The 71,081-nt window shown below is 48.2% G+C and overlaps 3 protein-coding genes and 1 pseudogene across 7 annotated transcripts; 1 reads left to right on the top strand and 3 right to left on the bottom strand.

Moving 5' to 3' along the window:
* Window positions 1-12,332: 12,332 nt before the first annotated feature.
* Window positions 12,333-13,648, bottom strand: LOC136521553 (putative cyclin-dependent kinase F-2; annotated as a pseudogene).
* A 5,866-nt stretch (window positions 13,649-19,514) lies between these two features.
* On the bottom strand, window positions 19,515-22,449 carry LOC136521552 (U-box domain-containing protein 35-like). Its single transcript, XM_066515299.1, has 4 exons — window positions 21,994-22,449; window positions 21,247-21,927; window positions 19,800-21,122; window positions 19,515-19,664 (listed from the first exon to the last, which is right to left on the bottom strand). Exons 1-4 carry the CDS (start codon window positions 22,267-22,269, stop codon window positions 19,575-19,577), a joined length of 2,370 nt encoding a protein of 789 aa, XP_066371396.1. The 5' UTR covers window positions 22,270-22,449; the 3' UTR covers window positions 19,515-19,574.
* Window positions 22,450-28,637: 6,188 nt separating this feature from the next.
* LOC136522042 (uncharacterized) lies at window positions 28,638-34,843 on the bottom strand. 4 transcript variants are annotated; one of them, XM_066515830.1, is made up of 8 exons: window positions 34,249-34,843; window positions 34,102-34,163; window positions 33,908-34,026; window positions 31,403-31,889; window positions 31,157-31,270; window positions 30,636-30,946; window positions 30,459-30,531; window positions 28,638-29,596 (listed from the first exon to the last, which is right to left on the bottom strand). In XM_066515830.1, exons 5-8 carry the CDS (start codon window positions 31,263-31,265, stop codon window positions 29,169-29,171), a joined length of 921 nt encoding a protein of 306 aa, XP_066371927.1. In that variant the 5' UTR covers window positions 31,266-31,270; window positions 31,403-31,889; window positions 33,908-34,026; window positions 34,102-34,163; window positions 34,249-34,843; the 3' UTR covers window positions 28,638-29,168. The 4 variants fall into 4 exon arrangements, with proteins under 4 accessions (XP_066371927.1, XP_066371924.1, XP_066371926.1 ...); XM_066515827.1 differs by having other exon boundaries at window positions 34,102-34,843; XM_066515829.1 differs by having other exon boundaries at window positions 31,403-31,895; window positions 34,102-34,843.
* A 4,528-nt stretch (window positions 34,844-39,371) lies between these two features.
* Window positions 39,372-45,726, top strand: LOC136522343 (anthocyanidin 3-O-glucosyltransferase-like). Of its 2 annotated transcripts, XR_010775863.1 has the most exons (3): window positions 39,372-39,977; window positions 41,534-43,294; window positions 44,352-45,704. XR_010775863.1 is itself a non-coding variant. In XM_066516173.1 (2 exons), exons 1-2 carry the CDS (start codon window positions 39,452-39,454, stop codon window positions 42,424-42,426), a joined length of 1,419 nt encoding a protein of 472 aa, XP_066372270.1. In that variant the 5' UTR covers window positions 39,372-39,451; the 3' UTR covers window positions 42,427-45,726. The 2 variants fall into 2 exon arrangements, 1 of the variants encoding a protein (XP_066372270.1); XM_066516173.1 differs by having other exon boundaries at window positions 41,534-45,726.
* The last annotated feature ends 25,355 nt before the right edge of the window (window positions 45,727-71,081 follow it).

The following is a 71,081-nucleotide window of genomic DNA, read 5'->3' on the forward strand; positions in this document are numbered from 1 at the left end:
AAGGGTCCGATACACCCCCCAGATGATTCTGTCCTAATTGCCTGGGAGCTCGGGGGCTACACCCATCGGGTGCGCTCGCGCGCACCCTCCGGCAAATTAACCCCGACGAAATTGAAAACACCCCCCAGATGATTCTGTCCGAATCGCCCGAGGGCTCGAGGGCTACTGTCAGGGACCTAACACCAGGGTACCCTAGGAGGTGGAACCAATAACCATCGAACGTTAAAAACTTCTGGACGGACAAGGGTGCCGCTACATTCCTTGCCCGGATGATGGGAGTTTGGTTCCGCCTCGCCCGACGCCTTTGGGCCAGCTCCGCCTTGCCCGAGGGCTGAGGGATAGACTTTGCCTCGCCCGACGCCTTTGGGCCAGCTCCGCCTCGCCCGAGGGCTGAGGGATAGACTCCGCCTCACCCGACCCCTGAGGGACGGGCTCGGTCTCGCCCGAGGGAGAAGGACTGGTCTCCGCCTCGTCCGACGTCCGAGGATGAACCTCGCCTCACTCGATGTCCAAGGACTAGATTCGTCATGCCTAACAACCTCTCCCCATACCCTCATGATGATAGGTACAGGGCAGGACAAGACGTGTGGGTCAACCGTGGCTTCAAGGACCATACCCTGCGCCGTGGTAGGAAAAGTACTGTCAGGGAATGACGAGATGAGTGCTTTAGACCCTTCTGGGCGTAGCAGAGCCTGAAAAGTGTTGTGGGTGCGCGCTCTTCGCCCTGTAGAGTTGTAGGCGTCGCCTTCAGCTCTGGGACACGAAACCCGACAAAGATATATGACAACCACTACGCTCCAGAAAAGGATTCACGACCTCCACAAAAGACGGATATGCCGTCACCACGTTATGGTCCCAAGGAAGCGGCGCCCGCTTCCCGCCCCCTCGGATTCACCAGATCGGAGCACACGCTTCAGTCTCCGGACGCCCTCTCCAATCAGAAGGCGTTGCCCACAGCGATACTTCAGACCCCGACCCCGCGTCCCTCCGACAGGGACTCATGGGCACCAGAAGGCGTGCGGAGCAAGGCTGGGCAAGGCTCATAAGTCAAAACCACTATACCAGAGTCCATACCCTACGCGGGGCAGTACTCTGTAGCCATCCTGACATTCTACAGAGGCATCGGCAGTATTGTAGGCGCTTATCATCCTTTCGCACCCACCAGAATGGGCAACAAGGCTAGGTAGACGTGAGCAACAAAGCTAGGTAGTATACGCACCCTAGCCCTCTCACTTATAAAGCTGTCCCCTTCATCTATAAAAGGGGATGCGCTTCCTCCAACAAAGGAACCGGCTTTTGACGGCACAACACACAACACACACAGTCAAGCTGCTACCAAGCTCTTGGCCTCCTTTCGACCCTTCCATCAGAGACTTAGGACCAGTCTCTCTCTCGATCGTTTGTACCCCTACTACGAACCATTTTCGGTGCTAATAACACGAGCAGCAACAAACTGGACGTAGGGACATTCAGCCCGAACCAGTATAAATCTTGTGTCCTTTAACGCACCATCCGAGCCTAACGCGCATTATTATAAATATACTTACCGATGCTTGTACGAAACACCGACACATACAAAGAAAACATACATGCCGAAAACTTCAGAAAAATCCAGTACGAAAGTAAGGGATTATGTTGTAGATTAGACTAGCCAATCCAGACACGCCGCCTGAACTCACTAGACTTTGGACAAGCAAAGCCATACCACCTCTTCATTCTTAAAAAAGATGACTGGACCTGGCCCATCGATTCACAAAATCAAAATATTATAGTTCCATTGTGAAATATGATAACGAAACTGAGGAATCACATCGCAGAGGACAGATTGGCAGGTGACACATGAACGTTGTAGGAAATTTGTACTCCTACTTTAGTTCAAATGGAACATGTGACAAGTATGGCTTCCAATCCCCTCTACTACACATCCAAGAACTTTGAGCATGACCGGGAGCCCTTTGAACGGCTGCAGCGTCACGAAGTCCACCGGCGCGTGCACGTACTCCGGCGCCACCTCGAACGCGAACCGCCGTAGGATGAGCGCCAACGTGCCTTGGCCTCTAGCATCGCGAAGTCCTGCCCGATGCACGACCGCTGGCCCAAGGAGAAGGACAGCAGCGCATTCGGGTGCGTCGCCGCCCTGCCAATGCCGTCCCAGAACCGGAACGGGTTGAACGCGTCGGCGTCCACGCCCCACACCTCCTCGTTGCGGTGAAGCATCGCGATCGGGGTCAGCAGGCGGGTGCCCTTGGGCACCTTCATGCCGCAGAGGTCCACGTCCGCCGTCGCCTGCCTCAAGATCATCGACACCGCGCCGTACAGCCGGAGCATCTCGTACAGCCCCATCGTCACCTGCGAAACAACATAAGACCATGGCCGTGACGCACGCTCACCCTCCGTGTGCATATACACCTGCAGCTAGCTTAATATTACCTTCGTCCCCAAAAGAATACAATTCTATCACAATATCACGTTTTAGTATCTTAAGTTTGACCAATTATAGATAAAAAGTATCCCTGTTTATGATACTAAATAAGTATCATCAGATTAATTATGAAATGTAGTCTCATAATAAATTAATTTAAAGCCATAAATATGAATATTATTTACTAAAAACTTGATCAAACGTGAAACAATTTTTGTGGCACGCCACGTTACATCTTTTCAGGACGGAGGTAGTAAGCTTAAGGCGGAGGAGACTCACGAGCTTGAGCTTGTTGAGGGCGTCGCCGCGGAGGGGCAACTCGGCGCCGCCGCACTCCCAGATCACCTCCTCCCTGAGCCGCTGCTGCCACTCAGGGTGCGTGCCGAGGAGGTACATGGACCAGGTGAGCAGGTGCGAGGTCATGTCGTGGCCGGCGAAGAAGAAGGTTTTGCACTCGTCGATGATCTCGTCCATGGTCATGGCCTGCTGCCTCTTGCCGCCGTCGTCGCCGGTGGTGTTGGCCTCCAACATGAGGCCGAGCAGGTCGCTGCCGTAACCCCTCGCCTCCTTTGCAGTGGCGAGGCGCTCGCCGATGATGGCCATGAGCGTGCCCCGCACCGTGCTCTCGAGCTGCCAGCGGCGCACGTTGGCCTTGGTGGGCACGTACTGCATGCCCGGCATGCGCACGTTGTAGATGGAGGCGAAGGCGATGAACTGGAGCGCCAGGAACACCTCCTTCCCCTGCCGGTAGCTGCTGCCGAACGCCATGTGCGAGATGACGTCGGCGGTGAGCTCCAAGAACTGCTGCCCTACCTCCACCGTCACCCCCTCCTCCCCGCTCGCGGCGACGCGTGCCTCCCACGCCCGGATCACCTCCTCTGCGCACGCCGCCATCGCCCCCGTCATCTCCTTGAGCTTGTCCATGGTGAACGCCGGGTGCACGACGCGGCGGTGGCGCGACCAGCCGTCGGTGAAGGCGAGGCCCATGCCCACCAGGGACAATATGGTCGGGCCCGGGTCCGACTTGCCGTACAGCCCCGACCTGTCGAAGAGGACCCGCCTCACCATGTCGTAGCTGCCCACGAGCAGCGCCGGAGTCGAGCTGGACCACATCAGGAACACCTTGCCTGGACACACACAGCCAACCGTGTGACACGACCACAGCGAAAACTTGTCAGAATTCAGAATTGATCTTGCCTAAGGATGGCAACGGGTCGGGTTCGGATCGGGTGGAGTCTCCGTGCACCCAAAACCGAAACCCGAAAACGAAACCCGAACCCGTCCCGAAAACCGATTCGGGTGGAAATCCATCACCAAAACCAAACCCGCGGATACCCGAAACCCGAACGGATACCCGAAACCCGAATGGATACCCGAAACCCGCGGATATATATACACATATTCACATGTATAAACAAGAGGCAACAAATAATAAATATTTTCATGAGTCAACTTTAAATAAATTTAATAATCTAAGTAAACAAATTATTATTAGTATATTATAAAACATGAGTTTTAATTCCAAATGATTTATTTCGGATATCCATTGGATATCCACGGGTGGAAAACTAAACCCGAAACCGAACCCGATTGGTTTCGGGGCCCCGAACAAAAAAACCGTGGGTGAAAAACCATCCCCAAACCCGAACCCGCAGAACCCGAAACCCGCGGATATCCGCCCCAAACCCGATCCGTCGCCATCCTTAATCTTGCCCGCTCGCGTACCGTAGAGTGACATCCACGCGTGGTACTGCGGCATCACGCGCGGGATGTAGTCGTGGGAGGTGAGGCCCAGCGTGTCGCCGCTCGTCGCCGCCCGCATCGCCTGAACCTCCTTGCTGTTGCCCACTAAGACACGGTACGGCGGCCCGCGGACGCCCTGCCGCGCGAACGCCCTCGCCACGGCGTACGGGCGCCACACCAGGTGGAGCAGCACTGTCCACAGCCTCGTGACCACCACCACGGCGACGGCGGCGGCGACCAGTGCTGCACCTCCCGTGCCCATGTCGAGCAACTAACAGGATACGAGAACTCACGGTGCACGAAGCAAAACTGCAATCCGCACGAAGGAGGATAGTACTGCGCTGTGACGTCGTCGCGTGTTTGTGTGCCAGCAGTGTCACTGTATATATATATATATATATATATATATATATATATATATATATATATATATAAAAGCTGATTCGCCATCTACTCCCTCGGTTCCTTAAAAAAAGAGTTGATATGGAAATCGTACTAGCCAATTTTTCTATTTATTATGAGAATCTTGCCGGGAGGAGACATAAATGCTATGGGAATCGTGCCAGAGGTGACATAAATGCTAATAATATTTACTATAAGCTTATCAAAGATGAGCTAATTTAACCGGCACGGATCTTATAATTATATTTTTTGTGGACGGAGATAGTACTCTATCCATCCATAAAGAATGCAATTATGTGATTCGTGCCGGTTAAATTCTCTTAAGTTTGACTGAGTTTATAGTAAATAGTATTAGCATTTATGTCTCTAAATAAATTTATTATGAAAATATACTCTATAACTAATGTAATAGTAATTATTTTGTATAAAAAATATTAGTACTTTTTATATAAATTCACTCATAGTATAACCTGTTTGACTTCTTGAAAAATAAAAATTGTATTTTTTTTGGACGTATAAGGCAAGAGGTTTGTGTGACAAGGGAAGATGTGACGGGTCGAGCACGGACTTTTGGTGAGATCATGGATGACTCGGGTGAACGAGTACTGCGTAGTAGTCATTTCGTCTCTAAATATCATTTTTCGTTTTTCTAGAAATAACTTTGACTATATATATATATATAATATTAATATTTATGATATATAATTAAGCCTTGTTTAGTTCATCCTCTAAAATTTACTTCCTATCACATCGAATATTTAGACACATACATGGAATATTAAATATAGACTAAAAAATAACAAATTGCGACTAATTTGCAAGATAAATTTTTTAAGCATAATTAATCCATGATTTGACAATGTGGTGCTACAGTAACATGTGCTAATGACGGATTAATTAGGCTTAATAAATTCCTCTCGCGAATTATTGAGGACTTATATAATTTGTTTTATTATTACTATCAAACAATCCCATGTAACACCCCGATGTCACACCCGATGTGACATCCCACTCCTTGAATTTAAACACCACCTTAATATCATTAGATAAATATTTGAATCTAGTTTTTAATAAATTTATTTGGAGATATAAATGTTGCACGTATTTTCTACAAATCGAGTTAAACTTTTAACACGGAAACCAACGACAACAGTTAATTGCCTTTTTTGCGTCTTTGTTTTCTTCGGCTTTCCGATGGTACATAATTTTTTTTATCTGACTACTTGATCGAGTAATGCATGAGATCAACATGTGGACTAGTGTGAAAGAAAAGTTCGTAAGGTGCTACCTGTGGATCAATGGAGGCCCAGCTCTGTAGTACGGAGTCGTAGTAACTACGGAGCAGTAGTAACCAGGACGAGGATCTATCGCATCGCATCTTCTTCTCCGTGACCCGTTCCAATCGAAAATCATACACGCCATCCCTGTGGATCAATGGAGGCACAACACCATTCAGATGATTCAGACCTGTAACTCAAACAGCAGATGCACTTAAAAGGCCAGAAAAGAATAAAAGATAAGGAATAGTAACTCAGAATTCCCTGGCTACACATTCCTGAAGAATTCTCTACATGTACAATCCACATACTCTTATATCACTAAATTGTCGTTGCGATCTCTGCTGAATGCCATTGAAGCTGAATATAGGTTGAACCAACAATCTCCCGATGAAAGGTTGATAAGAAAGAAGTTTAATAAACTAAACAAAGAGTCATTTCACGTAGATAATAACTGTAACGGAAAAAAAACATTGGAAATAGACTTGATGAGAGGAATTTAGTGACACTCCACAGAGAAAACTGGAAACTAAAACTCTGCCCTCAAATGGATTGCAAACTATTCATAATATTCAACAGATCCTCATCAATATGCAAGATTCAGCTATTCGTTTCATCTGTCATTGGTAAAAGAGGACAATAAGACACCTAGTAAGAAAGGTCCGAAGTGAACTGACAAAAAGATGTGCTGAGTATGTAGTATTCTGATCTTAACATGCCCTATGGGATATGGCAGAGTTAACCGGTACCTGTTTGTTCGACTGGGTCAGCGAGAGAGCAAGTATCCTATGTGACGATGCTTCCCGTCAGTCAAAGCACACTATGACATTAGCTCCAGCTCTGTAGTAACCAGGACGAGGATCTATCGCATCGCATCTGCTTCTCCGTGACCCATTCCAATCGAAAATCATACTCGCCATCCCTGTGGAACAATGGAGGCACAGCACCATTCAGATGATTCAGACTTGTAGCTCAAACAGCAGATGCACTTGAAGGCCAGAAAAGATAAGGAATAGTAACTCACAATTTTCATACATTTAGCTTGCTTTACCGTTGGCAATTGAAGTGAAGCTTCAATTTTTCAGAGCATTTCCTCAAGGCTAGAATCTACTACTTCCTGACAAGAGCTGCAACTTCCTAAGCCACTGGCCTTTGTAGATCCCGTGTCAGTCACCGGACGGCGGTGCTGTCAGTCACCGGACGGCGGTGAGCCGGCGGTGCTGCTGTGAGCGGTTGCGAGCGAGAGTGAGCAGCGAGAAACAAACGGTGAACACGAGAGTTTGTGCTGCCAAGGGCGCAGCGTTTTCTGATGCACTTGATTGCCTTTTATTTGATTACAGAGATGAGCAAAACACGCCACAGCGCACACGACCGCGAAGCTTGCGCGCGTCCATCCCCACGCGCCGCGATTGCCGGCCATGGCGTGCATGCTCTGGTTCATGGCAGAAAGAAACTAACCACTATCTCCTACTTACACGGCCACCACAGGTTGGCGCTCGTGCGTATGCAGGTGCTGAAAATAGACATGCTCTACATAGGATTACTGACAACAGTTCTCCTCCTAATCCTAATGTATATGCTGTACATCTATAACTCCGATTCTGGAACGCAGCTCAGTGAACTGATCACGCCCCAGAGCCTTGGTAAGAATGTCCGCTAGCTGCTCCGTGGTCCCAATGGACCTGAGTTGTACCCAGCCTTCCTCGACACACTCGCGTATGAAGTGATAGCGAACGTCGATATGCTTGCTGCGATCGTGAAAGACAGGGTTCTTACAGAGAGCGATGGCAGACTTGTTGTCGATGTGGAGGGCGAAGGCACCAGCTTGCTCGCCTCTGAGTTCAGCAAGTAGCCGTGCCAACCAGATCCCCTGGCACGCTCCTGTCGTCGCGGCGATGTACTCCGCCTCGCATGAGGAAAGAGCCACGATCTTCTGCTTCTGAGACTGCCAGGTGATGAGGTTCCCGCCGAGGAAGAAGAAAATGCCGGAGGTGCTCTTGCGAGTGTCGATGTCCCCGGCGAGGTCGCTGTCGCTGAAGCCGAGCAGCTGAGCCTCCTTCCTCTTCTGGTAGAAGCAGCCATGGTGCAGTGTGCCGGCGACGTAGCGTAGTACTCTCTTCATGGCCGCCAAGTGCTCGGTGGTGGGGTTCTCCATGAACCTGCTGATGTAACCCACCGAGTACGCCAGGTCGGGCCTGGTGTTCACCAGATACCGCAGGGATCCCACCACACTGCGATACATGGTAGCATCAATGGCTGGAGCCGTGCTCACCTTGCTGAGTTTCAGGCGAGGCTCCATGGGCGTTGCGCTTGGGTTGCAGCCGGACAGGCCTGCTGTCTCGAGAATCTTGGCCGCATAGGAGCTCTGGCAGATGGTGATGCCAGCCTCAGTCTGGGACACCTCCAGACCAAGGTAGTAGTGAAGTAGCCCCAAGTCGCTCATCTTGAAGATTCCCTTCATCTGGTCCTTAAAGATGCTGATGTCGCCTCCGTTGCCGCCGGCGATGATGAGGTCATCGACATAGACCCCGACCACCAGCCGGCGACCTCCAGTACCACGCAGGTAGACTGCATGCTCTGAAGTGCTCCTCCGAAACCCGAGCCCAATGAGGGACTCGTCGAGTTTGGCGTACCACGCCCGTGGAGCTTGACGCAGCCCGTAGAGCGCTTTGACAAGATGGAGGACCTTGTTCTCATGGCCGCGGAGGACGAAGCCGGGAGGCTGCTCGACGTACACCTCCTCCTGGAGCTCCCCGTTCAGGAACGCCGACTTCACGTCCATGTGGTGGACGGCCCATCCTTGACTGGCGGCGTGTGCGAGCAAGAGCCGGACCGATTCCAGGCGCGCAACAGGAGCAAAGACCTCGTCGAAGTCGATGCCCTGCTGCTGCACGTAGCCCTTTGCGACGAGGCGGGCCTTGTGCTTGGTGACGATGCCAGAAGCGTCCTTCTTTGCCTTGAATACCCACTTGAGGCCGATCGGCCTGGTGTGGGTCGGCGGCTCCACCAGCTTCCAGGTGTCGCTCGCCTCGATGGAGGTCATTTCGTCGAGCATGGCGTGGCGCCAACACTCGTGCCGCATTGCTTCATCGAAGGAGGCCGGTTCAGCATCGCTGGCCAGCAGCAAGCGTTCTTCCAGCTTGCGTGCTGCCAGTCCAGGTGTCGGGGCTGAACCGAGTACGTTGTCGAGGCGCCGGTACCGTAGAGGCGCATCGTTATCATGGTCCGCGTCGAGGGCGTCGTCAGCCCCTGCTTCTGGCGGTGACGCGAACTCAGTGTGGGGGGCACTGGCCGGCGTCCCGGCCTCGACCGGTGTTGATGGAGCTGGCGTAGGGGAGCCTGACGCGGTGCTAGGTGCAGAGGTATGCGTCGTGATCGTCCTGGTGGTGGTGACCAGAGGTGTGTCCTCCGGCTCCGGCTGCTCGATGACGAAGTCTCCGGACTCGACGTCGCCACCAGTTTGCCAAGCCCACTGCGCCGCTTCGTCAAAGATGATGTCGCGGCTGATGTGGATGCGCCTCGTCGTGGGATCATAGGCCCGGTATGCCTTGGACCCCGGTTCATAGCCGACGAAGATCATGCGGCGGCTGCGGTCGTCGAGCTTCTTCTGGTGCGGCGCGTTCACCTTGACGTGGGCGATGCACCCGAACGTCCTGAGGTACTGGACCGACGGCTTGTTCCCATTCCAGAGTTGGTAGGGAGTTTTGCCACCGATCGCCTTGGACGATGACCTGTTCAGCAAATACACGGCTGTGGTGACCGCCTCCCCCCAGAACACGCCAGGAAGAGCTTTAGCCTTCAACATGCTCCTGGCTGTGCCCACGACCGATTGATTTCGGCGCTCCACGACGCCGTTCTGCTGGGGTGTGTACGGCGCCGTGAGCTGCCTGTGGACACCGAGGTGGGCACAGTAGTCGACGAGGCCCGCGGCGGCGAATTCACCGCCACGGTCAGTGCGCAGCGTCACCATCTTCTTGCCACTCTTGCGTTCTGCAGCTGCCTGGATGTTTTTGATTGCGGCGGCAGCAGCATCCTTCGACGGTAGCAACGACAGCCACATGAAGCGTGAGTAATCGTCGACAAGGAGAAGGAAGTACCGGTTGCCACTTGGGGTTGCCGGCGTGATGGGGCCGCAGATGTCGCCGTGGACGAGTTGGAGAGGCTCAGTGGCGCGCCAGAGGGACTTCTGGGGAAACGGCGCCCGCTTCTGCTTGCCGGCGAGGCAGGCCTCGCAGACTTGCTCCACCTGGTCGATGACGGGCAGTCCGCGCACCAGCTCCTCTCGCCCCATCTTGCGCAGCGCGGCGAAGTGGATGTGCCCGAACCGCTGGTGCCACCTCCAGGCGGCGTCATCCGTGCGCGCGGCTAGGCACACGGGGCGTGCGATGGTGACGTCGAGGGTGTACAGCCGGCCCTGCACTCCGGGGAATCTTGGCGAGGAGGCGCCGGTCTTCATCACGCACCCGCATCACGCCGTGTTCAACCAGAACTTGGTAACCGCTCTCGTCGAGTTGCCCGACGGAGATGATGTTGGCGGTGAGGCGTGGAAGGAAGTAGACGTTGGTGAGCGCCCGGTGCTCGCCGTTCTTGCAGTGGAAGAGCACCGTCCCGCTCCCTTCGATGCGCGCAACGGAGCCATCGCCGAAGCGGACGGACCCGGTGACAGCGGTGTCGAGGTCGGCGAACGCGGTGCGGGACCCGGACATGTGATTGGATGCGCCGGTGTCCAGGATCCAGCTCGTCGCGTCCCGATCTGCCGCATCGTCGAGGTTGGGGACGACCTTCCGCTCGATGAAGTGTAGCTGTGTGGGCGATGGCGGCGGCGCAGAGGATGCCGGCGTGACTGGCAAAGAGTGGGGATCAGCCTCCTCATGGGCCGAGTCAATTGCAAGCATCAGAGTGTGCTCCTCCTCCTCTTCCTGGGCCACATGGGCCTGATGGAGCGGATGCTCCTTCTTCTGCTTGCGACAGTCACTGGCCCAGTGGCCCTTCTTGCCGCAGCGAGGACAGGGTGAGTCCGGTGGCGGACGAGGCTCGCCGGAGCCGCGCCCCCGTCCTTTGCCCCAGCCTCTGCTGCAACCGCCGGAGCTGGAACCGCCGCGTGATGATTCATGCCCCTTCTTCTTGTACTTCTCGATCCACTGCTCCTCGGTAAGAAGCAGCTTGCCGCTCGCGTTCTGCGGCTGCGGAGGCTCGTCGTCGTCGGCCGCCTTGAGCCTCCCGGTGACCTCCTCGATTGACAACTGTGCAACGTCAAGGAGGGTTTCGATTGAGATTACCAACTGCTTGTACCGCGGACGTGCGACGCGCAGGTACTTGGCCACCACGCGATGATCAGGCTCCGGGTCACCGAGGGTTGCCATCCGCTGCGTGATGTTGGTGAGGCGCAGGGCGAACTCCTCGATGGCCTCGTCGGCACGGAGCTTGATGTTCTCGTACTCCGCCCGGAGAGACTGGGCGGTTGATTTCCGCACGCGGTCGTCGCCGATGCGGAGTGTCTTGATGGCCTCCCAGGCGTCGTAGGCGGTACCCTTCGTGGCGAGCGCGGGCACCATGTCCTCCGGTACCGCGCTGCAGATGGCGTCGAGGGCACTCCGGTCGTCGTCGTACTCCGCGTCGTCGGGGTACTCGATGGCGTCCCAGAGGTGACGAGCCTGCAGCTTCAGCTTCATCCGCAGCGACCACGTATGATAGTTGGTGCGCGTCAGCTGCGGCCAGGTGCCGGAACCGCCGCCTTCACGGACGATGCGCTCGACGACGATCTCGCGAGGCTGCCGGCCGCGAGACCGGCGTGGTGCTCTGGAGCGACGCGGGGAGCGGCGCGGTGAGCGACGCCGTGGTGAGCGTGACGGTGAGCGTGACGGAGAGCGGCGCGGCGTCTTGCTGCCGCTGCCCTCCGGCTTCTCCTTCTTCTCCGGGGTGCGATTGCGGCGCGGTGGTGAAGCCATGGCGCCGCTGCAGGTCCTCTCAACTCTCTGGCTCTGATGCCACTTGTCAGTCACCGGACGGCGGTGCTGTCAGTCACCGGACGGCGGTGAGCCGGCGGTGCTGCTGTGAGCGGTTGCGAGCGAGAGTGAGCAGCGAGAAACAAACGGTGAACACGAGAGTTTGTGCTGCCAAGGGCGCAGCGTTTTCTGATGCACTTGATTGCCTTTTATTTGATTACAGAGATGAGCAAAACACGCCACAGCGCACACGACCGCGAAGCTTGCGCGCGTCCATCCCCACGCGCCGCGATTGCCGGCCATGGCGTGCATGCTCTGGTTCATGGCAGAAAGAAACTAACCACTATCTCCTACTTACACGGCCACCACAGGTTGGCGCTCGTGCGTATGCAGGTGCTGAAAATAGACATGCTCTACATAGGATTACTGACAACATCCCGTACTGGGAATAGATAACAAGAGACAGTTTATAAAACAAAGTCGACGTTTTATTAATTTATTGCATTGAACAAATATTACACTGATCAATTCCTGCTACGAAGATTGGTCAAACAACAAATAAATGGCAAGGAAGCAACAATGAATTAGGTTGCTTCATAACATTACATGAATCAGCTAAGGCGCTACAATGCAATGAAATAATCCCTGTGGTACTACAATCCTACATCAAGAAACAGCTACTAGTGATCTAATAACTAAACAATGTCATGTATCCAGGGTGACTTGAAGTTCTTGAACCACGGGTGCTCAAGCGCTTCCGCTGCTTTGAGTCTCTTATCAGGGCAGAAGGCCAGCAGGCCCGTCAGCACATCACGCCCAGTCTCCGACAAATCTGCCAAACACTCTAGATCAAGCTTTCTGGCTGCAGAGGTCATCCGATCTCGAAGCTCCGACATTTCGTCAAGCATCTTCTCATGTGTCTCCGCCTCGAACAGAGTCTCACCACTCAGAAGCTCCGCCATGACGCACCCGAGGCCCCACATGTCGACACTCGGGCCGTAGTACCAATTGCCGTCGAGCAACTCCGGCGCGTTGTACTACAGCGTCCCGACAGGGGAGGCCTCATGCGCCTTCTCGGCGGGCTTCTGTCGCGTCGCTGATCCAAAATCGCAGACTTTGAGCTCGCCGAAAGGACAGACGAGGACATTCTCTGGCTTCATGTCCCGATGGATGAACCCCACACCATGAATCTTCTTGCCAGCGCTGACGAGCTGCCGCATCATCTCGCGGACCACGTCCTCGGACAAGGGCCTCCACATGGAGTCGCGGAGGCTTACCCCGCCGTGGACCAGCTCCAACACAAGGTGGACATCCCCGGTCCTGGGGTTGGCAACGACATCATGGATCCCGATGATCGACGGGTGGCCGCGGCACGCGTGGAGGCAGTCGGCCTCCATGGCTAGCGCGCGGCGGTCAGGGGGCCGTGGCCGTTGGGCCCATCGCCACGGATCCATTTGAGCGCCACCATCTTGCCGGTGCGGCGGTCGCGGTCGCTTGTTCGCGTCGGCAGCAAATTGTTCTTGGTCCGGTGCCGGGCGCTTGCGAGCCATCGGCACCACCGCCACCGCCGCAGACATGATCTGAACTCGAGATTGAAGAGGCAGTGGGGATCTGGGCGCGAGGAGGCGGGATCGAAAGACGAGTACAGAGAGAGCGAATTGTGAATCGAGATGGAAAGAAGCGATTGGGTGAAGCCAATTGAAGGGAAGGGAAGGGGGGATCCGACAGCTGAGATGGCAGTGGCGTCGCTCTAACGCTTACGACTCCAACTCGAATTCAATTTTTGGTTCGAGTAGGATAAGGGCGTCGCGTTTCGGCTTCGAGGCTTTTACTTGCGTGCCATTAAAAAAAGTTTTTAATTACACATAAGTTATTAAAAAAATTGACCGCACACAGGTGCCACTGCTCTAAACTTCTTTGCCTTATAGACCATTCCGTCCGTGTTCTGTTTGTTTTTTGCCGTTTCATGTGGAACCGGGCAGTGAAATTGTTCATATTACCCTTGGCGGTCCCACACCAAACAGCGAAGAACCCTGGGGGAGAGAGAGCGCGGGCGACAGCGGCGCACGGCGGACTAGGAGTGCCGACGCCGGATCTGGCAGCGAGGCCACTGGGGCACCTCCTTGCTCTCCCTGGGCGCGCGGCCTCCTCCCTCCCGGCGGCGCACACGGCGGCCCTTGGAGGCGACGCGGACGGCCTCCTGGAGCCACCCGCCGGCCTCGCGCCCCTTGATCGCGGCCACCCTCCTAGAGCACGCGCCGCCGGATCTGCCGACAAGGAACGGCGGTGCCCCGGCTCCCCTCTCCACGGCGACGAGCAGCGAGGCCACCAGGGCACCTCCTTGCTCTTTCCGGACAGCGTCCACTTCCCGTTCCTATCCCCACCGGTGGTGCATCCAGCATCTTGGGCGCCGTGCGCCTGTGGCGAGTGCACGATGAGGCTGGAGGACTGAGACGGCGATGGCGCCCTGGAGCTAGCGGTCGCGTGCGGGTATGGCTACGGCGGACGGCAACAGCAACGCACAGCTAACGAGGAGCGCAGCGACAGATCTGGTGAAGGAGACGGCGACGGCAGGCGTGCGATGGGGCAGCTATGAGCTCGGCCGCGTTGACGGTGACGGGGCGCAACGAGGACGACTAGGAGCTCGGCCGCGCGGACGGTGACGGGATCCAGGCAGGTGAGGAGTAGCCAGGCGCCGCCGAATCTAGCGACGTGGCGCGGCGGCGCCCCGACCTGGAGCGTGCGAGGTCGCCGAGGGCGCAGGGCCGAGCCGCCGCCGCCGAGGGTGCAGGGCGGTGCTGGGGCTGGGAGCGTGGGGCTAGGCCGTCGGGGTCGCAGGGCGGGGCTAGTGCCAGGAGGCGCCGGGGGCGAAGGGCGGGGCCGAGGCCTGGAGGTGCCGGGGGCGCAGGGCCAGGCCACCGGGCAAGGTGCTGACGACGCGCAAGGGGACGAAGACAAGGAGGAACACAGAGAGAAAGAAAACTGAGGTGGTGAATCGTAGTCGGTTTCCACGGTCAAGGATAATACAGACAATTTCACTGGCCGGTCCCACACCAAACGGCGAAAAACAAACAGAACACGGACGAAATGACTTGTAAGGCAAAAAAAAAAAAGTTTAGAGCAGTGGCACCTGTGTGCGATCAATTTTTTTAATAGCTTGTGTATAATTATAAACTTTTTTAATGGCATATATATAAAAGACTCTTCGTCTTTTCGCGGGGGCGCGAAAACTGCTTGTCTGCTTAGGACAGATGAGAAGATAAACGATAAAGATTTACCTTACTGCTACCTACAGTAGTCTCCTCACTAGCTAATTAGCTCAAACCAATCTAAAGCAATCGAAACTCAGTGATGGTCCAAATATATTCAACTCTTTCAGATATGCACGAAAGGATAGGGACTAGGAAACTTGAGGTAGACAAATTGGGGAAGGAAAAGAATGTTGCAGCAAACTGTTCGCGAGCTGAACCAGCTCGGGATTCCAGGAACCAATCCCTGATTCAGATGGTTTGGAAGCAATGCAAGAAACGAACCTGGTGAGCACCGCGCTGACGAACAGAGGTGAGCACCGAGGGAGCGTGAGCGGAGGCGGGCGCGGCGTGGGGAGCCAGAGCGAGCGCCGAGAGCAGCCGACGCGGGCACGAGCGTGGGGAGCCGGAGCGAGTGCAGGAGAGCAGCAGGCGCCAGAGGAGGGCGGTGGAGTGGAGTGGGGCGCTTGCTCTGTGGATGCGCTTTCTATCTTACCTTTCCAAGGGCAAAATGGTAAATTTCGCATTCACATCAGCCTTATCCCGCCCTAACCCACCTGCGCCGCTAGGTTTTGAACGCTGGCAAAAGTGACGCTCCTATCGCATTTTAGAGCCTCCTCTCTTTTCCCAAACCTTTCCACACACAAGGGATTGATTTTATCCTTTCTTTTAGGGTCTTGTTTAGATTGGGGTTAGGGATCAGTATTTAGCACTGTAGCACTTTCGTTTGTATTTGACAATTATTGTCCAATCATGGCCTAACTAGGCTTAAAAGATTCGTCTCGTAATTTACAATCAAACTGTGTAATTAGTTATTTTTTTATCTATATTTAATACTCCATGCATGTGTCCAAAGATTTGAAGTGATGGAGAGAGTGAAAAAACTTGCAATCTAAACAAGGCCTAGAGCATGCGCAGTGTGACAAAAAAATCAATGTTTGGGCCGTGTTTAGATTGACGTTAGAAATCAGTATCAGATACTGTAGCACTTTCGTTTGTATTTGATAATTATTGTTTAATTATGGCCTAACTAGGCTCAAAAGATTCATCTCGTAATTTATAATCAAACTGTGTAATTAGTTATTTTTTTATTTATATTTAATACTCTATATATGTGTCCAAAGATTTAATGTGACAGAAAGAGAGTGAAAAAACTTGCAATCTAAATAAGGCCGTGGAGAGAAGGTCCCAGCATCGTTTTTCATGCTGCAGCGTGCGACGCTGGGATAAAAAAATGCCAGCATCGACAGTCATGGGTACTTGGTTGTTAAAAAATGTTTCCATGTGCTTGTACGTACGGTCTGATTTAGATTGAGATTAGAAATCAGTATTTGGCACTGAAGTATTTTCGTTTGTATTTGATAATTATTGTCTAATCATGGTCTAACTAGGCTCAAAAGATTCGTCTCATAATTTACAATCAAATTGTATAATTAGTTATTTTTTTATCTACATTTAATACTCTATGCATGTGTCCAAAGATTTAATGTGATGAAGAGAGAGTGAAAAAACTTGCAATCTAAACAAGCCCTACGTCAGGAATGGGGAGTTGTATAGCGAAGCTTGAACACTGTAGCATACAGAAACGATGCCACATGTGAACAAAGTTTTGAGGCATCGAGGTCTGCCACTGCGGGTGCTATATCCCTATCCCATACTCATTTCCATATATCCAAACGTCACCTCTCGGTCTACATGTCTGATCGGCGAGGCTTTGCTGATCTCATCGACGCTACTTTCTGACATTTCGCTGAAATTTGTTTTATGCTGATGCTTATGCTGATTTATTGTGAGAGAAAAACAATGTTCGTTCGCTGAAAAGTGCTGCAGAACAGGGCCACGGACTTTCAAAAATGTATTTCTTCTTTGTTTGCACATATATAATTGCTATGATGGAACAAAAATAGAAGATGCACCAAAAAGCATCAATAAAAAACATGGAAAAAATAACTCACACGAACAAAAGGAATTGTTGTGTGGCGAAGAAAAATATATAACAATCGGGTATTGAAATTAAATTAAATTTACATGAACAAGAAAACTTCATTTTGATGAATAAAAAATAACACGACTAAAATTACGATGAGCACAAAACATATTACCATAAACCAAAAAATAATAAGGTGATGAACAAAAGAAGATGAAGGTATCATGGATAATGGTATTGACTCTGTGTGTTTTGGGGGCCAGAACACTTGATTTTTTTTCTTCGCATCTTCCTCCTCCCAATGCGCCGCCGCTGTCGCCGGCCGCCTCGCTGCGGCACAGTAGGGTGGTGATCTCCTTCTTCTCGTCCCCCCCGCAGCCATCATGGCCCTGGTCACCCTTGCCCCAACCGTCCCGACCGCCTCCTCCGTCGCTCGCTCCGGCAGCGTCACCACTGCCTCTGCCTCGCTGCCGTCTCTCCTGTCCCCACCGCGGGGCCTGCCTGCCTCCCCACATTTTCTTCTAAGCCCGCCGGAGATGGAGAAGAAGAGAAAATCGAATGTTAGAACACTCGAGTGTCATTTAGCTTTTCTGTAAACAAAAGCCAATGAACAAAAACAAATTGCCACAGTGAAATATATTTGCCTTGTATGTAAGAAATTGAAAATTCTAAGACAAAAAAGAAAGGACCCCCCTAACACAAAGAAAACTATTTGACATCAGCAAAACCATATGTTGACATCATCAGATCATTGTGCACATAAGTGGGTCGACTAATCTCAAATTTTCCGTTCAGCAAAAGAGGAATAAGATTTTGTGCAACGAGATCTCGTAGATGGTCCACGTCGGGACTCCAAGTCTGATTTGATATTTTTATTTTTAAATTAGCTTTTCACATGAATAATCTTATTAATAATAAAATGCAAAATACTCCTCTCACCAATTGAGATGAGATTTAAATTTCACTATTTCTATTGATAGAATTTCCAGTTGGCAAATTTTCTTTTCCATGTATGTTTAAATAGTCGTCGCTTTTCTATTTGAGCTCGGTGGACTTATATGAAAATCGCTGAGCTCAACAAGATCTACAACTTTGTAGCTTACAACTTTTGTGTCTCAAGCCATATTAGTGCTGAAATAATTGGTGCAATGTTTAGGCATACAACTTATACCGATGCAATGTTCCCATCTATAGCTTCTCTTAACACGGGTATGAACATTGTAAGGATCAATTTGACACCAAGACGACATCAAACGAAAGTGTTGTGAACTACAAAGTTGTAGATCTTAATGGTACTACCATAATCATATAAAACTTATCTTCAAACAACATCATATAAAATGTCATAATTATTTAATTTATCAGAGATTTGCTACATAGGGGACTGAATAAATTGTCATCAATTTATCCAATTGTAGCATAAAATATCTTACAAATTATAACATTTCCATATGATGCGGATGAATTTAGTGCTCAATGAATCAATAACTTTGTAGCTCACATCGTTTTTGTTTGAAGCCATCTTAGTGTTGAAATAACCAATACAATGTTTAGGTTTACAAATATGTATGCAAACATTGTACCGATTATCTCAGCAACAAGATGGCTTCAAACAAAAAGTTGCGAGATTAAAAGTTTTAAATCTCATCGAGCTCTACAAGTTTATATAAATTTTATCTCCACCCCAAACTAATATGGAAAATGTATGATTTTTAAGAAATATTACAAAGGACAATAATATAAATTCAACCAATTCAATTGGTGCAAAGGGAAATTCTACCAATAAATCTCACCAATTTAATGGGCGTGATGAGTATTTTTTTACAAAAATTATCCAACCATTTATTTTTATAAAAAGTTCATTAATAGAAAAGCAGAAAAATAAATCTAATATGGTCTGAAGAGTGATTTTTTGGGCTTTGCCATGGTCACGGATGTCCTTGTTCTGTCTTGGTCTAGGAGATGGGCAGAAGCTTTGTTGCAGGCAGTTGTAATTGGTAGCAGAGATGCTTCGGGCATTGAAGTGTATGTTGCTTTGGTTTTTTCATAACCTTTCGGTGGCATTATGAGATTCTTTGTATTCCTTAAAACTACTACAAATAGGTTTAAGTATCTAAATGGTTTGACTTTCCATGACCATGTATAGACATTAAAAACATACAATGGAGGAGATTAGATGTGGATAGGATAGATTAGGGCGAGCTATATTTTTCAATGTAATACCCCGTTCGGCTGATCAAGAAGCCGACTTGTTCGGCTTTTTTTTTCAGCCGGAACAATGTTTTTCAGCATGAACAGTGCGTTTTTCATACCAGCCGATGTATAGACATTAAAAAAACATAAGAACATGCCCCTAATCCAACCAAAAAAATCCATTACACAAAAGAGGAAGCTCTCACAAGTTACAAGAACAGGTACACGGCAATGGCAGAGCCATACGGTTCTGTATTACTAGTACATGGCTCGTGCAAGAAAAATTCTGCACCAAACCCCCCCCCCCCCCCCCCCCCCCCCCCCCCCCCGCATGGTAGGCAGCTTATGAACCTGCACAACACAACGCCACCCCCTTCACTCTGCAAGTGCCGATGCTGGAAAGTTCATGCATGGGCGTCAAGCGTTCGATCTTCTCGGCGCCTTGGGCGAATCGCTCGCTCTTGAGCTGAACACTGATCTTGGGTACTGAGAATCGACCATCATCTCCTGTAAATTTCGCATCGAATGCTCGTCTCAGTTATGCTTAGAATTGAAGTTCGTTATTAGTCGTGTTGGAAAATTGTTTTTTTTAAACGGAAGTGTTGGAAAAATGTTTGGTTGTTATGGACGGAGGATGCTTACGGCGGCGTGCGACCGTGAGACGTTGCTGTGGAACGGCGAGCTGTGCATGCCCATGCCGCCGCCGCCCCTGATGGCGCCGCAGTACTGCATGTTGTCCTCGCCGAGCGCGCGCAGCCGGTTGAGCTCCGGGAGCACGACGGCGCCGAGGTCCGGCCGGTCCTTGCGGCGCAGCTCGCAGCAGCGGAGCGCCATCTCGGCGAGGCACTGCGCCTCCTCGAGGGGCCAGTCCGGCACGGCGGGGTCGAGCATGTCCAGCAGCGCGCCGCGCTCTATGGCGCGGCCGACGTGGTGCGATAGCCCCATGGGCGGCTTCGCCGTGATGATCTGCAGCAGCATGACGCCGAAGGAGTAGATGTCGGACTTGACGCCGAGCATGCCCGTCTGCTGGTACTCCGGGTCGATGTAGCAGAAGGTCCCCGCGGTGGACGTCATCCGGTACTGCGTCACGGTGTCGGCGACGGACGGCGGCACGAGCCGCGCCAGCCCGACGTCGCTGATCTTGCTCACGTAGTTGCGGTCCAGCAGGATGTTCCCCGGCTTGAGGTCGCGGTGCACCAGCGGCTCCGGCTTGGTCTGGTGCAGGAACAGCAGGCCCGTGGCGATCTCGGCGCAGATGCGGAACCGGTGCTGCCAGGGGATGACAGGCCCGGCGGCGCCGGAGGAGCGGCGGAACAAGCAGTCGTCGAGGCTGCCGCTGGCCATGTACTCGTACACGAGGCAGCCGTACTCCGGGCACGCGCCGAGGAGGAGCACCATGTTGGGGTGGCGGATGCAGCTCAGCACCTCCACCTCCTGCTGGAACTGCGACCGGCCCTGCGCAGCGTCGGGGCGGAGCACCTTGATGGCCACCTGCGTGTGGTCCAGGAAGCCCTTGTACACGGGGCCGTACCCGCCCTCGCCCACCTTGCGCGCGTCGTTGAAGTTGTCGGTGGCGTGCTCGATCTCCTCGATGGCGTAGCGGCGGTACCGGACCTCGTGCGACATGCCGCTGCTGCCGCGGTTCTTGCGCTCCTCGGCCTCCTTGAGCAGCTTCTTCTCCGCGCTGATCCGCTTCTGCACCTCCATCTCCGCGATCCGCTGCGACGCCTCCGCCGCCTCCATGGCCGCCTTTGCCTTGGCCTTCTCCCGCTCGATCATCGCTATCGCCGAATCCTCTGTTATCCGCGAGTCCTGCGTCTTCTGCTCCTCCTCCATCTTCCACCGCTGCAGCTCCATGGCCTTCTGTTTGGCCGTCAGCGCCTCCTTGCAGGCCGTGCTGTACATGTCCATGGTCTGTTTCAGCTCCAGGCGTAGTCTCTTCATCTCCGCCTCCACGTCGTCTTGCTGTTATTAGCATAGGAGTGCATGCATCGTTTATCTCATCAAAGAATTCAATTCAAGATGGTGGCGATGGAGATCTTAGTCGATCGAGCTAATAAATAAAACAAAAGCAAAGAAATCAAGTCACCATGCCGAGGGAGCAGAAGGAAGAGCTGCTGCTCTGCGAGAAGGTGGTGTGGTCCATGCCGCCGCCGAAGGAGTCGCCGCCCCACTTGCTGGGCGTGCGCGACATCTCGAAGCTGTGGTCGTAGCTATCCACGGAGCCGTTGGACATCCGCGGCGGGATCGCGGAGTGGTGCTCGACGCTCCGGCGGCCGGTGCTGCTGACGAACGAGATGTCCGCCGAGTCCGGCATGGACATGTGGCTGAGGTCGGCGTACGACTTGCGCGTGTTGGCGGGGGCCCCGCGCGCGAACGGCGAGCGGAAGTTGTCCACCCGCGGCGTCTCGCCGTGGTCAGAGTGGCCCCTCGACGACGAGGACCACCGCTGCGACTGCGGCGCCGGCTCGGGCTTGGGCGTCGCGGCGGCGCTCTGCGCCGACTGGATCTGCGACCGGAGCGGCGACACCCGCGGCGCGGCGCGGAAAGAGTTGCGCTGCGACGACACCTTGCCCTTGTTGACGACGTACACCGTGCAGAAGTCCGGCGCGCCCTTGGAGATGGTGGTCGGGATGTCCGCCTTGAACCGGACGAAGCCGCCCCTCGCCGTGGCGCCGAGGACGAGCTTTTCCACGGCCGCGTGCGCCGAGAACTCGATGATGGATTTGGCCACGTCGTGCTCGTCCAGCACCACGTCCTTGCAGTGGATCTGCAGCAAGGCAACACATACATGTCACAACGTCTCCTCCGTCGGTGCACGACGATCGTCACGTACGTCTTTGCGGGTGCAGAAGCATCGGAACGGGAGGAAGAGGTCCTTCATGTGCGGGTCCGTCGGCTGCTTGAACCCGGCGGCGTCCTCCACGCCGCCGGAGGTGCCCTTGGTGTTGACGTGGACGAGGACGATGGTCTCCCCCTTCTGGACCAGCGAGTCGATGGCCCACTTGAGCGCGTTCTGGCTGTTCTTGTCCTTGTCGATGCACACGGCCACCAGCGGGTAGCCAAGGTCCGTCCCGGCGTCCCTGCCACCGTCGTAGTACGACCGCCCCATCTGTCGTCGTTGTCGACGGCGGCGTACGGTGTGACCCTCCTAGCTTCCGCCGGATTAATCGTTCGGCTCACGAGCCACAACACGACGACCGACGAGGATCTCAGTGTTGTGCCATGGCCAGATCGATCGATCAACGGACGGGAGGACGACGGGGGCACGCCGAGGGGCCGGGAGGGCACGTCGTCGGTCTTCTTCGCAGCTTCCTGCTCGAAGATTGACCTCCTGTTATTAAGCACGCCATTTTAGGGATGTTGTGTCCGTCTGGGCCGTACGTGCCGGCCGAAAATAGAGGTGTTCAGCGGAGCTTCAACCTCGTTCAACGTGTGGCCACTGGACAACGGATTCCTGCCCTTTTGGAACACGTGTTATATTACTCGAATTTTTTTTGTTGCCCTTTGGAAACAAAGACACACAAAACCACCGTGCTTGCATTGCCGACGAGTGCACACGATTTCAACTTGTACCTCCTCCATTCCAAACTAGTATACAGCCTGTTCGGCAGGCCGTAAACGATCGTATACGATCGTGGATTATAAGTTAGAACAGTATTTTTCTCTCATACCAAACCAGCCAAACCAGTCAACAGTAAATAATCCACGATCCAACCCAGCCAGCCGAACAGGCTAATAGTTTATTTTAACTTTTCCAAAGTCAAACTTAACTTCTTTAACTTTGCCTAGTTTATAGCTACAAAAACATATCAAAATCTATACCAACAAATTAGTTTCACTAATTTTTTCATAAAATATATCTTGAAAGTGTGTTCATATAAACTTGTAGATGCTAATATATGTTTTTATAAAAAAAAAACTTTGTCAGAGTTAATAAAGTTTCACATAGGATAAAGATAAAGTGAGCTATAATTTTGGATTAGTATAACATCATGAATCTATAGGAAACACGTTTCATGCCGTCTAGAGCTAAATTTATTTTCCTATAGGTTATGTAAGATGGTGAGATTTATTTCACTTATCAGGCCATTACCTCTCTACTCCTTTCCTTCCAAATTATAAGATATTTTAGCTTTTCTAGATACATTATTTTTACTATAAAGCTAATTCAACCGTGATGTGCTTAATTCATTATAAAAAATTATTAGGTGACTCTATTTTCAAATATTACATTTGACAGGTGTGTTTGGTTGGATGGCTAGCTCCCTATTCAGGCTCCAGAAATACACTCAAGGTCTAGTTTTGTTTGATTGCCTGTTTTAGGCTCGTAACCAGGCCCAACTAGTGCACCGACCATCCCTTGGTCTTGGTCTAGGTACCTCGAAAAGCTTGACCCTTCGTTTTCGCGGAGCCTGGCTTGTACAAGCGACATGACCGACCCGCTCACCTCCGCGCTGTTTGACCGCGGGTTGCCTGCCTCTTCGTCGCCTTTGTTGCCGACATGCCGTAGCCCTGGGGTTCGCGCTCTGCCTCCAACCCATCAACCGCTGCCTCGAGGTTCGCGCTCCACCTTTACGTCGCCAGCTGCCATCTATGGATCTGCGCTCGGCCTCCACCCTATAGGCCAACATCCCTGGATTCGTTCTCTGCTTCTACCCCGTCGGCCGCCGCCCAAGAGCCGTTCTCTACTTCCGCCCCGCCCGTCACCGCGGAATCCACGGTCCGCTTCCACCTCGCTGGGCGTCGGCCGCTTGTGGATCCGCGCTCCATCCCCACACCGTGCGACCGTCGCCGGAGGCTGTGCTAGTGGTGAGTATCCACCTCATGCATGCCCGCCCCAAGAGCTCCGCCGCTGGGCTCGCACCTCCACCCGTCTATAGAGTCACCGACGCAGACGAGATCCAGATTAATTATAGAGCTGATGGAAGAAGAAGAACACGAGCTGAAGAACAAAGGTAGGTCGTAAGGGAGAGGTGATTTTGGCTAAGATTCACCTTCACTAGGAAGAGGTGATCCTATCTAAGCTAGCTAGACTACCAAACACGATCTAGATAAACCGCAAACGAAACACATGCCTCTTGCATTAGGCCCCGTTTAGTTGCAAAATTTTTTGGCTTTTGGCTACTGTAGCACTTTCGTTTTTATTTGGCAAAAAATGTCCAATTATAGACTAATTAGGCTTAAAAGATTCGTCTCACGATTTCTTGGCTAACTGTGCAATTAGTTTTTTTTTTCATCTACATTTAGTACTCCATGCATGTGCCGCAAGATTTGATGTGACGGGTACTATGCAAAAATTTTTGGATTTTGGCCTCAACTAAACGGGGCCTTACTCGAACCAGGGTTGGGCTGCCGAGGCCTAGTTGGCTAGCTAGTCTAGTCTAGATCTAAAACGTGAACCAAACGGACCCTATATGCCGTGTACATGTCCCTAAACCAAGTTACCTTTGCCGGCTGTAATAAATAGACAAACTTTTTTTTATGACTTGAGCCTTGTTTAGATCACCTCCAAATTCTAAGTTTTTTCACTCTCTCTCTATCACATCAATTTTTGGACGCATGCATGGAGCATTAAATGTAGATAAAAAAATAACTAATTGCACAGTCTGGTTGTAAATCACGAGACGAATCTTTTGAGCCTAGTTAGTCCATGATCGGACAAAGTTTGTCAAATACAAACGAAACGTGCTACAGTGTCCAGATTGCAAAATTTTGCAATCTAAACAAGGCCTTGGTTGGTTTAATTTACAACGACAATGTATTCAGCTTCAAAAATATCATGTGAACGCCTTAGAACGAAGCCTCAGGTTTATGCATGGGAAACAAAGTGTGCCTAAAGTTAAACATGTATATCCTTTACAGATATAGTGTACCACATTTCTGTGTCCATACTGTTTCAATATTTTATATATATATATATATATATATATATTAGGCTCCTATCCTAGGGTATATCTGACCTTTGCTCAATTGTATAATTAGATTTATTCAAGTAACAGATTACAATATTGCAGCAGTATATTTTCTTTTCTCAAATCTCCTTCATGGTATTAACCATTTTGTTGATTTAATTCGGTTGGTTTGTTGGCCAAGGGCCTTTCACATGTTGCTTCCCTTTTTTTTACCAGAAAGTGTGCATCACTCATGATCTTCATCTTATTCTTCCAGGAAAAACTCAGGTGCTGATGAATTCATGTTATCTATTTTAGGAGATGGCAGAGGAGGCTGAGTCCTAATTTTTTATCATTTCTTTCAATGTTTGTAAGCACCCCAATTTTAGATATTAATAACTTCTACTATATGTTTACTGCCGTTTAACCCATTGTGTTATATACACCCTAAAATAGAACTTATGTCTTTCAATTGAGGAGTGAAACAATTTGATGTTTTTCCTCCAAAGATCAGTTTCCTTTCTCTGTCATGTACACATGTTTGCTCGGTTACTCCTTAATGGTCCTTTCGACATTTTTTCTGACATTTTATTTGGTTCTAAACTCCCATGTTCCTAATTTTCCTCCACACACTACTGAAAACAGAGACTTTGCCGAGTGCAAAATTCTTTGCCGAGTGTCAAAAATCGGGCACTCGGCAAAGACCTTCTTTGCCGAGTGCCGGGCACTTGGCAAAAAATGCACTCGGCAAAGGACTTCTTGGCCGAGTGCCAGACTCTCGGCAAAAGAGCGGCACTCGGCATAGGCTGACCCGCGTAACGGTGTTCGGCCACGTTCTTCTTTGCCGAGTGCCTGCTGTTAGGCACTCGGCAAAGATTTATTTTTTTTTTTACAAAATTCTTTGCCGATTGTCCCAGATCTGGCACTCGGTAAAGATTTATTTTTTTTTAAATTTCTTTGCCGAGTGTCCCAGATCTGGCACTCGGCAAATTTTTTTTAATACTTTGCCAAGTGCCCCCGGCACGGCACTCGGCAAAGATTTTTTAAAAAAAATGTCTTTTTTTTGGGAAAAAATACTTTGCCGAGTGCCCCTAGCCCGGCACTCGGCAAAGATTTATTTTTTTAAAAAAAATGTCTTTGCCGAGTGCCCTGTGAAGGCACTCGGCAAAGAGGAATTTTTTTTTAAAAAAATCCAAACCCTCTTTGCCGAGTGCCATGCCCCGACACTCGGCAAAGTTTTTTTTTGTTTTTGGCCTCCAAATTTTTTGTGCGGCCCTTTAAAAGCACCGGGAACTCCTAGTTAGAATTTAGGTATTTTTATGGCTTTTTGATATATTTAGTTACTTTATTTTATTTACTTGAATTTTTTCGAAAAATATAATTTTGAACTGCACGTGGTACGAATAATGGAATTTAATGATTCAAAAAATGATAGTCATGTTACTGAGTGTAGTGTGATGCCATATTCAGAAACGTACCCGAAATTTTGGACATCTTATTTACAAAACATGACCGCGAACTTGTGTGCAAAGTGTTTTTAAATTCTATAAAAAGCAAACGAAGTCCGAAAATCATGAAACTTGTTGAGATATCGTGATATCATATGTGGAGGCTATGATAAAAATTTCAGAAGATTTCGTACACGTTGTCACGTACGTTATCACATGTAGAGATGTCCTGGTTTGTGAGCATCGTACGTGACAACGTGTACGAAATCTTCTAAAATTTTTATCATAGCCTCCACATATAATATCACGACATCTCAACAAGTTTCATGATTTTCGAACTTCGTTTGCTTTTTATAGAATTTAAAAACACTTTGCACGCAAGTTCGCGGTCATGTTTCGTGAACAAGATGTCCGAAATTTTGGGTACATTTCTGGATACGGCCTCACACTACACTCAGTAACATGACTATCATTTTTTGAATCATTAAATTTCATTATTCGCACCACGTGCAGTTCAAAATTATATTTTTTTCGAACAAATTCAAGTAAATGAAATAAAGTAACTAAATATATCAAAAAGTCATAAAAAATCCTCAAATTCTAACTAGGAGTTCCCGGTGCTTTTAAAGGGTTGCACAAAAAATTTCAAGGCCAAAAACAAAAAAAAAAACTTTACCCGGGGTATGGCACTCGGCAAAGGGGGTCTTTGCCGAGTGCCACGGATAAGGCACCCGGCAAAGAGGGTTTGGATTTTTTTTTAAAAAAATTCCTCTTTGCCGAGTGCCTTCACAGGGCACTCGGCAAAGACATTTTTAAAAAAAAATTAAATCTGCCGAGTGCCGGGCTAGGGGCACTCGGCAAAGTATTTTTTTCCAAAAAAAAGAAGACATTTTTTTTTAAAAAATCTTTGTCGAGTGCCGTGCCAGGGGCACTCGGCAAAGAAATTTAAAAAATAAATAAATCTTTGCCGAGTGCCAGATCTTGGACACTCGGCAAAGAATTTTTTTTAAAAAAAATAAATCTTTGCCGAGTGCCTAACAACAGGCACTCGGCAAAGAAGGACGTGGCCGAACACCGTTACGCGGGTCAGCCTATGCCGAGTGCCGCTCTTTTGCCGAGAGTCTGGCACTCGGCGAAGAAGTCCTTTGCCGAGTGCATTTTTTTGCCAAGTGCCCGGCACTCGGCAAAGAAGGTCTTTGCCGAGTGCCCGATTTTTGACACTCGACAAAGAATTTTGCACTCGGCAAAGTCTCTGTTTCCAGTAGTGGTTCTAGCTTTGAAGAATTTCTTTAACATGAAACATCCAAGCAAAAGACAGCTATGTATTTGGCAGCAACAGATAACTTTGGAGACAACTCCAGCACTAACAACTCTCCCTCCTTCCATCAAAACTTTTTTCCCTGCATCATTTGAAACAAAAGTAAAAGACAAAAGATTATTTGACATTGAACTTCAAAGATATTTGAAAATAAAATGGTCTCTCTACACTTCCTCTTGCTTCTTTGTCTTAGCATTCATGCTCAATAACAGCTAGAAATTCACTGCTACATTTTTCAACCAAAGAGACATCTATTATGTTATGCAGATAGATGCAAGAAGATTGCTAAGTAATTGCAAAACTACAAACTGCAATCAGTCACGAAGACAAAGGATTGCAATAATTTACACTATCAGAATTTCTGTGCAGACTGTACAAGTTTCTGACTTTCTGTGTAGAATGTACAAGTTTCTAAGAACTGTTACTTGTTCTTAGAAAATTCATTGCCAAGTTCCAACAAATAAGCTTCACTCCAAGAGGATATGCATATTTGGAACTGTTTTAACATGTGTATAGCATTGCAGCAGACTGACTAGTACATCTGCAGATGAACAAAATTCATGCCTGATGCTCCACAAATAATAATTATAGACTACAGAGTACACAAATGATACTCCACAAACAATTCAACCTACGGGTTACCCACAAAAGTGATAATGCATCCATCAATTTCGCAAAACTAACTAATATATTCATCAGTTTTACAGAGGCAATAACAAGATGGAAGAGGAGCAGTACCAGATTACGCTGTTCTAATCTTCTTCCTTAACCACTTGAGTCGTGTAGAGTCTTTCGCGGTCATGAAAATGACCCTGTTTTGTGGATCTTTGAAGACATCCGAAGCCTCGACCTTCTCATCATCTGATAGATCTTCCATGTTGTCCACAACAGCAATGCACGCTTGGATGGGGAACTCATGCACATTAGTTCTTGCCCTTTCTGCTGCACGGGTTCAGCCTCGGCTTCCTTCTCTTTCAGTTCCAGAAACCATCCCATCATCTCAACAACCTTCCTTCTCTTTCAGTTCCAGAAACCATCCCATCATCTCAACAACCTTCCCATCTTGTCGGCATTTGAATCCTGCCCTTTCCGCTTTATCACTAGACACTGGATTTTTGTTTCTAGAAGTAGCAGGCCTTTTCTCTCTTTTGTTTAATGATGAATAGTGGAATCCTAAGCCAGGATAGTAACGTGAAGAGAGGCAGAGGAAGACCGAAGTTGACTTGGGTAGAGGCAATAAAAGGAGACTTGAAAGGATGGAATATACTCAAAGACTTAGCCTTAGATAGGAGTGCTTGGAAAACAGCTATTCATGTGCCTGAACCTTGATTGCTTCTGCTGGTTTTCAACTCTAGCCTACCCCAACTTGTTTGAGACTTAAAGACTTTGTTATTATTGTTGTTGTAGTGGTTGGTTGGTCCACAATTCTGACCTCATCATCATCATCCATAGCATGTCCAGAAGGGTCAAAAGGGCCCTTTTCAGTTTCTTCCCCAATATAATTGGCTTGTGTCATGTCAGATTGAGAAGGTTGTGTGGTAGCATCTTGATAAGGATGTGTGACAGGAACTTGGAAAAAAGGATGTGTGATTGTACCTTCATAAGGCTGTGTGACAGGAACTTTGGAAGAAGGTTGTGTGTGTGTGATACCACCTTGAGAAGGCTGTGTGACAGGAATTTGGGAAGAAGGTTGTGTGATACCCCCTTGATAAGGCTGTGTGACAGGAACTTGGGAAGGGGCTATGGAGGTAAAGTTTAAGGTTCCCTCAGCAGTTTGTCCTGCACCAAAAAATGAAGTAACTAACAATGTTTTCAAGTCGTCCGATTAATCCCGATTACTCGTCCTAATCAGTCCCTGGTGTTCGATTAGGAGGTCCGACTCGATTAGCTCGACCAGAAAGCTGGTCGTCCGATTAGTCGTCCGACTAGGCCATGGACGACTAGTGTGGTTGCTCTGTTTTTTTGGGCCTGTTCAACCGGGCCTATATGTGGCCTATTGGCCTTCCAATTTGGCCTATTAGGGTTAGAATAGGCACCCCAAAACACCGGAGGCACACAGGCACGGTGGCAAATGCAGGGCGGCCGCAATTTTTCCTCGCGCGCCTCCACTCTCCCACGCGCGCGTTTCCTGCCTCCCGCACGCGATTCCTCCCCTTCCCGCGCGTGATTCCCTCTCTCTCGTGAGCTATTCCCCTCCCTCGTGTGCTATTCCCCTCCCTCGCACGCTATTCTCCTCTCTGGTGAGCTGTGAAGCCAACGGCGCCCTCTGCCAGGTCAAGTGGCCGTAGTCTTCGTGATGAGCTGCTCCGACAACGGTATGTGCCTTTCCCCTCTCTATCTTCTTCCCTCCTCCCCCATCCCTCACTCTGCAGCCTCTCTGGCTCTCTGCTAGACTCCTAGGTTGCTTGTTGTGCTGTACTGCTATCCCTCTGCTATTCTCTGGTTCCAAAGGAAAGAGAAGCAATCCACTCTCTAGACTAATTAGCCTAGTCAACGAGTAATCGCGATTAGTCGCCTGGTCGGTCCCATGGCGACTAGGTTCGACTAGACGACTTGAAAACATTGGTAACTAATGATTAATTCAACTGAATGCGACATGTTTGATTGCAAGGAAGATAAAGCTTTAGCATTGATGATATACCATCATATAGCTCTCCTAAAGACTCAAACAATGGGAAAGATTTATTCCGAAATCTCTTGGCCTTAGGATGAGACTATTGAATACAATAATGAAAAGTAGTTAGCAATAGAGGTTAAACCAACAATACATTTAAGAATTTAACAAGAATTAATAGTTGTAATTGACAAGAAATCTCACAGTAATAATGTTGTTCCAAACAGCTTCATCTCCCTCAATCCTGCACAGCTTTTCATTCCAATGTGCACCACTTTGTTTTCTTGCTTCTTTTAGAACTTTGTATTCCCTCTTTAACTCTCTGTCTTTGTCTTGGATTTGAACCTTTGTAAAATTGACATACGGGAACTTCTCATGGAATAACTTGACAATTTTGTTCCATGCTTCTGTTGACCATCCATTATGTCCCCTATAACATTCATTGTTGTGCTCATGAAGAAGGTCAATCAAAGCCTTTTCAAGTCCCACATTCCAACACGCTCTAGAATGATCAACTGTCACAAAAAATGTAGCAATTAGAATGGAATTTTTGCTGCAACAAGCCTACTTGCATCTACTATTCAATTAGAAGCAAGAAAGCAACAACGGCCTGTACAGCCGTTGAAAAATGGAAGTTCAGCAGGCCCTAAAGCAGCAACAGCCAGTATAGCAGCAACAGCAGCCAGTACAACCTACTGAACTGAACAAGTAATAACAGGACATACCTTTAGGTGATGGTTCTCTCTTTTGTGTGCTTGAAATCTTTGGAGAAGGCTTTCTTTGGACTGCTACAGCTTTCATCAAATTGATCCTCGGAGACCCCCTTCCAAACATTATTACTGTAAATGCAAGAATCTGATATTTAGCGCATTATTACTGTAATAAAAAACAGGTTGCAAATAGAAGAACCTGACAGGGAATAAAAGTAAAAAACACAAAAGCAAATTAATTCAAAACTAGTTAAGACTCACATTAGGACGTGTTATGATTGTAGTCATTCCATATATTTAGTGCTATCATATCTCTAACTGTGTTCCCATCCTCTATTTGGCTGCTAAGAGACATCACATCATTATTGTAGTGGTTGTCACCTCCAGGGAGATCAACAAAATGTTCTGGACATATATTGCTTGTTTGGCGATTCAACCAACCCTCATCCCCATTTTGCATCCGTGTAAGATTGTGGAGCAACACTGCTGCAGCTGGTATCTTCACTTGGTTTTCAATGGGAAACGCAACGAGACAATTCCTTTCATGTACTCCTAGAAGCTCTCTAACCTTTTCTTCACCAGACTGACTTGAAGTATGCCTTGCTCTTTTCCCTCTCCCTCGTTACTAGTTAGAAGATATAGGGCAGGCAAAAAGAACAACATAATCTCCTCATCCTCCTCTTCTTTTCTCTTCCTAATTATCAAATCCATTATCTTCTAACTAGAAGGAAAACTGAATCTAAGATGGCTGCAGCTAGCAAAAAAGCAAAAAAAAAATGGTTTCAGAAGATAACTAGCTACAGCCCAGAAGTACAAGGAAAAAACCACATTGTTAACAATGATATTTCATTAACAGAGCATGCAGATTGAGTATACATTATGAAAGCACATAACACTCAATAACAGAGCATAATAACAAAGAAATACGAATATTTATTACGCGATCATCAATCAGACAAAGCCTAGTATCTAAACTTAGTGCTCCAACATGACAGCAACACTACATAAACAATAGACCATCAACTTCAGAAACTGTCCACCACAGTTTAACCCATTAGATGGTAAACCACATATGCAATATGCACATATAAATGGAACTGTCCATGGCAGTTTAACCATCCTTCATCAAAAAGGAAATCCATCAACTATATTAAGGTCGGATGCGCATAGGAAATAAACAAGGTAGATACACAAGTTTAGAAAATTAAAGGAGCATAAGCTTTGAAAATTAAGGATAGCCTCAAGCTAGCCTCTGCAAGCTCTCCCCCTACCCCTGCATGCCACTGCATAGGAGGCAACAAGATGCTCTCCCTGCCATCTGGGTCTCTCATCTCATGATGGTTTTCCTAAAACAACTAGGGGCTGGGGCTGGCTGAGACTGAGACCTCTGTTCCTGAGGCAGAGAGAGGCCAAGAGCAAGCTGCCCCTAAACTGTAGATGCAACAGCTCATGTGAAGCACGAGCGAAGGAAGAAAGTTTCTGCAGCTTCTTCCCTTTGTTTGCCTCTCCCCCCACTTGACCCTCACCCAGCATGCATGCACGCCACAGCACAGCTTCCATCACCAATCACCATGCATGGAGGAATGTAAGGCATGTAGGATAGGATGATAGCAAATTTACAGAGATAAATAATGACTGGCCAGGGCAGAGGCATCCATCCATCTAGCAGCCTCCAGGGAGGTGAAAAAGAAACTACTACACCACACACACAACCATGCCATTGGCCATTCCCATGCATGCTGCTCTCATGAATAGAAGATTCTCCTCTCCCACACCAGTGCAGTGCTGGGAGAAATGGATTGATAAATGTAGTAGATAATAGATATGTCACAACTGGATTGATAAATGCTGTTCCTTTCTGGCATACTGGGCAGGATTGCTTAAGGAAGACCTAAAAGAGCAGATGATCCAGGGAGCTGAGGTGATGAAGACAGCGGCCCTCTTCTTTCACTCTCAAGATCTGAAGGCGTGCTCGCAGGAGGAGCGTCAGCTGGTGCCGTTCGCTGGCTAAAGATAGAGATCAGCAGTCTGTTTTTGCTTTTTGGGCATGGTGCCCTGTAATGGAACACTCTTGGTTGCGTCGGTCGGGCTGGGTAGACGTTATCTTCAGTGCGTCTGTAGTATTAGCGCGTTCATGCATGTGTTCCCTGTGTGATCATGTGTGTGAAGGTTATCTGATCTTGTAATCGATGGTAGCTGGTTTCGAACTGCTGAACTTTGTAATTTCATTGCCTTGGTAATGAAATTCGGTTTTACCGTTGTGGAAAACAAAAATATATATGTCACGACTAAATCACAATTAACTATGAATGCAGGAAGAAAACTTGCAAAGAAATTAATGATTGGATCTTGCCTTGTATTCAAAGGTTTTTGTAAAAAAATCAGATAATAACAACATGCCAAGCAAGAGATTTGGTCTGTAACTACAACCAAATATATTTGCAATTGAGTATACATTATGACAGTTGACAGCACATAATACATCTGCCTTGAGCCCTTGATTATGGATACATATACTTCCGACCCAAGAACTCGCTACAAATCAGCCTCACATTGTGCACCGCACATCAAGCAAGAATGACAAAGTCTTCCGCTATTCATTAATTTCACAGAACTAATTAATGTATTCATCAGTTTCACAGAGCAGTAACAAGATGGAAAATGAGCAGTACTCCTACCAAACAACAAACAATTCAGTCCACGGCATCCATCAGTCACTAATAATAATAATAATAATAATAATAAAGGAATACGCAAGATTTGAACCTGGTACTTAGTCAGGTGGCAGAGGAGGGCACAATTCAGTCTTCTTGGGCGCGAAGGTTGAGGAGGAGGAGCTTCTCCTTATGGTACACCACCCACTGATCTTGGATATCCTAGCAGATCTAGCATAGGAACGAGGCTTTCAACAAAGGAGAAGATCAAGAGGAGGGGTGGAAGGTGGAGGAGGAGAGATGCACCTGGAGGAACTCGAGGTGACCGAGGCGGGCGTGGGAGCAGCAGCCGCCGCCGGCGTCGAACCCTAGCAACAAAACAATGGATGAGGAGGAGAAAGGGAAGGGAAAGGAGATGAGGTCGAGGAGGAGATGGAGGAGGGGAGCTGCCACATTGATACACCGAGGAGCTGTCGGGGTGACGCCGGCGAGAAGGTGGCGATGCGAGGGGGACAAAAGGGATTTTTAACTTTTTGCCATCCGCACGCGCCCAGCCTGCACGCGACGAGGCCGCCCAGGCTGGCGCGCGCCAAGGCTGCACGCGCCTAGGCCGCCCACGGCGCTGCGCGCCATGCCAGGGTCGGCGGTCTCCTTCAACCTCTCCCACCGCCACAACTTGTAGACACGGCCGTGCTGCCGGGCGCCGCCGCCAGAAACCGCAGCTGGTGCCCGGCGCTGGCGGGACTCCGCGCGCTGCACAACGCGTTCGTCGCCAATGCCGTGCTCGACTCCGGCGTCGTCAGGCCCGCGTGCACACTGGCCTCCCACACGCCACCGCACCCTTCATCCACATCTGAGCTAGCTCTGGAGCTTCGCGGGCGTGCTGGTGATGGTGGCCGCCGACGCCGGAGCTTCGCGGCCCCCGCGTCTTCCTCGCCTACAGTCCGCCGTGCCGCCCTCCAGCACCGCCCGACGCGTAGGCCTCCCGCACCACCCGACGCGCAGCCCGTCGTGCTGGGTTGAAGATGAACCTGACTTGTGGGGCGCGTGCGGATGGCAATAAGTAACGCGTGCTCGCCTTCTAGTTGGCTAGAGGTCGAAGATGAACCTGACGGGCTACATGTCAGCGAGCGGACGAATAGAAGCAGCGGTGGTTTTGAAAATCGCTGTCACGCTGGCTGTGTGGCGTGCCACACGAAGGCCTTGTTTAGATTGCACATTAAATTTTTGAACACATGTATGAAGTATTAAATGTAGATAAAAAAAAATAACTAATTACATAGTTTGATGGTAAATTACGAGACGAATCTTTTGAACCTAGTTAGACCATAATTGGATAATAATTATCAAATACAAACGAAAGTGCTACAGTACCAAATAGTGATTCCTAACCACGAACTAAACAAGGCCCAACACGAAAATTACAAATACATAGAAGTCTTACTATTTTATGTGACAAATATACAGTTGGCTGTGAGGAGTGCCATCCAATGGCAAAAAACTTAAAAATCCCGCCCGTTCCACGCCACTGGTGGAGATTTTTCTCTCACCCGTCGGTCAGGGTGGATCAGGCCGTGATCCACTTCCACACGTGACGTGCCAAATGCGAAATTGGACCTAGCATGGGTTCTCATCCCGGCCTGGGCTGCATTCCACGTGCAGCGTGTTTTTGGGCCTGATACACTCTAATACATGGGTAGCTAAGGCCGTCCCCAACGTCCCAGGCTGGACAACAGCCACAACCTCCACGTCGAAGCCTTTGCTCCATGTCACCTCAAACAGCAGCCCCGTAGGGCGTCAGATGTTCCTGCAGAAGAACCGTGTGCTCCATCTGACAAAAACCAGAGCATGTGCTTGAGCGAGCGTTGTGGAGAGCAGAAGGCTGAGGGAAAGCTGCAGAATGGACAGTGGTGGGGATAGAAAAAGTGCTGGCTGCACTGGGAGATTGATAGCTTGCAGTATGCTTTAACTCAGGCCTGGTTTAAATCGCTGTTAGGAATCAGTATTCGGCACTGTAGCACTTTAATTTGACAATTATTGTCCAATCATGGTCTAACTAGGCTTAAAAGATTCATCTCGTAATTTACAATCAAACTGTGTAATTAGTTATTTTTTTTATCTACATTTAATACTCCATGCATGTGTCCAAAGATTTGATGTGATGGAGAGAGAGTGAAAAAACTTGGAATCTAAACAAGGCCTCAGTTTGGTCTACATGGAGTTCGAGGCATATGATTCCCGCTGCCCGTGTTGAGCCTGCCCTAAACGAGGCCCATCGCGAGACCCAGGTCCTCCCCTACCGCCCACCCCACCCTTAGTTGGTGTCGTGAGATTGAGAACTCGCTGGCGGTTACGGTTCTGGCATCTCCCGCTCTCACGCTCTTCTCCCCTAACTTCGGCGAGCTTACAAGTGAGTTTGGGGGAGCCAAGTCGGCCAGGCGGTGGGGACAGTGGGAGGACAACGTTAGGGTTCTAGTGTCGGTGGAGGCTGCCGGGCTAGGTTGGAGTGGGAGCGGCCATGGCCATGGTGGAGCTCCGGCGAGAGAGGGAGGAGAAGGAGGAGGTCGCCGCAGGTGGTAGAGTCTCACCGGAGCTCCACTCGTAGTCTCCAATGCGCACGTAAGCCCGCCTCATCTTTCGCCGCTGCCGCCGCTACCACTCATCCACGTTTTGTCCATCACGGGCGTGCTCCATGTGCTCACCAAGGGAGACGGGATACTTGATTCATTCACTGCCACTGTCACCATTTGCCGCCGCCGCGAGGATACCTACTCACAGGATATCCTTTTTCCCTGATTTTTGCAGGTATTTTTGGGGATTTTTTTTCTTCGGATTAGACTGTGTGCTGGGAAAATTTGTGTGAGGGCTTTTGGTGCTAGGACATTTGGTGCTAGGACATTTGTGAACAAGGAGGTTGACAACAAAGGTCACCATAGCAGTATCCAGCTCTACACAGTTACATATTTTCATCGAAATATCTTTCTAGCAGACGAGGACATTAAGGCATCTTGCTGAACTCCAAGTAAAAGATCTGTAAATCCTCCTTGGATGTATGGTGCAAATATGATAGAAGATTGCGCGGGCATAGAATTTGTAATGTCAAATTGATGACTTACGATTAAATGGTTCTGATTAGCACTTCCGTCTCTATTTTCTATAGCCTTACTTGTATATCCTGTTTTGTACCTGCAGTGCATCATTATAACTATTATCCGAGGAATTCTCTTTTGCTGCGGTCATCACCATCTTGAACATCAACAATAGCAGCACCATCGAAGGCAGCGTTTGCTTCCATGGTGCCTGCGTGCATGGATGCCGATCTGCTTGTCCTGTTATAGATTTTTTTTGTCACGCTACACGTGATTGTGGCGGCCGTCCCGAAATCTAATGCCCGCGATCGTTCACTGGGAACGAATCCAGCAAATCATCAGCTATCCCACAAGTTTTCTTATTTGAAAAAAATAATTTCCACAACTTTCTGTTTTTAGAAAGTAAAAATAATTTCTGCAACTTTCTGTTTTTAGAAAGTAACTAAGTTATTATACATATATGTTAGAGCATTTCCAATAGTACCATATATTCCCTTCCCATCCTTGTTTTTTGGAAAGGAAAAAAAAAAGAGAAAACCTCATCTCCAAGAGTATCTCATATCCGTTCCTCATCTTTGGGCACTTACAAATCGGCCTCCGTTGTGAGTAAAAATACGCTCACCCTAGAGCTGCACCGTCTCTTCCTCCCCACGACGATTTGCCGCGTGGCCTCTCCTTCGCGCCGTAGCGCGTTCACGTCGTCGTACAGCTGCAGCCGCATCCGGCCCCTCGGTGTGGCGCCGCCGCCTTCGGCGTCCACGTCGTACACGACAGAGCACTCCTCGGGTGAGCCCCAACACGAGTCGTCGGACATCATCAGCTCCGACGCCGTGGCGCCGCCATCATCGCGGGCGCGAGGAGCAGCGGCAGCAGCAGCAGCGTGTGACGTGCCGAAGCCATGGTGGACCCGGGGCTTTGAGACGTACGCGCGAGGTGGCGGCCGGCACAGTGGAGCTGGCAGTGGGCGCGACGTCCAGGTGAAATTATCTTCGTCCATGCTCCTCTACGGCCAATTCCAATAATACTTGCTGCCGAAGGCTACGAGAGGGAGTTGAAGGCTCGAGGGGGTGCCTGCTTGGCTGCCAAAGCCTGCACTACCGGCTAGGAGAGGGACCTGCAGGCTGGAGGGGTCGGGTCCCTGGTTGACGCCGGTTGGGAACCACAGGCGACGGACACGTACGACGTGCAAACGGCGGCGGTGCGAAGGGGTTCGCGGTGCCGCCAAACAGATCGCGCGAAAAAAAGAAGTCGCCAAAAAAATCATCGTGGATCCACAATTTTGATATTTTAGAAGTCAAATATGTGGTACTCTCGGAGGTGGTCTTTTTTTTCCCTCCTCATATTACTTTGGGAGTTGGCAAAAAAACATGGATGAGAAACAAAATTTGGGATACTCTTGGAGATGCTCTAATGTGACATAACTTATTTCTATAACTTATAGTGACAACTTGGACAATATAACATTTTGCAAAACAAAAGTTGTCACCGTATAACTTATAATATATAACTTATACAATATAACTTATCACTTATGCCAAAATTCAAAAAGGTTACGAAACACAGTTTTTTTTCTTTCCCTTTTTTCTCTTTTTAATTTTATATCAGTCTATCAAATTTCCTTTTATGCATGCTAAACAACATACGGAGTATCTGCTAATATGTTATGATATTCATTTGTTCATCTAAGTTGTATAGAATAACTTATGTACATAGTTGCGTTTGATAACTTTTTTTTAGATAGGTTCTGTTTTTATAACTTTTTGTGTTTCTAAGTTTTGATTAAGTTACAGGTGATAAGTTATATGTTATAAGTTAGTTTGCCACATGAAAAAAAATTCTTCGAAACATATGCAAATGGTTTGTAGTTTTGTTCGTCTTGTAGCGCAGAATACACCGGTGTAGATAAAATTGAAAATGGATACACCGTTTAGAAATTATAATATTTTGGAATAAATGTTTTGCGTGGATCCCAACACACAGCTGAAATTGAGTGGACGTATGCAGCAGTTCGCTCAACCGAGCACGGGAAAAGAAAACGAGCACACGTGTCACTATCTAATTAGGGTGCTACACGGAAATTATTATTTCTAAAAAGGAAGGTGCGGCGTGTAGGAACATTGTTCGCTCGTTTCCGGCCGATGAGCGTTCGCCATTATCCACCGCCGCGGCCGTCTCCCTTGAACTCCGGCCCTTTTCCATCCTATCGAGCTGCGGTTTCGTATCTATATACGGAGTATATCGTGAGTGCGGGAGACCGAGCCACATGTCCACGTGTCGCCGATGGGCGTCCGCACGGTGCAGCGTAGCATCCGTACCTAACACCCACGTGTCGGGCTCCGCACGTGGCCGCGCCGCCACAACCACAACGCTGCACGCGCGTCGCGGTCCAACTGCCGGCTAACCGTCGATTTCACCGCGCGACTGGCAGCTGCCAGCTGCGCACGCGTGGTTCGTCGCGCGGAGTACAAAACGTCCGCGCGGCGCCGCGACTGAAGCCGCATATCCAGCGGCATCTCATCGCATTGCGCGCGTAGCCGACGCCAGCCTCGCCGAAGCACGACACGACGATGGCGCCCGTCGCGTCCTCCCCGCCGCCGCACGTGGCCGTGGTCGCCTTCCCCTTCAGCTCCCACGCGGCGGTGCTGCTCTCCTTCGCGCGCGCCGTGGCCACCGCCGCCGCGCCGTTCGGGGCCACGCTCTCGTTCCTCTCCACCGCGTCCTCCCTCGCGCAGCTGCGCAAGGCCAGCGGCAGCGGCGGCTCCGCCTGGCACGGGCTCCCGGGGAACCTGCGCTTCGTCGAGGTCCCGGACGGCGCGCCCGCGGCGGCCGAGGGAACCGTGCCGGTGCCGCGGCAGATGCAGCTGTTCATGGCGGCCGCGGAGGCCGGCGGGGTGAAGGCCGGGCTGGAGGCGGCCCGCGACGCGGCGGGCGGCGCCAGGGTGAGCTGCGTGGTGGGCGACGCGTTCGTGTGGCCGGCGGCGGACGCGGCCGCCGCGGCTGGGGCCCCGTGGGTGCCCGTGTGGACGGCCGCGTCGTGCGCGCTCCTGGCGCACCTCCGCACCGACGCGCTCCGGGAGGACGTCGGCGATCAGGGTGTGTTGGATTCTCCTATTCTCTAGCGTTCGCTGTGATGGATATTGGGAAAAAAAGGAAAAAGTTTATTTTTGGCATCCAACTATGGCCGCAGTTTTTTTCTAGACCTCTAACTCGAAAATCAGACACGCGTAGTCCCTTAACTCTCAAAACCGTTTAAAATTGACCCTCGCGTCCATTCGACCGCGGTTTCGGCCCAGTCAACCCGCCACGATGCGCGGCGCCGACGGTGATGACTGGACCGTCCACGGAGAGCGGAAGGGAGAGCACTGGGAGCGTGGAGGTTGTGGTGGGGTGAGCGCACAAGGCCCTGCGCCATTTACAGAGGGAGAGAGAGGGGACTGAGCGGTGGGGAGAGCTCGGCCATCCGCCGTCAATAGCGAGCGGTGGGGTGCGCGGGGCCGACGGTGCGCCAGAGGAGCCGTTGCGCCGTCGCGTAGGAGGCCCACCACACGGCACTGGAGGGCGCGTAGGTTAGCACAGAGACACTGAGGCCGCGGTATAGGCCGCGCATGTCGTCCACGAGTAGGATCTTTCGGCTGACGACGTCGACCGAGGTCCACACCACCTGCGCCCCTACGGCAGCAGAGGCGGCCGGTTCCGCGACGCCGAGGCGGAGCGCAACGGAGCACACGGCCCTCTTGGTGTGCCCGTACGTGAGCAAGGAATGGCGGAGCGCCCCTCCTCTCTTGGCCTCCACCTCGGGCAGTCGCCGCCGCCCTCAGTTTGCTGTCGTGGCTAGCCCCGCAGCAGAGCTCTGCCTCGGCTCGTCGGAGACCGCCACCGACCTCCTGCCAGCCTGAATCGGCTGAGCACTGCTAGACCCGAAGGCCACCTTGGTCCACGGCCCTTCGAAGAAGCCACCGGAGCCGCGCTCGCCGCAGCCGTCGTAGAACGGGCTAGCCACTGCTCGCCATCGCACTGGAGTCGAGCACCGAGGAGGCCGCTCACCCGACCCCACTCTGCTTTGCTGAGCTGCACAGGCCACAAAGCCCTACGCGACGAGGATGCAGGAACGCCGTGCCCGCTCGTAGCTGCCCTCGCCTGTCACGTCGCCGCGACTGAAGCCGCCGTCACGCCGAGACGGACGCCGCCTTGGGCCGTTGCGAGCCGAGCGCCGTTGCCGCCCAGCTCACGGCGGAGCCTGCTCCGCCGAGGCCCAAGACCGTCGCCGGCGCCCCAGTGCCCTCTGCCCCTCCGCTCCGCCCTGCTCTCTCTCTCTCTCTCTCCTTCCCTCTCTGCTCTCGCTCGTTGACCGCGCAAGAGTCGCAAAGGGATGAGGACTAGGCTGAAACCGCGGTCGTGGCGGGTTGACTGGGCTGAAAACACTGTCGAATGGGCACGAGGGTCAATTTTAAACGGTTTTGAGAGTTAAGGGACTGCGCGTGTCTGGTTTTCGAGTTAGAGGGCTAGAAAAAAACTGCAGTCATACTTAGAGGGCTAAAAATAGACTTTTCCCTTGAAAAAAAGGTCTTCATAACTAGAGAAAAAAGGAAAAAGTCTGATCTTTTTGAATCTTGATGATTGGCTTGCTTTTGCGTTACCACCATTCACAGCCGCGAACAGGGCGGACGAGCTGCTGATCTCCCACCCGGGCCTCGCCAGGTACCGCGTCCGTGACCTCCCCGACGGCGTGGTCTCCGGGGACTTCAACTACGTCGTCAGCCTCCTCCTCCACCGCATGGGGCAGCGCCTTCCGCGCGCCGCCGCCGCCGTCGCGCTCAACACCTTCCCGGGCCTGGACCCCCCCGACGTCACCGCGGCGCTCGCGGAGATCCTGCCGAACTGCCTCCCGTTCGGGCCCTACCACCTGCTCGTCCCCAAGGACGACGCTGACACCGCCGCACCGGCCGACCCGCACGGCTGCCTCGCCTGGCTGGACCGCCACCCCGCGCGCGGCGTCGCGTACGTGAGCTTCGGCACGGTGGCGTCCCCGCGGCCCGACGAGCTCCGCGAGCTGGCGGCCGGGCTGGAGGCCTCGGGCACGCCGTTCCTGTGGTCGCTGCGCGAGGACTCGTGGCCGCTCCTCCCGCCGGGCTTCCTGGACCGCACCGCAGGCGCCGGGTCCGGGCTCGTGGTGCCCTGGGCGCCGCAGGTGCCCGTGCTGCGCCACCCTTCCGTGGGCGCGTTCGTGACGCACGCCGGGTGGGCGTCGGTGCTGGAGGGCGTGTCCAGCGGCGTGCCCATGGCGTGCCGCCCCTTCTTCGGGGACCAGCGGATGAACGCGCGGTCCGTGGCGCACTTGTGGGGGTTCGGCGCCGCGTTCGAGGCGGGCATGACGCGCGCCGGGGTGGCCGCGGCCGTGGAGGAGCTGCTGCGCGGGGAGGAAGGCGCGCGGATGAGTTCCAGGGCGCAGGAGCTGCAGGCCGCGGTGGCCGAGGCGTTCGGGTCCGGCGGCGCGTGCAGGAAGAACTTCGACAAGTTCGTCCAGATGGTTTGTCGTCCGTGAAAGTCGTCTTGCTGTTAGTGTTAAGATACCCCTACCCGTTCGTTCAGAGCTTCCAGTGTTTTGCACTACTCTCTCCGTCCTGCAAAACCTGCAATTTTAGCATGATATCATATTTTTAGTATCTTATCAATTATAGATAAAAAAATATCTATATTTATGATATCAAATAAATATTATTAAATTAATTACGAATATTTTTATAATAAATTGATTTGGAGCTATAAATATAAATACTATTTACTAGAAACTTGGTCAATCGTGAACTATTTTTTGTGATATGTAACTCATGGTTGCATGTTTTGTTGGAGAGAGGGAGTATTTACCGACAGCCGAATGGAGTACTTGCATTTTCCTTGCGAAATGAACATTTGAATGTGATGACATTTGTTTCACTGTTTGTTGGGGCTTCTGCCGGCAGTGGCCGTCCCCATCATTCACTGGGCGAGCGATGGCAGAGGAGCTGGTCTGATTTCTGCGGTTGCTGCTTTGGATCGGTTCGGTAAGGATCAGCATCAGTTGTTGATCCTTCAGTTGTCACTATCCGTCAGTCGGGGTCCGTTTCTGATTACATCCCGCGTTTCTTGGGGCTAGCCGGCCAGTGGATGAGCTGATGCGTATGGTCGCAACACAGATCTCTCTGCTACGCCATGCGCTTTGTGGATGGACTGCGGGATGATATTGAAGTTTCTGTGCACTTGCATGGTCCTACATCGCTCGATTCTGCTTGTGTTCTTGCATTGTTACAGGAGGAATTTGCGGGACGCTGGTCGGAAAGACTTCCGCAAGCCGGGCGAAGAGCATAAAACAGCAGCATTCCACACTTATATCGGGCATTACAAGTTTCGTGTCATGGCTTTTGGTCTGTCAGGTGCACCCACCACTTTCAAGATGATACACAATCAAGTTGTTTTCTTTTGTTAATTAATTTATTTATGGCCATAACTGCTACTATCCCCCTATAGATGATAATAGGATAACATCAGCTATCATATTTTTTGACATTAAATTGTAACCAAACATCTGATTGCCAAATTGTGGAATTCATGTCAAGAATATCCCTTTAGACAAGCTTGGAATCAAACAGAACTACTCCATAAAATGCTTGCCATGAGCAGTGCTCCTTCCGCCCAAAATTATAGGTTGTTTTGGTGACATAGTTTTTGCTATGCCTAAATGTACGTTATGTCACAGTTAAAACTATATATGTATCTATTAAAACCAAAATAACCTATAATTTGGAATTGAGAGAGCAATTCACTTTGGGAAGTAGGATCTATCGGCAAGCACAGTTATATTATACTGTTATCATGTTAAAGGCTCTCATCTTTAACTAATTAGCTCTGCCTTTGCAGAACTCCTCATTTGAGCTAACCTACTTTGTCAACCTCTTGGCAGTTAGGCTAACAAATAGTAATTTCTAGGTTGTCCATGTACAAAAAAGGAACCAAAATTACCAAAGCTTACCCTGGGATTCAGTTGGCAATATATAGCATCAGTCCTAGCAGCTGAAAAAGAGAAAAAAAGACAGATGAGGAGATAATATAGTTGCAGGAAGGAGAATTCAACCAACAATAAAAGTTCAGTTATTCACCTTTATAAGTAGCTTAACTAGCATTTTTTTTAAGCTCAGGAGCATCACCGTCAGGGGGGAACACTGGGTTGCATGATAGATGGGTTAATTGAAACCATACCATTACAACTTTCACGGATTGAAAAGACACCATTACTATTCGTCATATTGGAACGGTGCCATTACTATTCGTAGTTCATTTGAAATACGCCACTTTATACACTCTGAACACCGTTGGGTCCACGCACGAGCATCTGTATTTTCGTGTGGCCCAAAAATCCCCTGCTGCTGCCCCGGGCTCCAGCTCAATGACACGCGGGGTCCACACGTCATCTCCTTCCTCCATCTCCTGCAGCTAACCTCCACAGGCCAACGGACGGGTTGCACGCGGGCGGGCGAGCTCTACCCCGGCGTGCAGACGGGCGAGCTCGGCCCAGCTGCAGCCACAGGACCTCCGCCTCGGTGCGCGGGCGAGCGAGCTCGGCCCCACCGCGGGGCTAACAGGGTGGCCGGAGCTGAGGACGGCGGCGGATGTGGTGGCTGCGGCCGGCGCGGTCTCCTGGGCGACGAAGGCGACGGCCTCGCCGGAGGCGGCGTCCCTGACGACGACGAAGGTGCCCGCACGACGCCGCTGGACATGGGGTGCCCGACCCCGAGGCAGAGCACAACCGTGAAAGCGGCGTCCACCGCGTGGCCCGCCTGCGTGCAGCGTCGCGACGCCCACCTCGTGCGTGGTACGCCGCCGCCGCGCGTACGCCGGACTCCAGCTCGTGCGGGCTCACCGGACTCCACCCCCGATGCACCGCGATGGCCTGCGCTGCGCTGCCGCTGCTCCACTGAGCGCTACTTCTCCTCGCCATTACACAAGTATTGGGAAGGAGAGAAGATAGCAGCACCAGACCAAGTAGCAATCGAGATGAACACGGGAATCTAGATCCCCTCCTTACCCACGCGACACAGGACGTCAGGACGGAAGGGGAAGAGCAGCTAGATGAACACGGGACAAGAATCAGGATGGACTCGACGCTAACACCGGTGGCGAGCACGCCGTCCTCCTCCTGCCGAGCATGCCGTGGCGCGCCGCGGAGGGAGCCTTCGTCGCCGTCCACGCTGTCGCGCACAGAGCGGTCGCTTGGACCGTCGCCTATTCGCGAAGAGCAGGAGCTGCACAGCGTCGGTGCGTGGGCTGCTGCTCGGGCTTGGGCATGGGGCTGACTACGAGCGGCGGCGGGCTGCGGCGCGGGCCTGGGGCCGGCAACGCGCGACGGTGTTCAACGCGAAGGAGGAAGAAGATGACAGGGTCCACATGTCTGTGATATGGAGTAAGAGGAATATATATGGGCATGCCGGGCAATACGAAAATACATTGACCTGCAAATGGACCCAACTGCATCCAAAGCGTGCGTAATGGCATATTTCATGGAACCGAAAAATTATAATGGTACATCTCCAAATAGGTGAATAATAATAGTATATTTTAGAATTTTAAAAATTATAATGGTATGGTTCCAATTAACCCATGATAGTAAGGCAAATCCTAGGACAAGAAGCCAGCTTATTTTGGGGGCAGTGCAACACGATGATGTCTGTGCAAAAGACACAGGAGGTAGTGTGTGTGCTGGTTGTGCCTGTCCAACCCCAGCAGATCAAATCATGGCTGATAGGTCTGAACTAACCTGTCACCTGTTCCATTGGTGTGTTCTTCTTGTTCCCATCCCCCACTTTATCAAGTAATGATGGCAGACATGTAAAACAATATATAACTCGTTAATAACATAGCAGCCACACAGTTGCTTCATCACGGTTTCTATATTCATTTATTAACCCTCTATTTATTGTTTTTTGCTGACATGGCACGATATTTATTAGAGAAAGAGAAGAAAAAACAAAAAAACCGAGTCTAATGTAGAAACCAGCTCTACGCTCCAAACGAAGCAGAAGAAACCAACGCGTACTGCGTTGGGGAATTTCACCGTGGTTTCTAGCGATCCTGTGCGCCCTCCCCATCGAAGCCGGCCGACCCCTTCTGCACCGCCGTCGCCGCGCCGACCTCCCTCCCCGCGGGCGCCCGCTGGACGGCTGCCTCGTGGCCGTGTCCGGCGCCGCCGCCTGTGGAGCTCGCGGTCGCCCGTCGCAGCTCGCGTGGAACCTCGTCCATGGCTGGCCGCGCCCGGGGCTCCGTCGCCACGCACTGCAGCGCCCGCGAGGTCCATGGCCTTCCCTCCCGCACGCGGCCCCGCCCCGGAGGCGTTCGGAGACGAGAGCAAGGTGCTTATCCAAAAGTTCGCGGCGTTTCTCGACTACCTCTGCTCCGGCGGTCCGCTCGCTGGTGGTCCGCTCGTGCTCGTGCCGCCGGTCCGCTCGCTGGCGCTCCAACTCGGCGTTGCAGCAGAGGACGCATTCCAGCTCAGCCACCGCAGCGCGGAGCTGACGTGCCGCGTCGCGTTCCACGGCCCCAAGGCCACAAGTTTATCACGAGCTTAAGGGCTCGTTCGTTTTGCATCATTTCTGTCGGGAGCGATTCCTGGTGAAGGCTGTCCTATACAAATTGTAGAAACGTTCCGGCCAGGAACGGTTTCAGGAGGTCAATCCCTGGAACCGAACAGGCCCTAACAAAGTTTAGACAAAGCCTAACGACACATAAGACATATATATACATAAAAAAGAACTTCCAAACCGAACCATGCAAGTGTTGTTCCAACTTGTCAACTAATCCCCTACTGCAGGTCCTAATTGTCCTCATCACCAACCTCGATCTCCTCATAGGCGCATCCAGTTTCATGGAACTGACGGGAGTATTTCAAGCCTAGGCTCATTCCACTCGTCGATCGAATCTGCAACTCCGGGAAGCAGATCTAGAACGGCTCGTCGTCTCTCAGGATTGGAATAGGCGAAGGGGGCGGACTCTTGAGTGAATGAACGTAGGCGATGACTGAGCCTGAGATTCAGTGGATTCGCCAGCAGGAAGTTGATGCGGTCATCCGATACCTTCATCAGCATCTTCTTCTTCTCTTTCTTCGCTGCCCCCGCGGACTTGTTGGCCTCCTCCGCTGCCTCTGGTTTGTTCCTCGCCGCGAAGACCTCCGCCTCTGCTGCCTTCTTCCCCGCCGCGATCTCCTCCGTCGCCGCCACCGAAGCCTTGCTCCCCCTCGTCTCACAAGCGCCAGCGCCTCCACCTCCACCTCCATAGCCTCGATCACCTTCAAACCCTAACCTGCCTCTCTCGGTCTCTCCCTCAAACCTTATATCTGGATCTGGATGGGTCCCTATCTGGTTGCTAGGTCGCGAGCTCGCGGCGGTTCCCTTCTCCGACTGCAAGTCTGCAACTCGTCCGGGACCGCGAGCCAAATTGCGAGAGACCTTGTCTTTCTCTTATCGGAGAGACCTCCCTCATCTACTACAAATAATATAGATAGATTTTTGCTCGTCTTGATACATTTACATCTATGTGGATGGTCCGCAGGCAAACATTTATAGCATTCAGATGCATTGCATACACTCCTGCGAGCCAAATGAATTGTTAATTTGAAAGAGTTTCCACTTGGGTCTGCAACTGCAAGGTAGGGATGCGTGGGTTGTGTGCATAAGCTGGCTAAATCTATGGTAGCTCGGACAAGGAAGTTTCACTACCAAAATCAGTATAAGGTATTATGCGTGGATCTCTGAAATTGACCGTGCCACAAGTTATTCAGGCATCACTGTTCATTGTACAGCAAATAGGAACTTCAAATTTTTTCCTTAAGAAAATCTGGACAGTGCGCTTCGAAGTCGTAATACCACCGTTGCTATGCTATCTTAATCGTCCGACCATGCGCCTATTAGAGTGTGTTATTTGTGGATATAGCATTTGTCATGGGGAATAGCTAGTGCCAGGACGTCCGGCCCAGGCACGTGTCCGGACGCACCTCCGCCACACTCTGTCCTGTTCTCTACGTATCAGAGCGTCCGCCGTGCCTGCATAATAGGGGAGCCTGCCCGCTTGTTGCGCCCGCAGCGGGTCTCAACCTCGTCGCGCCCGCGTCACCTCCATAGCCAGGGTCTGCATCTCCATCACGCGGGGAGATGCCACAAGCTTCTGCTCCAGGACCTTCGGCGGAGGCAGTATGTCGTATGGGTACAGGCCGCGTGAGCTAGCACGGACGCCTGCGCGTCCTCCGATAGAGCGCTGCCAGCTTACAGTCGACGCCGCCATGGCTTCCGCACTAGCTCTCTCTTCCTCGCTAAACAACCCTACATTGAGATCTATTTTTGCAACACTCAAGTGAAATAATTGCAACATACGACTGAAACAGATGAAATATTTAGAACATACAGTTGCAACATAGTTATTGTAACATATGCAACATCTAGATAGAACATTTGCAAGATACGTCTGAAACAGATGAAACATATGGAACATGTTGTTGCAACATGTGTGTGAAACATATGTAAATATCCGGATCAAAACACTTGCAACATACGTTTGGAAGAGATAGAATATTTTGAACAAATGCTTGCAACATGCCTCTGAAACACTTGTAACTTATGCAACATGTGTAACATTCCCGATCTATTTTTGCAACATCCATAAGAAACAACTGCAACATACTTTTAAAACGACTGAAACACTTGAAACATACATTTGCAACATAGGAGAAGGGAAGCCTGAGCTAGCCGATTCGAGCCATTGGGGTAAGAGCCGGCGGTGAGCAGTGGTGCACGAGCACCACCACCAGCCAGCGCTACCAGCACCTGGCTCAGCCTGGCGGGCGGCACGTGCTACGAGAGGGAGGGAGCAGGTGGCGCGGCGCACGGCCAAAGCAAGGAGCGAGGAGCGATTGGCGCAAGTGGGGCACGCGACGGCACGGGAGCAAGGAGCGAGCGGCGTAGGTGGGGCACGCGACGACGCGGGAGCGGGGAGTGAGCGAGCGGCGCAGGGGTCAGGGCGTGGTGGGAGAAGGCCGAGCGGAGTGAGCGAGCGCTGTCCGGATGAGAATAAGAGACGGAGGGAGTCAAAGTTGTAGTGTGCATGTCACGCCACGTGTCCGTCTCGAGGGAGTCGCTAGCGTTGGATGTCCTGTATGTAGCATTATCGTTTTTCATGTTTACTAGTTTTGTTGATGTAAAGGTGGAGTATTATTGTGCGAGGTCTTGTAACAGATTTGCAAAAAAACTTGCTCGTATAGGAGCACAACTCAGGCCGTCTGGAATGCTAATCTGGTATGTGATATCTCTTGATGATGTATTCATCACTTTACTAGCCGCTGGCAAAGAGCGGCCTTTGGTTAATAGAAGGTCTTCCAATCTCAAAATAAAACAGGTCACAGTACCCAAAACAAAGTGAAAAACAAGCAAGTTACAGTATGTAATTTACTTCATGAATAGTATTCGAAATCGCAAATGCCAATGCCATAGTCCTGTGAATCGAGTTGCCCACTGTGGAACATGCCGTAGTCCTTTAACCGGCAGGGAGTCATGGTTGGACTCTTTCTTTGTTTCATCAATTTTCAGGTGTGTCATCGAAGAACTTGGGACCTTGATTACTTGTATCTTTTATAGTAGAAGAAAAACTCTTCCATCCATGACGAGTATATATATACTACAAATATAGATAGATTTTTGCTCTTGTCTGCTCGATACATTTACATCTAGATGTGGTCCGCGGGCAAACAGCTATAGCATTCAGAATTTCAGATGCATTGCATACACTCCTACGAGCCAATCGAATTGTTAATTTGAAAGAGTTTCCACTTGGATCTGCAAGGTAGGGATGCGTACGTGGGTTATGTGCATAAGCAGGATAAATCTATGATCACGGTAAAGAATTCAAACAAGGAAGTTTCACTACCAAAATCCCTATATAAGGTATATATGCGCAGATCTCTGAAATTGACCGTGCGACCACAAGTTCAGGCATCACTGTTCGTTGTACAGCAAATAGGAACTTCAATTCTTTCATTAAGAAAATCTGGACAGTACTGTGCTAAAGTCAAAACCTTTGTGTAGAGAATAGCTAGCCCATAATAGTCTACCAATGAAGAAGCAAATTAGCAAAATGGTGGACTGGATATTGGTACTCGCTCTCCCATGTGTTTCAGATTTGCTGAAAGAGGCACCTGTTTTCTAAATGTAAATTCGCAAAAGGAAGCATGGACTATGGAGAGCTAGCACTAACATTGGAAACTGAAAGTAACAGTCTAAACTTGTTACAAACACCAAAGGAGGCGTTGATCAAGCTCAGTATAAGGTAACATTGAAATATTCGGTGCTGGTCTGTGGTATGCTCCGGTTTGCACCTTGCAATACTGGGCTACTCATGGATTTCAGCTGTGGTGTAGTTGTGTTTGTAACATTCCATTCCTCTTAATGAAACACTTGCGCTCCTGCCTATGTCCCCGAAAAAAGGGGTGGCTTAAAGACATGCAAGTTAGAACAAACAAAGCACTATGGAGGATCTGATCTCTTTGGGTAATGATGCAAACGAAGAGCAAATTGCAATCAAGACATACAGGTTGCTGGCTAAAATGCTAGTGAGAGCACTGAATTCTTGGACACTAAAAAAGAAACATGTGGTGCAGCATTGCAACCTCTAAATTATACAGACACCGGTATGTAACAAGTATGTAGTATTTAAAATGAAACGTAATATATGCACTACTCCTACACTAGGAGTAGCGCAAAAACATGCCCTCCACTTAGATCCACCAAAAAAATGTTCTACTCCTACACTAGGAGTGAACAAAAATATGCTTGTTAGGTTCTATCAAAAATAAAATACTCCAAATCCTTGTTGATATCTCTCTCAAAAGTTTTTTAAAAAAGGCATGAGGCTAACATCAAAAAGAAATAAAAGATAAAGAAAGAAAAATAAAAAGAGATGATAAGAAATAAAGAAAGAAAAGAAAAGAAAGATGAGAATAAAGATAGCCCATGTTCTCACAAAAATCTTTCAAGTCTCAATAAAGAGAGAGATGGGTTTTAAAGAGCATAGTAGAATTACGTTAGCCACCATATATATCCACCCACTACGCTAAATTTGCACATCACTGCCGGATTTGTGAGAACCGATAGTGATGTACCTTTACTGCCGGTTATGAGCTTGAAAATGAGAAAATGATTGGGGCTGGGCTAAAACCGACAGTGAAGGACCACATCACTGCCGGTTTGCGGCTAGAACCAGTAGTGTTTTGGCGGCCACTTATCACTGTCGGTTCTATCCAAGAATCGATGGTGATAAGCCTACAACACAAAAGGCTGCAACCGTCCTCTTCTTCCTCATCTCTTCCACCCTGAGAACAGAGGCACGCGTTTGGGCCCTTTCCTCCATTGTTGCGGCTGCTCTTCACCATGAAACTAGCGCTTGGATTTTGAAGAATGGCTTGATCTTTTTGCTTTAAGGTTAGCAACAAACATCCACTCCTTTGATTTTGTTGCTTAATTAGCTTCGTTTTGATGGCTACATTGCTTGATTCTCATTCTAGTTGTTTCTCTATCCTAGAGAGCACTTTTTCAATTGGACATTTGTGCAAGGCTCAAATTGTGGTGAATCCATCATCCAAATGTTTAGTGTCTATGAACACATTTAATTTTTTAGCTAATTATTCCATAGTGGTCAAGATCATCATTGTTAGTATGTGATGCTATAATTAGTTCTTAGAAGTAGAGTAGAATAGTTGTTCTTCAATATTGTGCAATAATTGTTTTTACTATGATTTTCAATTTACAGGGCCGGGGCTACCAATTTCAATTTTCCAATAATTAGTGTACAATAATGTTTTCCAAAAATGGTACTTTCGAGCTACAATTGTTGTTCATGAAGCTTGATTTCTTATTAATTCTTTGTAATTACTGTCTCAGTATTTTTTTGTGCAGAGATGGATCGAGAGTGGATGCATCTGTCCTGAACGGACAAACGGTACATGCATGACGTCCGCCAGTTTATCACCGATGCCAAAGCCCATGCTGAGAATGGGAACCATGTCTTCTGCCCATGCAAAGATTGCAAGAATCAAAGGAACTTTCATAAAATTGAGTCTATACGATCGCACTTGATTACCAGGGGGTTCATGCCAAACTATACGATATGGAATATGCATGGCGAGGTTGGTGTGAATGTTCTGTAGGAAAACAATGATGATGTGGACAAGCCTGACGTAGCCATCCACGATGCTAATGAGGAACCCGGTGTCAACACGGAACCTATGGCCACAGTTAATAATGTGTTTAGGAACACGCTAGCTGACGACACCGAGGATAATGATGGCATTTCTCAGCTGCTACGTAATGTAGAGACCGAATGTCTTAGTGAAAGACAGCTGAGAAAGCTAGAAAAAACGAGACAAGATGGCAAAACACCATTGTATAGGGATTGTCCAATGAGCAAACAGGAAGCCGACAACATGCTGTTAGAGTTCAAATCGACAAAAGGATTGAGTGATAAAGGCTTCGATCAGTTGTTAGGTATAATAAAGAAAATGCTCATAGAAAAAAATGAGTTGCCAGAAAAGACATACTTGGCCAAGCAAATGATCTACCCCATTGGCCTCGAGGTTGAAAAAATCCACACGTGTTCCAATGATTGCATATTGTACCGTGGAGAAAAATACAAAGACTTGGACAGTGCCCTAAGTGTGAAGCTCCACGATACAAGGAAGGGCCGTTAGATGAGGGTACCAAGACCAGAGGAGGTCCCGTAATGGTCGTTTGGTATTTCCCTATAGCTTCCTGGGTGCATAGGCTGTTTGCATGTGCAAAGTTAGCCAAGCTGTTGCGCTGGCATGGCGAAGAGCATAAGAAAGATACAATGATGAGGCACCCCACCGATGGGCATGACTGGAGGACTGTCAATACTATGTTCTATAAAGACATCGGTGGAGAGGTAAGACACCTTTGGTTTGCTTTGAGCACTGATGGGATGAATCCTTTCGACCAGGTTAGAAGCAATCATAGCACCTGGCCAGTGACACTGTGTATAAACAACCTTCCACTTTAGGTCTGTATGAAGCGGTCGTACATCCAGATGTCACTATTGATCCAAGGGCCAAGACAACCTAGGAATGACATCGATGTGTTTCTAGAACCAGTGATCAATGAACTAGTGGAGATGTTTGAAAAGGGTGTGCCAGATATTTGGGACGAGTACAAAAAGGAATATGTCATGATCAAGGGAGTACTTATCTCTACAATCACTGACCTGCTAGGTCGAGGTTCATTGTCCGAAGAGAAGACAAAAGGCTATACTGGATGTGTCGAGTGCTTGGACGACACCGATGCGGTAAATCTGCCAAATAACTCAAAGATAGTTTATGTGGGATACCGTAGGTTCCTACCTAAGGATCACCCTTACCGTAGGAACAAAAAAGATTTTAATGGTACTATTAAGAAACGTTTATCTCCAAAATATCGAGACGGGCCTGCGATACTTCGAGAACTCAACAAACTGAAGGTTGTCCTTGGAAAGGAGGACAATGCAGTAGCAGCGCTTGATGGGAGCATTTGGAAGAAAAAAATCAGTTTTCTAGAAACTACCTTACTGGCCATTTCTGAGTGTACGCCACTGTCTTTATCCCATGCACATCACTAAAAACATGTGCGCTAACACTCTTAACACCTTGATGGATACCAGGGGGACATCGACGGATTCACTAGCCACACGCCTGGACATGCAACACTTGGGAATCAGGAAGGAGCTGCATCCCGTGGAGCTATAGAATGGCTAGTTCAAACTTTCGGTTGTGTCATGGACATTGAAGAAAGAAGAAAAACATGCGCTTATTTCTTTCTTCAATGAACTCAAAGTCTCGATGGGCTACTGTATGAACCTGAAGAGGTTAGTGAACATGAGAGAACTCAAGTTCAACTATGGCCCTATGAAGGCCCATGACTATCATGTCATTATGACTCAGCAGCTCCCTGTTGCCCTACGTGGTATCCTCCCCCCAAAGGTCCGCTCCCCAATCATAAAGCATTGCTCGTTCTTCAATGTGATCTCAAAAAAGGTCATTAATGTGTACACGCTAGAGCAGCTGCAGCAGGACATAGCCAAAACTCTCGTTAGGCTTGAGATGCATTTCCCGCCAACTTACTTTAATATCTCATTACATCTGCTCATTCATCTTGTTGACCAAATTAGAGTCCTTGGCCCAATGTACCTGCCAAAACTCTCGTTAGGCTTGAGATGCATTTCCCGCCAACTTACTTTGATATCTCATTGCATCTGCTCATTCATCTTGTTGACCAAATTAGAGCCTTTGGCCCAATGTACCTGCATCAGATGTTCCCTTTCAAAAGATTGATGAAAGTTTTCAGGAGGTATGTTAGGAACAGATTCAGGATAGAAGGGACATGGTTGAAGGATGGTCAACAGGGTCAGAGTTCCAGAATCTCGTCATGAGGGAAGACTACGTGGTAAAGGAACGATCGGGGAGAAATCTATTATAGTAGACGACCCTGTTTCTTTCAGACAGGCATAGTTCGCTGTTCTCTAGCAAGCCGAGGGTGTGATGCCATACATTGACAAGCACAGGCAATCGCTGCAAACTCTATATTCGAGCAGGTCACAGGCTTGGCTGGATAAAAAACATAAGGAGAAATTTGTCAACTGGTTACGACGTCGCTTGCTTGGCATAAAGTTGGGTAATCAACTGGATGCCTTAGCCAAGGGACCTTCGAGTACATATCTTAAGTACCAAGGGTATGAGATCAATGGATTCACATTTTACACAAAAAAGCAAGATGGAAAGAGCACATACCAAAACTATGGTGTTCGTTTTGATGCTCTCGACGAAAACGGCAATGTGCAGGTGACATACTATGGTTTCATAGAGGAGATATGGGAGCTAGCCTATGGTCTGTTGAAGGTAGCTCTTTTTCGCTACCAGTGGATCCGGCTCTAGGAAATCAACACTGACAGCGAAGGGTTCACTATCGTTGATCTCACTAAGACCGCATACAGAGACGACCCCTTTGTCCTTACAAGAGATGTTATGCAAGTCTTCTATGCAAGGGACAAAAAGACAAAAGGAAGGTTAAAAGTAGTCCTAGAAGGGAAAAGGAAGATTGTCGGTGTCGATGGAGTGATGGACGAAGAAGAATACAGGGGCTATCAGGAAATGCCTCCATTCGGGGCGAACGTACCCCTACCTATCCTTCAAGAGGGTGATGAACCTCCTTACGTACGGCTTGATCACAATGAGGCCCTCATTGTTGATGCACGTAAAGATAGTTAGATTATTGTTAACTATGTAATCATTATGCACATAACCGCAAAGGATGTTTGATCCTGATGAAACTCTCATCTCCTCTCTTTTCCTCGTTAATACTCTACCAACTCAGGAAATATGTCGACGTATCATAGCAATTAATGAGAATGAAAGTTATTTAAAACTACCATTGAGACTGACCTTTTACTATTTAAACACTCGATTAAACACCAGACGTAACATTTCTAAACTTTACTCTCTGAATTTAAACACCAACTAAATATAAATATATATGTCTAGACTTCCGATAGAAGGACATTGGGGCGGCCATTCTCTTCCGAGCTACTAGTAGTAGTGAGGGATCCACAGCTCCTCAGCTCCACTGGTCCCCAACCAGTTTGTAGTCTCTGCTTGCAATACTCGAAGGAGCCTAGCCCACAGTTGGCATTAAGCAAAGGTGTAGTAGCTCCATTCCTCCTCCAACCTTCATTGATCATTGATGTATGTGCTCTTGGAGATGTGAATGAGAATGCCTGTGGCTTGTGTGTTGACTGTTGAGTGATCCATTTACTTGATGCGTGTACTGTTCCATTCTCCCGATCAGGCTGAGATGAAGAGGAACGCTAAGAAGGCCATGGAGAAAGAATGTGCACAGAGAAAATTCATTTAATAATTTATAAAATTGAAACAAAAAATTTGGGCCTCCTAGGACTTGAACATGGGTCTCAGGGGCTAAGTTGCAGAGTCTTAACCGTTGAGGCAGTCGAAGGAATTCAAAAGGAAGGGAAAAGTTATACTACTTAACCCCTAACTGGTACACCCCCATCACTGCCGGTTGTGTAAAGAACCAGCAGTGATGGTTCCTCATCACTGTTGGTTTATTATTAGAACCGGCAGTGATGAACAATTTCCCAAAGTAATTTATAAAATTGAAACAAAAAATTTAGACCACCTGGGACTTGAACATGGGTCTCGGGGGCTAAGTTGCGGAGTCGTAACCATTGAGGCAGTCGAAGGAATTCAAAAGAAATGGAAAAGTTATACTACTTAACCCCTAACTGGTACATCCCCATCACTGCAGGTTTGAGGAATGGCCCGACAGTGATGGTTCCTCATCACTATTGGTTTATTATTAGAACCGGCAATGATGAACAATTTCCCAAAGTAATTTATAAAATTGAAACAAAAAATTTGGGCCACCTGGGACTCAAACACGGGTCTCAGGGGCTAAGTTGTGGAGTCTTAACCGTTGAGGCAGTCAGAGGAATTCAGAAGGAAGTGAAAAGTTATACTACTTAACCCCTAACTAGCTGCGATGGCGGCAGGGTCCTTCACTGCCAGTTTTGGTAACATGCTCATCACATGCCAACAGTTAAGACAGTGATGTGTAGATGCTCCTCATATGCCAACAGTGCTCCCACTGAGCACAACAGTTAGAACACTACTCCCACCTACGCCGACAACTTTAGTTCAGAAATAAAAATGTACCATGACTGCTAGCCCCTATAAAATGGTCCTCGGCCAGGAGCTAGACTCTCCATGCATGTTGGTTTCAGCCAGGCCTTATCAGCTATGATACAATATTTTCCTCTCACAACAAACCACATATACAATTATGCGTCGTAGTCCACCAAAATGATGCACATAAGAGGTACTAGAAGAATGCTACTGAAGATAGAGCAACGCCAAAGATTGGAGATGCCACAAGGTTCATAGAGCCATCCGCTGTGGTGCGCGTCTGGAAAAAGGCCATGTACATACAAGGTGGATTCATCAATGCCACCTTGTCATCTCCAACCGGTATAGCTCGTAGACTACCTCGGTGCTGCTGTTTGACCCTAGTTGGTGCTAGAAGAATGCTACTGAGGTGGTTACATTATAATGTGTTGATACACATTGATTGTAACATTGACCTGTACGCAAATAGGTCTTTGTTATCGTATATGGAATTTTAGTGTAAGGTCTTTGTTATCATATATGTAATTTATTTCTAATATTTTTGTTATTTTTTGATGTATTTCATTACTATCTAAATAAAATTATCATTGTTGTTAAAACTTTTCCACTGTACTATCTAAATAAATATATCTTTTACATATATGCACCTTCACTGTCGGTTCTACTTATAAACCAGCCGTGATATTAACTTTCACTGTCGATTCTATTTAAAAACCGACAGTGATATTAACTTTCACTGTCGGTTCTACTTAAAAACCGGCAGTGATGTCCATGCCTCCCTATATAAAACAAACCGCCGGCCACATACATCGATCCCACCCACCCATGAACTCTCACAGTCTCATTTCTCACGTTTCAATCTCACTTCTCAAGAAATCCACTCTCTCTCTACGTGATTTGGTCATGGCTCCTGCATTTTTCAATGGTATTGATATGTTGAATTCTCCAATATTCTATCTATATTCATTTGATCTATATTTATATTCATGTTTCTTTGCATTCTATATTTATATATATTCTTATTCCTTGCATTTGATCTATATTTAATTATGTTGCCACATTTTACTTAGAAGAATTTTTTGTGCATATATTTTATGTTCATATTTTTTGGCATTTTATCGATAAGGTGGTATGAACAATGGACCTCCCCCACCATAAGAACCAGGTTTCCACCCTAGCGATGAGCCATTCGCTCCTAATGTGGCCATTCCATGGTTCCCTGTTCCAGCTATTGTATGAAATATTTTTCAACATCTTTTGTTTTTTTATGCTAACAAATAAGTGCAATTAGTTTAATATCATTGTTGCATACATATATGTCGTAGACTATATCCCCAATAGATTGGCTACGAACATCACTTAGCTGGTTCTTTATCTCAGACATCGTCGAGAACACGGCATCTAATGCAAGTGGTCGGCTATGGACGCGTGAACTTTGTTTTTCCATCCCTTTGAGGGGTGCAAATCATCGGAACCATATCCACGAGACGGGAAGACATAGCCCAGATGTGATAAGCGCCCAATTCAGTGCCGTGCGCATTTGTTTAGAGGCACTTCAACGTGTTTGCTATGATATGCCTGATTTCTCGCACTTCAAGACACTTGCTTTAAATGCTGGTGATATCCCTGTCCCGCAAGCAAGCAAATGGTTTACGAGCTATAACCGTGCGGATGTAGTAAAATGGTCACTTATACCTGAGTCATGGTTATTTATTGTTTATTATTGTAATAACATTCTCTAATTTTTTTCTTTTTCTCCACATGCAGATTACGCTCTAGGACCTTACCTATGCTGCATGTGGCTTGTGGGCCATTCTAGACCACGCTACGGAGCAACTCGGGTATGATTGGGACTTTTGCAATGGTAACCTCGACCAACTCACTGTAGAAGGACGCCAGTACTGCATAAGGATTACTAACAGGGGCAGTTGTTATTCAGTAGGTTATATCTATGGCCGACCATTGTTTTGGTATTGTGAGACACAAGAGAGTGCACTCATATGGGCATTGGACTTCATTGATACAAGCGTATACAGAATCCATGACATCAATTACCATATATGGCTATAGAGGCATGTTAGTGTGCGTGGCCCGATAGAACCCGACAATGATTCCGATAGTAATTATTGTTTATTTAGCTAGGTTTTCAAGGTCGTAGTTTAATTGGGTTCTAATTTTAATTTGTACGACTTTATGTGTTTAATTATTGTCATGCATGTAATTCGGGTAACATTTGCTGGACAACTAGAAATATACATTCCGGTGTCATATTCATCTCAAACTTTTCTTAGGCTTGCACATGCCACGTGTGAAGGAAACACCTAGTTTGGGATTTTTCGGAGATGGTTTGCTACTTTCTGAGGTTTAATTGAATTTTCGCGCGACGACACCGTTTAATTATAGGTTGAACTGAGTCTACTCACGAAAAGATCTAGAATGGTGCCAAACTTTTACACAGGCTCTAATGTGCCCTAGGGATAAGAATTTTATGGAGGTGGATGAAAAAATCTATTGGGTCCAAGATGAAATTCACCCTCTTTTGTCTCATTCGGCATAAAGAAAAATATAATAAATAAAAAAAATCATCAGAAAAACCTCAGATCCTGTGTGGGGTCTTAATTTGGGTGTATATGCTTGCCAAAAAAATTCAAGCCATTTCAATATAGGCGGAGTATATATGCTTCACAGAGGTACATGTGCCCTTTCATCGAACCATAACTATATACATAGGTTCTCAAGGTTTCTGTGGTTCATAGGCATTCCGGTGTCGTATTAGTCTCAAGCTTTTTCTTAGGCTTGCACGTGCTACGTGTGAAGGAAACACCTAGTTTGGAATTTTCTAGAGATGGTTTGCTACTTTCTGAGGTTTAATTGAATTTCCGCGCGACGACACCGATTAATTATAGGTTGAACTGAGTCTACTCACGAAAATATCCAGAATGGTGCCAAACTTTTACATAGGCTCTAATGTGCCCTAGGGATAATAATTTTGTGGAGGTGGATGAAAAAAATCTATTGGATCCAGGATGAAATTCACCCTTTTTTGTCTCATTCAGCACACACAAAATATAATAAATAAAAAAACTAATCAGAAAAACCTAAGATCCTATATGGGGTCTTAATTTGGGTGTAAAAGCTTGCCAAAAAAATTTAAGCTATTTCGACATAGGCAGAGTATACATGCTTTATAGAGGTACATGTGCCCTTTCACCGAACCATGACTATACACATAGGTTATCAGGATTTCTATGGTTCATAGGCATTCTGGTGTCGTATTGGTCTCAAACTTTTTCTTAGGCTTGCACTTGCCACGTGTGAAGGAAACACCAAGTTTGGGATTTTTCGGAGATGGTTTGCTACTTTATGAGGTTTAATTGAATTTCCGTGCGACGACACCGATTAATTATAGGTTGAACTGAGTCTACCCATAAAAAGATTCGGAATGGTGCCAAACTTTTACATAGGCTCTAATGTACCATAGGGACAAGAATTTTGTGGAGGTGAATGAAAAAATCTATTGGGTCCAAGATGAAATTCACCCTCTTTTGTCTCATTCAGCACACTGAAAATATAATAAATAAAAAAACTGATCAGAAAAACCTAAGATTCTGTGTGGGGTCTTAATTTGGGTGTACAAGCTTGCCAAAAAAATTTCAAGCCATTTCAACATAGGAATACATATGCTTCTATTTATTCAGTATATAAAAGAAATTTTTTAATATATATAAACATCACCGTCGGTTTCAAAAAACCGGCATTGATGAGAAGAAACCGACAATGATTCTGGTTATATTAAAAAAATTGTGCCAGCCCTCGGGTTTGAGCTCCGGTCTCGGGCTGCAGAGTTCAGAGATTTAACCACTGTGCTAGTATAGGATGTGTGCCAAGGTTTATTTATTTTTTATTTTTGACCTTTAGGCCGCTTAATAAATTATAAAATTAAACAAAAAAAATTAGACCGCCTGGGATTCGAACACGGGTCTCAGGGGCTAAGTTGCGGGGTCTTAACCATTGAGCCAGTTGGAGGTATTCGAAAGAAATGGAAAAGATAACTTACTTATGTTGTAACCGCTACACCGCAATCATTACCGGTTTAAAGAATGGCCCGGCAGTGATGAGCCATTTCCTGAAGTCATTTAATAATTTATAAAATAGAACAAAAAAATTTGGGCCGCTTGGGATTCGAACACGGGTCTCGAGGGCTAAGTTTAGGGGTCTTAACCATCGAGCTAGTCGGAGGAATTCGAAAGAAAATGAAAAGTTATCCTACTTAACACCTAACTGCTACACCACATCACTCTGGTTTGGGGAATGACCCGACAGTGATGTACCCCATCACTGTCGGTTTATAATTAGAACCGGCAGTGATGAGCTACTGGTATAAAAGAGGCACAGGTTGAAATTATCCAAATTCATTTCAACCCCGCGCCAACCCCTCCCGCCGCACCGCCGGAGCACCACCCCACGCCGATGGGCACCACCGTTCCCCGCGCACCCATCCACCGCCCCCCGCGCTGCCGTTCCCAGCCCCGTGCTCCTCTTCTTCGACGCCGATGCCCGTGCACCACCCCATGTCAGAGCACCACCCCACGCCATCGACTACCCCACGCCGGAGCACCGCGCCGTCCGTGCCCTCGTTCCTCGTCCACGACACTAGCCATGCCCCTCCTCCTCCAAGCCCGCACTCCCACCACTGAGGCCTTCAGGAGCGCGCGGATAGCTGCTTCCCACCCCCACGGTGAGTGCATGGCTCACTGTTGTCTTTGTGTTTGATGAAATGCCCCACCGTTCTCTAGCTGCTTGTGCAGTGAAAGCTCCAATCCACGACATGCATGCGAATGACAGTTCAATGCAAATCCTTTCACAAATCTCCATGCTAATAACTGTATTGCTAATGGAAACAGAGAGAAATGGTTTTGTATTGCTAATAACTATAAAAAAGAGAAACAGGTATTGGTCATTGCACAATGCAAGTAATATAATTCAAAGATAGGAAATGCCATTCAGTAATGATCCCAAATATTTAACAGAGGGGAGGACCCTACTATGATCAGATAAATAAAAACAAGAGCATATGCACAACCATGGAAAGAAATAATGTAGTACAACAAGAAGAACCTAGTTGCCTGGTAACTTTTTAGAATTTGGTTTGCTCTCTGGATAACCACTCCAAACTTGTCATGGAATTCTCCATGCTATCAGCATAAAGGTGCATAATTATTAACTTATGCAAGATTACAAGTAATACATAGTTATGTAGCCTTGTGCATTAAACTGGGAATATTTTCCAACAATCCTATCTTATTATGAGTTTTTGCATGTCACTTTCCTGGGATAGTATGAGATGTATATTTGCCCCTACCAACCATGTAAGATTCAGATCAAAGTATCATTAACACAAAAAAGACAGCTCCGGTAACTGACATAAGTCAAACTATTCTTAGTCAAATATGGAATGCACTCAAATGATAAAGGGTAGAGAAACAAGACTTACTGCAACTTCTTTGGAGCCAATTACTACAATTGCTGAGCCCTTACTCCTTGATTTCCTTGGCTTGATAACAATGTCTTCAACTTTGCCAAATTTCTAGAAGAGCTCCTCCAACTTTGCCGCATTGTACAAATCAGCACTCCCATCCCATGAAACCTTCAAGATCTTGCCCTTGTCTGTTTTCACCCCATCCTGTGGGGTTCCACCCTTCTTATCTCCATGCGCCTAAACACATAACCAAATTGTGGAAATTGTTAACCAATAAATATCAATGACTCTGTTGGACAACCTCTTGCTTAGCCTTAGCACGGACTTCACAGTTCTCTAGCTGCGAGTGCAGTGAAAGCTCCGATCCACGGCATGCATCTGAGTGACAGTTCAATGCAAATCCTTTCACAAATCTCATTCCTAGAGCTGATTATGAGTCACTTCAAGTTTCAAGCTTGTGCAAAAGCCAAGATAAAGAAAAGTTAATTGGACTGAGGCTAACTGCAAGCAAACAAGGGTTGTTCGATGAGTATCAGGCAGGAAGAAACAATCATTATCAAAGAAGATTGAAATTTGGAAAGATGCTTACTTACACTGATACTTGTGAAAGAACCTCGCGTCGATGGTTGGGGGATTTATAGTGAGACTAAAGACTCTAAGACATCTCTAGAAGTATATCCAAAAGTCTTAAACTAGCTCTCTAAATCATCATTTGGTTTTTAACGAATAAAAAAATATTCTTTATATCTTTCCTACATCTAACAACTTTTCTTTATCTTGTATGCATTGTAGAGGGTTCAATGCACTTAGACTAAGGTTATGATGACTTAATATATTAATTGGACTGAGGCTATGGTCATGTGCAATGATGATATAATCATAAATTGTAGTAACTATTACTGAGGCACGTGAATAGCTATTTTCCAAACACTCCTATCTATGCAATGGTTGTGTGTTATTCATAAATATATTAAATTTTATAAGAATACATCATGTTTGAATGGCAACCTAATTTACTTAAATGTATAGGCAACCATGGCATGGTATGTAGTGCATGTTGGTCATGTGCCTGGGATTTATCGAACCTGGGAAGATTGCTATGCTCAAGTCAATCGCTACCCTGGTAATTTACACAAAAAAATACAACACAGAAGCTGAAGCTTTGAGGGCCTACTATAGTCATCCGGCCTACCTTGCAAACCATAGGCAACTGGCCTACTATGGTCCAATGAATACAAACCATGGCCATCCGTTGGCACTGGAGATTGAAGAGAAGCCAGCCGCTGGAGATGTGAAGATTAGAAGAATTGCTCCTTGGTCTTGGAAAGATGTCAAGCTTTTATTTATGGCTATGGTCACTGCTTTTCTTATTTGAAAGTTAATGTAGGCTTAGATTCGTAGAACAGTAGGTGGACTTTGTTGTATGTGGTCAATCAAACAATGAATTTATTCTAGGTGAACATATGCTAGCTATTATTTGACTTTGTTGTATGTGGACTTATTATTAGACTTTGTATTAAACATATTATATAAATATATAATATGAACATATGCTATTAGTAGTTGTCCATAGCCAAAACTAACCATGATTGTGTCACAGCCATGACTCGTGCTCGCTTGTTACCCCATCACCGAAGAACAGATCAGCAATAAGAAACGGCTGATATCGCTGGGACGGGAGAGCCGCATGATCCGATAAACGGTGACGGTGTCAATTAGGACGGTGAGAACGAGCAGCCATGGACCCCATCCGGCCTGCTTGATCTGTTTCAAAATGACCAAGATGGCCACATAACTTTGGTATCATGTGACTATGTAGCCACACACGCTAATCAATTGAGAGGGTCATGGCTTACTTGGTGTCTCCAGCAGGAGCCTTCACCGGCCGAGGAGGCAGAGGGTTCGGGTAGCAGGAAGGCTAGATCCAAGTGAGGCATGTCAAAGATTCCTGTTGGTAGGAATGCACACTGGCACATCACTGAGTTTGATGAATTTAGGGATCCACTCTCACCGCCTATAGCTTTGACCAAATACAAGACTATCCTCGGGTTACTTGTAAGGGACTTCATCACGATTAGATGCAGGAAGTGGATTAGGAAAGATGATGACCTGTGGAGGGTTCCCGAAAGTGAGAAGGATTACATATGGGATATCAAGATCCTAGAGTATTTCACTTTCCCAATGGAGTATGACAAGGAGTTAGTCAAGAAAAAAACAAAAGAAATCATGGGGACATGCTTCAAGAATTTCAAGGAGACATTGTACAAGAATTTTGTCCTCCAAAATAAAGAGCCAGATTTTGATGGTGGACAGTTTAGCAAGCAGAAGGACTTCTGGCAGAATTTCAAGGAATACAGGTTATCCAAGGAGTACTTAGAACTGAGTAGGAAGAATAAGGAGAACTCGTAGAAAGCGACGAATCCTCATCATCTTGGCTCTCGTGGCTACGCCAAAAAGATACCAGAATTTGAAGCGGAACTTAAAAAGATGGATCGTCTTACTGAGGAAGGCGTTCAGGTTGAGCCACCAACCGAGAGCCAAGATCGCTAATATACTGTATGGGGAGGAATATATGCCACGCAGAGGACGGGAGCTTTAGCACCACAAATCAACCCGTGAGCGAACTCATCCAGAGGATCTCCTAGGTAACTGAGAAGGTGAGTCAAGGGACTCACACTTCTAATAGGGAGAAAGACGTGCTCACCCAAGCACTCGGAACCAAGGAGCACCCTGGTCGCACTAGAGGAACCGGTGTTCTTCCTTGGAAACTAGCATTCTCCCAAGAATCTAACACTTATCAGAGTCGCTCGAGGGGTAGAGCAGATTAGGAGGCAGAGTATTTGGGGCGACTAAAAGAGATGAAAGAAAGAATAGACGCACGAATTAAGGCGACTATTGAAGCACGAGTGCAGCAAATTTTGCTGTTCAAGGGGTCAGGAGTACCATAAAACCCTACTCCTACTGCCTTTAGCCCACAGTTTAGGGGTCACAGCAGCTGCGGATCGACCCCGCTCGACGAAGAAGATGCGAATGTGCCACATCCGGTGGATGGCATCACTGAACCCGTCAATGTCAAGTTGTACATCTATTAGGAATGGACAAAGGACAAGGTGGTGCTCGGCCAGGCCTAGCCTGTGGGAGACGGGGCCATTAATGGCCGCCCAATTCCATAGGGGTACGCTCGCGTCACCATTGACAGAATACTTGATAAGAAGTATAACAAGATACACATTGAGTACCCCATAGCAAAAGACAGGCCAAAACTTGGTCATAACAAGAGCTCTCAAGTGGCCTAGCACAAACACTTCATTAAGCTTGACCACCAATTGTCCTCTGATGATGAGGACGACTGCGAGTCTTCACCCACCCACGATGATCACTCACCCTCTCCCAACAGAGATCACTCCCCTCCTCATCCCTTGCCATCACCCCTGAGAAGACAGAGGTCTCCTTCTATTCCTCCTCGTCTGACTCCATCTTCATCAGCCCCAAGAAAAGAGAAGACTCCTCCACCTCCTCCTCCATCTTCATCAGCCCTAGGAAAACAGAATTCTCATAGTCATCCTCCTCCTCCTCCACCTCAGCCCAAAACAAGATCAAAGGCATCCTCGCAGTCGTAGAAAAGGTCCTTGGATTCGGTCGCTAATGCTCCCAAAGTGGACCAATAAAAAAGAAAAAGGCCGTTCAGTGACAGCGTTACAAACTTGATGGAAGGAAAATTTACAGCACACATCTCGAAGGAAGATTGTATTAGTTTCTTCAATCTATGTGCCTCACTGCCTTCATTTTTGTTGAAGTCCGAATTCAAAAGGCAAACACAGAATCAGTACGCTACAACAAGAGCCGATGAAATACACAATGAAGATTTAAGGAAGATACAGAAGTATGTCGAAGGCAACCCCGAATTAACCATGGAAGAGGCCGCAAACATCTATTATGATGTACAAGGGATGGGAACACCGTCAATGAAGTATGAAAGGGGCAATCTTTTGGTTCCCGATCATGAGTATACAAATTTGACAACATATATGTGCCAGTTGCATGAATATTACATGGCTCAAACAACAGAGACGTAGGACTTTGGTTTTGAGGTTATTATCCGTTCGCCACATGTTTTTCATTATCCTGAAGAAGAGAAGTTCGATGTCGAGTGGTAGTGCTTGTTCCAGCTATATCAGAAACGCTCTCTCGATACACAAATGTTTACACTGTGGACTATGTAAGTACCCTACACGCACGATATTACAATTAACTACTCTCTCGAAACACAAATTGTTAACTTTTGAGCACTTTCCATGATTTTATGTAGGTGTATAGCAAAATTTTGCATTCTAAAAAGCAAATGGGATAACATAGGCTTCTTAGACCCCTTGCGAGTCAATGAGAAGACATGTCTAGGCCTCCATGGATGTGACGTGGAAGACCTGAAACAGAGATTGATTGCTGTTTTTGACGAATTCAAGATGAAGAACAAAACCCACATACTTCTAGCCTACAACTGTGAGTATGTGTTCTTGGCTTTTAATTTTATGCTTCTTTTTTTGTTAATATTATTCGATAATTAGGATTATGTGATTGCAGCAACTATTTTGTCTTCATTTGTGTTAATCTTGCCACAAATCTGATCGAGGTGTGGGACTCGAAGAAAAAACCATTTCATCATCTGTATGCACTGGTGACAGTGCTGAATTAGTAAGCGATCCTAATAACATATTATTTTCTAATTACACATACGGCTTTCTAACGTTTCTCCTTTTAATGTTGCTCAGTGTCCGAAGAAGACATATCGGTGGGATGCAGATCCCATTCAAGGTTGTCAAAATGGAGGGGAAGTACTTAAAACAGCCGACGGGAAACAATGAATGCATGTTTTATGTAATGTGGGCAATGCTTTGCTATATAGGCGGGAAATCGGAAAAAGCCGATAACTTGGTGTGTATAATCCCCATTTCATTTATGTCTGTTAATCATTCAACAAAATGATTTACTAATTCCTCTTTGAATATCATCTTTTTTGAACGACAGCGCAAGAAATATAACCACGAAAGACTGTTAGACATGGAGATCGTCGCGCTGCAATCAGAGCTGGCAAAATTCATCTTAGCCGATGTATTGAAAAAAGATGGAGTATTTTCCATTGCACAATCCGTGAAGTTCAAGGACCAGTATGGCCTAAAGCGGCTCGCCAGATTATTGTAAGAAGTCCGAGAAGCATTGCACAATCTGTGAAGTCCAAGAACATTTCTTTTTTATTTTGAGGGATCGAGATCTTGATAAGAACATTTTAACTGTAGCCATAACATTTATAATGTTTAATATTGATGGACCTGTCGTCTACGTAGCGTATATAAAGTAAAACCGATTCCATGAAAAAATATAAATTAAAATAAATTATAAAACAATAAAATGCGAACGTGGCATCACTGCCGGTTAGCAGAAAACCGGTAGTGTTGTCGTAAACATCATTGCCGGTTAGCAACAAACTGGCAGTGATGGCACTGCCAGCTGGAGCCACAAACCGGCAGCGTTGGCTTAGCCATCACTGCTGGTTCTTGTCACAAACCGGCAGTGATTCTTACGACAACACTACCGGTTGAAACACAAACTGACACTGTTGGTGGAACTAAACTCTACCGGGTGGTCTTATGAACCGGCAGTGTTGGTGGAACTGAACTCTGCCGGTTGTGTAAAGAACCGATAGTGAAGTTGAAGAACATTGCTGGTTTGTAGGAACCGACAGTGATAGCTTACCCTCATCACTGTCGGTATGGTCGTGCCGGTTCAAAATCTGACAGTGATGGGGTATTTTGAACCGACAGTGAAGTGCTATTCTGACGTATTGACCATAAAACCACACACATGCACATCTTGATCTAGGAGTATGACATATTTCTCCATGGATTCATTGTTTGACTTAGCAATAACTACAAAGCAAGTATGCCTTACTCTTATCCTACCTTGAGCTCCAAATAAGCTTATTAGAAGTAGGAAAGAAAGGCAAAGCATCAATGCCTTGGTAAGGATATAAACACCATTGAGCGACTTGAGAGTACCATTTGAGGAGAAGTATGCGCTATGCTTTCAATTTCAAAAATACAAAAACTCCAAGTATGCTTCATAGAGGGAAAGTGATGATTTGGTGTTACAGCCGTTTGACTTTTCAACCGCTCAAGGCGATATGGTAGACACTTCAAAAATCCACAGGTATAAGGAAAGACATGGAATAACTTTTATGCTAGCATCATATCTTTTGAAGTCATACTTCATAGTTACATATAACTTGCTCGAGGACGAGCAAAGAACAAGTGTGGGGGAGGTTGTTGGCGGTCCTTAACTCAAATATTTTACCCGTCAAAATATATTAAAATGACAACGAATAAAATATATTTGAGCAAGGTAGGTCTCTTATCTACCAAGTTCCACGAGTTTTGGTACCCTTGAGTTATTTTGCAGGACATACCGAAAATGCACATTAAATGGTATTATATGGAGCAACAGCAGTCGTGGTGCAAATATACCTTGAAAAGGGATTTAATTAATCATAACTAGGAGATTTGTGCACATATAAATATACATGTATACAGAGGGAGCATATATGTATGTACGTAACAGCAAGGCATATTAGGACAAGCATCACAAGCCACCAAGTTCACTTGCATATTTGCCTGGCCATGCACGAGAGGACTCCCCAAATTACGTACAGCAGCAGCATGTGGGGCTAGCGCAGCAGCAAATGCCTGGCCATGCACGTATGATTTGGTTCACGCTGGGGCGCTCGTATTCGTGCATGCATGCATCAGGCAAGACGAGGCCTAGCAGCTTTGCCGGCGGAGGAACAATCGGGCTAGCAGCCACTGCTTCCGACCAGCAGAGAACGGCCAGGCGACGGCGCACGTATTCGTTACTGGCACGTACGGGAAGCCCACATGGGCCCAACAGCAGCCAACAGGGATAGCTCGTCCACGCACAACAAGGCTCCGTTGGGATATTGGCACGTACGACGCAGGCTGTCCAAACTAACGCCCAACGAGCAGGCCCAGTTCAGCCAGCAGCACCGACAACGTAAGTTTGCACGGACGCTGCAATGCCGGTTCGTACCAATCAAGATACGTCGGAGGAAACGTCGGTGGAGAGATTAGAGGAGGAATATTCCTGGAACCCAAGGGAGGATCTCCACTCTCCCAAGTAACCTTCCGCCTATAAATAGAGGACCTCTCTACACTTGCAACACACGTTACAAGGGCTCTCGTATCTACCATTTTCCAAGATGCAGTAGTATTACTAGCTAGTTGGGAGTTAGGGAGAGGTGCTAAAGTTCCGGAGGAGTCCTCGGAGGTCCGGTATAAACTTGTATCGTTCCTTTGTAAGACTCAAGTATTTCATATATTTATCTTCTCCAATTACTTGAATATCTTTTATGGTTATCTAGTTCATGTCTTAGTGGTTTAGCTAAGTACGGTTAGTATAGTGGTTTACAGCTTGGCATGGGATCTCCGCTCGACCGAGTGCTCTAGTTATCATATGTGGCTAGAGTAGTGATCGATAATGTAGACGTGGTGTCGGTGCAGAAAGTGATCAACTAGTAAATATTTATAGTTTTGCTGTACGTTGTGATCGGATGTGGCCTAGCACTCAATGACACAGGATTTATACTGGTTCAGGCAACGTGCTCTACGTCCAGTCGGAGTCGGTCGGTGACTTTATTCTTGAGCCCAGGTGCTCAAAATTTGCAGTGGGGTTACAAACGAGAGGGAGAAAAATGAGGTGTACAAGAGGCCCGGTCGGCTCCGACCGGAAGGGCCGAGAGTGACAGGAACTTCGCTATGAGCTAAGTGTTCAAGCGTGTGCTTGAGGTCGGAACCTTGCGGTTCTGTGGTTGTGAGCTATTGGACTAATGAATCTAAAGGAACTGAGCTTGAATCGATCGGTATGTTTTTTTTCCTCCTTTGTTGGAGGAAGCGCACCCTTTTTATAGATGAAGGGGACGGCTTTACAAGTGAGAGGGAAAGGGTGCGTATGCTACCGAGCCTTGTTGTCCACGCTTACTGAGCCTTGTTGCCCACACCGGCGGGTACCAGATAATGGTGGGCGCCTACAATATTGTTGATGTCGCTGTAGAATGTCAGATGCACACGGGAGGCCGTGCTGCCTTTTTCAGGGACGGTGGACGCCGGTACCTGTAAATACTATTTTATGCCTAGAGGCATGTGAGGAGTCTCGCTATGTTCACCTAGTACGTTAAATCCTGGTGCCCATACCGCTATCGATGTCCAGAGACACGCGGGGGGTCTTACCGTATGGGAGTTTTAACGGCCCCTACAATACTGTAGAGGGAGATGTCGGCGCCTATAATACTGTTTGTGTCAGGGTGGCTGTAGAGTACTGTTTCGTGCAGGGTATGGTCCCTGGTATAGTGGTTTTGACTTGTGAGCCTTGTCTTGCCTTTCTCCGCACGCCTTCTGGTTCCTACCGAACGGGCGTCCCCGGTCGGATGGCTCCAGTCGGCTCTGAGTGCGTCGGTCGGAGAAGAGCGGTGAGCAGGGTTCTTACGAGCCCCGGTCGGAGGGACGCGGGGTCGGAGTCGGAAGTAGGGCTCGGGGTAGGCCTTCCGATTGGAGAGGCCGTCCGGAGACGGCTGGAGCCTGAATCGAGAGCTCCAGTTGGATAGGTGGGCCGAAGTAGCTGACGAGCGGGCGTTGCTCTTCTTGGGCCTGGCCTTTCGGTCGGTTGCTGGACCGTTCCTTTGCCCTGTTGTTTTTAGACTCTTGGGCCAAGCCTTGGCGTAGAAGCCGGTCCCCGAGGGACCCCGGGTTTGTGAACCCGACACGTGGTGTCTAGACTATATGTTACATGAGTTTGCGTTCAACCCCACGGATAGTTGTGGTAGCCCAGAGGTGACAGCTCTAAACAGGCCTTTGTAGTCCACCACGTCCGGGTTGGTGTTTTCGTAGAGCTTTTGGTAGCCTTC

This window comes from Miscanthus floridulus, chromosome 18, assembly GCF_019320115.1.
Source record: "Miscanthus floridulus cultivar M001 chromosome 18, ASM1932011v1, whole genome shotgun sequence".
NCBI lineage: Eukaryota > Viridiplantae > Streptophyta > Magnoliopsida > Poales > Poaceae > Miscanthus > Miscanthus floridulus.

Excerpts from the sequence above, each read along its gene's own strand:
- LOC136521552 (XM_066515299.1), bottom strand. The coding sequence starts at position 22,269 with ATGGGGCGGTCGTACTACGACGGTGGCAGGGACGCCGGGACGGACCTT. Across the intron at positions 21,928-21,993 it reads GCTTCTGCACCCGCAAAGAC|ATCCACTGCAAGGACGTGGT; the intron begins GTACGTGACGAT and ends GCCTTGCTGCAG. Across the intron at positions 21,123-21,246 it reads CCTTCTGCTCCCTCGGCATG|CAAGACGACGTGGAGGCGGA; the intron begins GTGACTTGATTT and ends TGCTAATAACAG.
- LOC136522042 (XM_066515830.1), bottom strand. The coding sequence starts at position 31,265 with ATGTTTGGAAGGGGGTCTCCGAGGATCAATTTGATGAAAGCTGTAGCA. Across the intron at positions 30,947-31,156 it reads GAGAGAACCATCACCTAAAG|TTGATCATTCTAGAGCGTGT; the intron begins GTATGTCCTGTT and ends TTTTTGTGACAG. Across the intron at positions 30,532-30,635 it reads TTTGGAACAACATTATTACT|TCTCATCCTAAGGCCAAGAG; the intron begins GTGAGATTTCTT and ends TGTATTCAATAG.
- LOC136522343 (XM_066516173.1), top strand. The coding sequence starts at position 39,452 with ATGGCGCCCGTCGCGTCCTCCCCGCCGCCGCACGTGGCCGTGGTCGCC. Across the intron at positions 39,978-41,533 it reads GGAGGACGTCGGCGATCAGG|CCGCGAACAGGGCGGACGAG; the intron begins GTGTGTTGGATT and ends CACCATTCACAG.